Genomic DNA, 62137 nt, shown 5'->3' with positions numbered 1-62137 from the left:
ATTTATAAAATTATATTTATTAGAAAATAGAATAAACGAAACTAATAATATCACGTAAAATTGTGAGTTTATTTATTATTATTGTATTATTTATTTTGTAAATATTAATTCGGAAATAGTTGCCGTGATAGCCTATTTGTGAGGGTTTTTTTTTTTTTTTTTTACTTGTTTTGTTTTGTTTTTCCTGTCTCAGGCATAACCCAAGTCGAGTCAGTCTATTGAACACCTCATTCTATAACACTCTAGTTGTCTCGTAGTGTAGTAGGAGATGGTTCATAGACTCACCCCCGTTCCTACACATGCAACACCAATCTGCGATGATCACCCTGCGTTTCCTCAAATTGTCAGTTGTAAAGATTTTACCCAATGATGTTGTCCACATGAAGAATATTATTTTGGGAGGCACCTTATGTTTCCAAAGCCTTCTCCATGGAAACTGAATATTCGACTATTGTGTGAGAGACTTATAAATAGAGTGAACCGATAATGAACCTTTACTTGCGGGTGTCTACCACAACAAATCTTCTTGTTGGTTGCTCGGTTTATGGAACATAAATGACTGAAAAAGTCTTTAAAGCTGCTCATTTCCCAATCTTGTGCTACCTGACTAAAATTGATATTCTACTGGATTTGCTCCCCCGATATCACCATAACTTCAGCCATTGAAACATCTTTAGCACTTGCAACCCAAAAACGTGAAGGACATAAATCCTTTAAAGCACTATCACCACACCAAATATCACTCCAGAATTTAATCATGGAACCCTCACCCAAAACAAATATAGTATGTCGAGTAAAGACCCATCATCCTCTTATGGTGTGTTTCCAGAACCCTACTTCATAAGCCACTCTCACTTCTTTAGAACACTGGCCTCCCCATAAGCCTCAATGTTTGCTCTCAATCGCCAATTTTCATAATGTTTTTGATTCCTTATTGTATCTCCAAAACTATTTTCTAAATAATGCTAGATTAAAAATTCTCATATTTCTAATACCCAAGCAACCATTAGAGATAGGGCAACATACATTTTCTTAATTGACTAGGTGGAATTTGAACTCTTCACCCACTTCACTCCACAAGAAATGATATTGAAATTTCTCAATTCGGAACGCCACACTTGCTGAGATAGGGAATAGAGACAAAAAGTAAGTTGGTAAATTAGATAATATACTCTTGATCAAGGTAATCCTACCACCTTTTGACGGGTACATTCTCTTTCATTATGTCAGTCTCTGCTCTACTTTCCCAATCACTGTATCCCATAATGAAGACGCGTCGAGGCAACCTCTAATGGGAGTCTAAGATAAGTCATAGGAAGAGAGACAATCTTACACCTTAGAGTGCTAGCCAACTGTCTTATAAGATGAACATCTCCAATTGACACTATCTCTGATTTGTCGAAATTCACTTTCAACCGAACGCTGCTTCAAAACAAAGGAGAAGGGTCTTCAGTGCTCAAACCTGGTTATGATATGCCTCACAAAAAATAAGTGTCATCTACAAATAACAAATAATAAATATTAATAATTCCTCTATCTGGAGTTCCAATCAAGAAGCTAGCCACAAAACCATTATTAACCAGTGCCGAGGTTATTTTGCTAGCTCCTCCATCACAATAACACAAAGTAGTGGAGACAACGAGTCCGGAGATTTTCTCTGAACAGAAAAATATGCATATCCTGAATTTTTGCGCAATCTCAAGCTCTACTAGCTTTCCGATGGATGCATTTCCATTTTGCTTGCACCGTACTTTCCAGCTTTTCACCCGGTCTATGTATTTTTGTAAAGAGAAATACTTCCAAATATTATATAAAAATAAGTTTATAAATTAAAATAATTTGATGTGGTAAATCAATTTATAAAATTATATTTATTAAAAAATAGATTAAACGAATCTAATAATATCACGTAAAATTGTGAGTTTATTTTATTATTTACTTTGTAAATATTAATTCGGAAATAGTTGCCGTGCGATAGCCTATTTGTGAGGGGCTGTTTTTTTGTTTTTCCTGTCTTGATTGTTAAGCCGACGATGTAATTCATATTCCTTGCTTTGTGCATCCACCTCGCCATTTTTGTAAGGTTGGTTCTAAAATTTTGACAAAATGATCCCTCGACGATGCCGACGTGATAGCTAATTCCTATGCGAAATGCACTCGGTGTTACCAAAATAACTAATTGTAAGTCCATACATTGCGCCAAAAAAAAAAAAAAATAAAAAATAAAACTCATTAATGGAAGTAAAATATTTGTTGAAAATCAATTTCATTAATTTATATTTACATGTAAATAAAATACGAACCTATGAATTTATCCACGATTACAAATGGATGTTATAAGCACGTGTAGTAAGAAACAATGCTTGTTTGATTTTAAAAACTTAAAACTTTACAGAATTGTGTATGAATGGAGTTTTGCAGGGGACTCTTACCATTCCAAGAGCTCTAGTAATATGACTTTTGCATTTGGATCCATTGTTTTGACTCTATAATCCCGGAGGACGGGCCCATGTTGGGAAGGTCATTTTTATACGAAATGCTTTCAACACGCACTTTTATATAATTAACACATAATTTATCATTTTTATTTTTATATTTAGATTAGATTTGTTACGCAAAATAAATATCTTATCTCATCTCATATAATCATTATAATTTTTTTAAATTTTCACAAAAAATATAATAAATAATTCAAAATTTTCAAATCCAAAAATAAAATAATATTTTATTTAACTTTTAACAAAACATTTCACTTTATCTCATTTAAACTGCATAACTAAACGAGGCCGCTTAAATACGTGTATGTTTAAACATAATGAAAAAAATAACAAATTACATATCGGTTAGATAAAGATGTACAGTGTAAGACTTATTTATAACATTTCTCTAATAGGAATTGGTCTTCACGAAAAGGTATAACTTTTTTAAAGAAAATTATATATATCACACTACCATCTCATTATGTAAGATATGTCACATTTATCATCATTGAATGATAAAAAATTATCTAATAAAAAATTATTTAATAATATTAAATGTATCACATATTATATAAGAAGATAAAAATAAGATGAAAACATTGTATACAACATTACTTCATTGTTAATCACCTGAATAGGATGCTCGGCTTGGGGTCCCACGTATTAGCCATTTCACGCGCTCCAAAGGTGCAAAAAGATACAAGCATGACTCTGAGTTGCTCATGCTTTTCCTAATTTATCTAAACAAAATCGACTCATCGCAATGTCCACCCCAAGACAATCCTGACAAGCTCTTTTAGACAAATTTTATTTTTAACATGTTAATTATAAGTAAAATTAATAATTTGGATACAAATTAAAATAATATTAATAATTTAGATTGGCAATTATTTTTATTGATTGGTTGATCGGCAAGTAAGATTTAGCAAAGGATAATTTAAAAAAGAGAAATAATTTGTACAAATTTTAAATAGATAAGCTTCATATAAGTTTTTGTAAAAAAGTAGATCTCACTTTAAAAAAATGTAAAAAAAATTATTATTTATTAATAGAATTTATTATTTTATAAAAAATTTATATAAAACTTATCTATTTAGATCTTATATCTAATATTACTCTTTAAAAAATATCAGAAATTGACGGAAAAGGCAAAATAATTTCCAACGGGCCAAAAGCGAAAAAAAGGAGTCTTTTTTCGACTCCTGCGTTAGGAAATAAGAAACCAGTGGGGTCCAGCACATCTAATTAATAATATTAACGTGAACGGTAATAGCGCACATTCGGCCTGCCTTTTTCATTTGCCTCTCTCTGTTTCTCCGAGGCACTGCTTGGAAATTTCCACCTCCGCCATACGGAGGGCTCTCTCTCTCTTTCGATATTCAGTTGGAGAAAAACAAGAAAATCAAGAAACAGGACTCCGAGATTCCCCACAAAATTCAACGAAGAACTGAATCACAGCCTCTCCAGTCACCACTTAAACCGATCCAGTTCTCGTCAATGAAGGCCACCAAAGCCCTCAACCCCTCTGTCATCACCTTCGACCACAAAAGGTACGCTTCCTTCTTTCCTGTCTCCACGTATCCTTCCCCTCCCCGCCTCCCTGGCATTTAACTCTCACTTCCTTGGGTTTCCCCAGTCTCTCTCTGCTCCAACAAGTTCCGGTTTATATAGTTATATCCTTCTTTTTTGATAGGTTCCCCCTGGCTTTTATAGTTATATAGTTCGGGGTAATTGTCGATGTTTCGCGGAAAATTTATCCGATCGGATTAGATTCTGATGAGCGAGACTTGCATTTTAGCTTTCATACTTTTACATATTCTTATGTATTTCAATACCGAGAGTTCTTTATAGATTAGTGGTTTATCAGTGATCTTGCTTTCAATTGTGTGAAAAGTTGCATGGATTTAGTTTAGGATTTGCCTAGTGTGCGTTCCACGATGCGTTGTTAGACGGAGTGTGTGAAATGCGTTGTTTTCAAGTTTGTATGGGTTGCGCCGAGGCAATGCCGAGCGCCATGGGAAGTATAATCGAGTTTTCAAGTGGAATATGGAGCTCTTTAGTCTGAGCTGCAAACTCTCGAGGCCGATTCAACATTCAAGATAATTTGAGTTGTGGTCGTGCTTAGAATTTAATTGACCCTTGCTTGTGACCGAGTATACTGCAATGGACTTGGTTTTGGGCCATTTGGCTTTGGTTGTGAACTTGTGATTTACAATTTGCTTGGTGTTTGATAATGGAGTGTAATCAAATGAAATATTTATTGAATTTGGAAGCTAATAGTATCGGTGTGAACAGGGACGCCTATGGGTTTGCTGTGAGACCTCAACATGTACAAAGATACCGTGAATATGCTAGTATCTACAAGGTTTAATTCTCTTTCAGTTCTTCTTCCTAGTATTAAGTATTCACACTCTTTGTTTGGTTGCTGACAAAAACAATGAGCTAAATAAATAAATAAAAAATACAGAGAAGAAATATGGCATAGTCAAGTTTTAACTTTTGGCTGGTCTAAGTTAATGAAAAACTTGAGAGTTTTTATTCTTCCTCTCACGTCTTTCAGCAACCAAATGGAGATTGAAAAGAGGCAATAGCAGAGAATGGTGTACTTTTATTTAATAAAATTAATTGTTTCAGGAGGAAGAGGAAGAAAGATCAGATAGGTGGAGGTCTTTCCTGGAAAGGCAAGCAGAGGCAGCTCAACTACCTGAAAATGGATTATTAACCGAAGAAGATAAAAAAACCAAAGATGCTGGAGCTTCAGAACAAGAAGCAGACACCAGTTCAGAGAAGGTAGTTGAAGGAGACGACTTAAGTGGCCAGAAGCTTGGTTCAGATGATTTGGCTGAAAATGGTGCCAGAAAGGAGGAGTTGTCTTCAGCTAAGGGGACAAAAACTCACAAGGCCCATATTTGGACTGAGATTAGACCATCTCTTTGTGCCATTGAAGACATGATGAGCATTCGTGTAAAGAAGAAAACCAATTTATTAAAATATGAGCAATGCACTGGAAGTGGAAAGCCACTTGCTTCTCCCATTGAGGAGTCTAGATCCTCTAAAGGAGCATCTGAGGAGGATTCTGAGGATGAGTTTTATGATGCGGAGAGGTCTGATCCTATTCAAGATGTTCCTCATAGTGATACTGTCAGTGCTCCTGCTACTGTTGCTGCTACTGATGTGGTCCCTCTAGAATTATTGTTTCCTTGGAAAGAAGAGTTAGAAGTTCTTGTTCGTGGTGGAGTGCCTATGGCTCTCAGAGGGGAGGTACGTAAACGCTATAAGGGTGTTTTTAATGTAGTTAAGTATATTTCTTGGTGAATGAGCTTAGTAATTGCATATGCTCAAAATTTCAGCTTTGGCAAGCTTTTGTGGGTGTGAAATCACGTCATGTCGAGAAGTATTACCAGGATCTTCTAGCTCCAGAAAGTTATTCTGGCAATAGCACAGAACACAATGGCAAGCAGTTAGACAATAACAGTGAAGGATTAACTACAGATACTGTGTGCATTCCAGAGAAATGGAAAGGGCAAATTGAGAAGGTCATTACATCCCATTATCATTCAACTTTAATGTCCAATATCTTCATTTTGTGGTGCTAATTCTATTGGGTGTAATTAATCCTAGTTTCTTAACTTGTTGATATTGGTTTTATGTGCAGGATTTGCCTCGAACATTCCCGGGCCATCCTGCTCTTGATGTGAATGGTAGAAATGCTTTGAGGCGCTTACTTACAGCATATGCTAGACATAATCCCTCTGTTGGGTACTGCCAGGTATTTGTACTTAAAACACTCAGTCCAGCATTCTTACAGTTCTGTAAGCAAGGCATCAACCAACAACTAACATGATTCTGTGACCCCTAGACCCTTGATTCTAGAGCTCATGCGACTGCTTTTTGAGTAAAAAGATGTGGTTAGGTGAGTTGTGTCTTAATCAAAGAAAACTACAAGAGCAAAGTGGCAAACCTCCAAAAATAAAACACCAATAACAGAGAAAGAAACTCAGTTGAACTAAGATAACATAACTAGTACTACTCTCAAGCTTAAATACAATAAGTAACAGAAAAAGAAGAGGCAAACCTTTTACAAACCATTTCTACTTTTGAAACACAAGAGGGAAGCGCCCAAAACCTCTGTAGCCACAATTTCTGATCAATTCTGAGAAAATTCCAAATAAGGAACAGCAATACTGAGAAAGTAGATTCATCTATTAAATGATGAGAAATTCAAGCTCCATTTAAACTAGATTTCATGGCAAATTGGAGCTGGATTTTTCCCAACTTAGCCTCAAAGATTTTTGGTGGATTGCCGGGTGACGAGTCTTTTGCATGCTGCTCCTTACAGAAATTCTGTTTTGGTTCCGTTGCTAAATTCATTCTGTGTTATAGAACTCAAGATAACTATCTTGCTGACTTTTAGTTTATTGGATACAATCTGCATGCAGGCCATGAATTTCTTTGCTGGCTTATTACTTCTTTTGATGCCTGAAGAAAATGCTTTTTGGTAGGTCTGAAATATCTGACACAATCCTTCACAGAATATATACTTCCTGACTAGCATGGAGAAAAGTTTATAGATGCATTCTTTCCTGGAAGAATACATGAATAAATGTATTATGTTTGTGCAGCATCTTTGTATTGCATTGTTTACTTTTTCAACTGAAATGCCCTTATTAATAAAGGTTAAAAAATCAGGACCTTGCTGGCATTAATTGATGACTATTTTGATGGCTATTACTCAGAGGAAATGATAGAGTCTCAGGTATGCTATTCCTCCCCCCTTCTCTTGGTTTGTGTAGTTTTGCTCCCCACACTATCTATAGTATAACTGTGCAGATTGGTGGTGCTTTTTACTGATAGTCGGTTGTGTCTTTTTTCAGGTCGACCAACTTGTTTTTGAGGAGTTGGTGCGAGAGAGATTTCCAAAATTGGGTTAGTATATCATTGGCACATGCTATTATCTTTGCAGTTTGCAATTTGTACAAAGCTTTTTGGGTAATTTTTTATGCCACCTTTACATCTGTTGCAGTCAATCATCTAGATTACCAGGGAGTGCAGGTGGCTTGGGTTACTGGACCTTGGTTCCTTTCCATTTTTATGAACATGCTTCCATGGGAAAGTGGTCAGGTTTTATTGATATTATTCTTTTTTTTTAAAGATTATTTGTGTCTGAGTGTATCTTAAATTTATCGGCATATTTTCTAACACTCGGGTATCTTACCGACCTTTGCATTCTTCTTTTTTATTTTATTTTTTTATAGGTAAATTTTTTTTTTATTAATCAATGAATAAGCATAGCCAAGTACATTACAAAGGTATGACCTAACTATGTAGACGCAATAGATACAAGAAAATCATGTAGATCCAAGCCATTAAAGTCAACAACAATGACCTATAAATAAAGTTTTTAGTTCCTCCATCGATCTCTCATTGTCTTTGAATGTCCGATCATTGCGCTCCTACCACAAACACCACATGATGCATATAGGGACCATCTTCCACACAACGTTAATCTGTTGAATGTCTCTTAGATTTGTCCAGCTAGCCAGAACTGCCACCATTGTCTTAGGCATAACCGAAGCCAAGTCTAGTTTACTGAACACCTCATTTCATAACACTCTAGTTGTCTCGCAATGTAGTAGGAGATGGTCCATAGACTTACCCCCGTTCCTACACATGCAACAACAATCTGCGATGATCACCCTGCTTTTTCTCAAATTGTCGGTTGTGAGGATCTTACCCAATGATGTTGTCCACACGAAGAATGCTGTTTTGGGAGGCGCCTTATGTCTCCAAAGCCTTCTCCATGGAAACTGAATATTCGACTCTTGTGTGAGAGACTTATAGAAAGAGCGAACTAAGAATGAACATTTACTTGCGGGTGTCTACCACAACATATCTTCTTGCTAGTTGCTTGGTTTTATGGAGTATAAAAGGCTGAAAAAGTCTTCAAAGCTGCTCATTTCCCAATCTTGTGCTACTCGACTAAAATTGATATTCCACTGGATTTGCTCCCCCGATATCACCATAACTTCAACCACTGAAACATCTTTGGCACTTGCAACCCGGAAAAGCGAAGGAAATAAATCCTTTAAAGCACTATTACCACACCAAATATCACTCCAGAATTTAATCCTGGAACCCTCACCCAAAATAAATCTAGTAAGTCGAGTAAAGACCCCCCATCCTCTTCTTGTGTGTTTCCACAACCCCACTCCATAAGCCCCTCTCACTTCTTTAGAACACCGGCCTCCCCATAAGCCTCAATATTTGCTCTCAGTCACCAACTGCCATAGGGTTTCCGATTCCTTATTGTATCTCCACAGCCATTTTCCAAGTAACACCCGATTAAAAATTCTCATATTTTTAATACCCAAACAACCATTAGAGATAGGGCAACATACCTTTTCCCAATTGACTAGGTGGAATTTGAACTCCTCACCCACTCCACTCCACAAGAAATCATGTCGAAGTTTCTCAATTTGGAACGCCACACTTGCTGGGATAGGAAATAGAGACAAAAAGTAAGTTGGTAAATTAGATAATATACTCTTGATCAAGGTAATCCTACCACCTTTTGATAGGTACATTCTCTTCCATTCTGTTAGTCTCCACTCTACTTTCTCAATCACTGTGTCCCATAATGAAGACACGTCGAGGCAGCCCCCATTGGGAATCTAAGGTAAGTCATAAGAAGAGTGTGATACCTCATAAAATATGGATAAGGATAGGTGGTGTATGGGATCCCACATTGCTTGGGAAGGAGAAGTTCTTGCTCTTTATAAGGATCCAATGGGGCTCCGTATTATTGACTAGTCTTTTTGGAGTATAGGCCATGTGGTTTGGGCCTTCCATTGGGGCGTTACAAATGGTATCAAAGCCAGTCCTAACCAGAAATGTGGGACTTGAGCCGTGCCACATATAATGGACAGGCCTGACGAGGATGTCGGGAATTTAAAGGGGGTAGATTGTGATACCCCATATGATATGGATAAGGGTAGGTGGTGTATGGGATCCCACATTGCTTGGGAATGAGAAATTCTTGCTCTTTATAAGGTTTAAATAGGGTTCCAATTGTATCATTGACTAGTCCTTTTGGAATATAGGCTATGTGGTTTGGGCCTTCCATTGGGGCGTTACAAAGAGAGACAATCTGACACCCCAGAGTGCTAGTCAACTGTCTTATAAGATGAACACCTCCAATTGACACTATCTCTGATTTGCCGAAATTCACTTTCAACCCGGACGCTGCTTCAAAACAAAGGAGAAAGGCCTTCAGTGCTCAAACCTGGTTATGATCTGCCTCACAAGAATAAGTGTCATCTGCAAATAATAAATGAGAAATATTAATAATTCCTTTATATGGGGTTCCAATCAAGAAGCCAGCCACGAAACCATTATTAACCAGTGCCGAGGTCATTTTACTCAGCGTCTCCATCACAATAACAAAAAGTAGTGGAGACAACGAGTCTCCTTGTCTTAACTCTCGTGTGCTATTGAAAAAACCAGTTAGGTTTCCATTTATTAAAACTGAGAATTTCTTTGTTGATATGCACCAGCGGATCCACGACCGCCACCTCTCCCCAAAACCACACTTTCCGAGAAGGTAAAGAAGAAAATCCCAGTTAATGTGATTATACGCCTTCTCCATGTCTAGCTTGCAAATGATCCCTGCAGTGCCAACTTTCGGTCTACTGTCAATACATTCATTGGCAATAAGAACCGCGTCTAAAAGCTGTCTACCCTTTACAAAAGCATTTTGGGGTTTTGTAATTATCTTCCCCAATACCTCACCTAGATGATTCGCAAACACCTTGGAAATTATCTCGTATACCCCATTTACTAAGCTAATGGGCCGAAACTTCCTAATCTCCTCTGCCCCAACCTTCTTCGGTATCAATGCAAGAAAAGTGGCGTTAAGGCTTTTCTCAAATTTTCCAGCCGAGAAAAGCTCTTGAAACACCCTCATAAGATCATCCTTTAACACGTCCCAGCATGTTTGAAAGAAGCCCATAGAAGAACCGTTAGGACCCGGTGCCTTATCTTTAACCATTCTTAGAATTAGCACTGGATAGATTCTTGTTGCTGCTGAAAAATAATCTAATTGATTTCTCCTTACTCCAGTTCTTCGAATCTGGGATGTGCTTCTTTTTGAAGGAAACCGGGTCATGCTATTTAGGACGGCACTTGCTTTGATGGAGTTATATGGTACTGGTTAACAGATTGGGTCTTCTTTCTTTTAGAAAAAAAAAAATTTTTGTTTTATGTTATGAAACTTAATTTAGCTCTGTTTCATGCAGGTCCTTCTTTAGTTACAACTAAGGATGCTGGAGATGCAGTTACTTTGCTGCAATCACTGGCTGGCTCAACATTTGATAGCAGTCAACTTGTGCTGACTGCTTGCATGGGTTACCAAAATGTAAATGAAACTCGATTGCAAGTCTTGAGAAATAAACATCGACCAGCAGTAATAACTGCACTTGCAGAAAGATCAAAGGGGCTTCAAGTTTGGAGGAATTCTCAGGGTTTGGCATCTAAGTTGTATGGGTTTAAGCATGATCCTAAATCAATGATAATAGAAGCCAATAAAACAGAAAAATCGGTTGATACACAAACAAATGGTAGTTTGTCTCGTTCGGAGTCTGGGTCCACTAATGCAGATGAAATCATTATTAGCCTTACTGGGGGTGAAGAGATCGATTCTGCCAAAGAACTTCAAGAGCAGGTATTTGTGTCTTCTTTTTGCATAATGATTTTGGTAACCTTGAAACAATGAAGTTAATTGATCATTTTGTGTCTGGAAATGCTCATGTATGATTGTTCAGCCAATAGAATAGACCCATGCATGGATGATGGTGTAATCATAATGTTTCTTTATAAAATACACAATTACTGAACGTATTAATTCTTTTATTTCTTAGTATAGATAGCAGTTGAAATGATCTGACCTTTTTGAATTGTTAGTAGAGGATACATTAGAGTTATTTTTCTCACAAGTATATGAACTTCATGCAGGTGTGGTTGAAGGTTGAAATGTGTAAGTTGCTGGAGGAGAAAAGATCAGCTGTACTCAGGTTAATATTTTATTTGGATGTACAGTTTCTAACTTATATCAGGACTCTTTTTTCTTTTCCTTTCTTGGTTGCCAACTTCATGGGGGATGTTCTCATATGTCTCTGCTTTGTGATGATAGTAACTTGATTACCTATGAAACCTGCATACTGCATATCCATGCGAACTTTAAGCATGAAAAGTCAAGGTTACTAGGAATAGAGTTGACTATTTAGTCATTGATTTTAGGCTCTGGTAGTGCATATCCCCCATTGAATTCCTAATAGTCATCTCAAATTAAACGTAGATGGTTTCCATTTTTTTTTGTGTGGGCTGGGGGTTTTGTCATTGTACTACTTCTTGGTCTTGTTCATTTGTTTGTCTCCCATTGTGCTGTAGTTGTTTTATAATGGTTTCTTCTTCTTCCTGGACCTTATTCTATCCACATTCAATCTATCAGACAGTCTTTGTGTCACTCCCTGTGGTTACATGAAATCCTCGTTGAGATTGAGTGGGGGATTTCTCCATGTATATGTAATATAATTTGCTATGTCAAGGCCACAACCCTTTTCGGGCTATCTTTTCTTTATATTTTTGCTTTATATTTTTTCCCTTTATCCTCCGAGTTCCACCTGGTGGCAGTCTTATGGAAATGTGGCAAGTTCCTTGATGTAATCTAGTCTGCAAAGTATGATTTAGCAGTTACCTCAAATTCAGTCATGCAATACTTTAGTTCTTTAGAGAGCCATATTTGCTGCTTTTCACTAATTCGGAATTTTAATTCTGGCTTCTTCCTACTTTTTTCAGAGCTGAGGAATTGGAGACGGCTTTGATGGAAATGGTCAAGCAGGACAATCGGCGGCAATTGAGCGCCAGGGTATACGTGATGCAAAATATTTTTGTTCAGAGGGATGCTTAGTTGTGTAGCTGAGTTTCTATTCATTCTTTGAAAACTTTAGTTAGAAGGGAATTCCACATTCAATTTGCAGGTTGAGCAGTTAGAGCATGAGGTTTCTGAACTTCGCAGTGCCCTTTCAGATAAGCAGGAACAAGAAAATGCTATGCTTCAGGTTTCATCTCTCCTCCATGTTCTCTAACTGCCTACCTTGAGAAGACCATCCATTCTCATAACTTGCTGGCAAATAATCATATAGGTCTTAATGCGGGTAGAGCAAGAGCAAAGGGTAACAGAAGATGCCCGCAGGTTTGCTGAGCAAGATTCAGCAGCACAAAGATTTGCTGCTCAAGTGCTTCAGGTTTAACCTCTGATTTTTTTAGCATTTGGTTTGATCTTGTTTTGTTGTGGTGGGTGGTTATTAAATCACACACCACCTTTATTGAATTATATTATGAAAAGTATTGAAGCAAGAGGGTTCTATTCAACCATTATATAATTTGGAGCAGTATCCTATGGTGTGAAGTTTGGTTGCCTGTACATCACTTGACTCTTTACAGCTTCTGTAGCACGTCAAAGCCGTGCAAAAGCCTGTTAATTGACTATCCTTTTGAAATATTTGTAAAGCTAAGTAACTTATCAAAAAAATATATATTATAAAGCCAAGCAATGCCATAATCTCAATATATGGCCAAGTGACTGTCTTGACCAAGCTGATTATTTAAAACATGCTTTTGCTTCTCCATTTTCTTACATTTCTGTTATACATCTTGTAATGCCATGCGACATGAACCATGTCGTACTGATAAAAAATGCCTGCAAGGGAAAAGAAGGGAGGGGGGTTGTTCTGATGGGATGGGATGAATCAAATTGCTCATGACTACGGTTGCTACTATCTCAGATCATAATATACTCTCTTTCTGTTCCTTCAACAGATTGATTTTACTAATCAATCTCTTTCTCTTTACAAATCCTTTAGCTTCTTAGGCACCTACATGGATTTCAAGACAGAGATATGAGGTGTGGCAAGCAAATCCATTAGTGTCAGACTACCAGTTGCAAAAAGTACATTAACTTTTTTGGTTTTAGCTGCCTTTTATATCTTTCTTCAATTGGCTCAAAACAGTAATAGCCTTGGGCGTCACTATTTGGAATCAAGTTCGTGGATATTCGACACTGCCCAATCTGTCATATTTCATTTTACTTTTTCAGTATGTACTAAATTCTTAAGATGCCGAAGGCAGTGTGGGCTGTAGGGGTGTATGCCTCTTACAATAAAAAGAGGAAATGGGAAATAAGAACTGCTATGAATATGTTAATCAAATTCTCAACTTTCGGCGAATAAATACTATGAAGTGGAAGAATGTGGCAAAATATGGAAAATGGACCTTGGCACATACACAAAAGCATTTAACCAGCCTGGCTGGATCTTCATCTGCATTTCTTGAATTAAAAACCAGACACTCTCCCCTCAGACTTGTTCAGTTTATCTATAAAACAAAGTTGTTAGTTTGGTACATCCTGTTGCAATATCTTTTCTTCCTGTGTGTTTTTTATCCATTGGCTCCATGCATTTGTATATTCATGTGCTAAAGTCTGTATCGGTCAATGATATAATTAGACCCAATGGTTTTGCTAGATTGAATGGCTCTACTATATTCTGGCTTTTCAATATTTCAGAGCTGGATATGATGTTATGCTCCTTTTTGATAAAATACCCTCCACTACACAACTAATATGTATGCAGGAAAAATATGAAGAGGCCACTGTTTCACTTTCTGAAATGGAGAAGAGAGTGGTTATGGCAGAATCAATGCTGGAGGCTACCTTGCAGTACCAAAGCGGTCAAGTTAAAGCACAACCCTCTCCACGGTGTGAATCCAATTGTTTTCTCTTTTTTTCCAGTGCGTGCAGATTTTTTTGATAAGTTTTTCTTGGGCAGAATTATTCACCGTTTGATTATAGTTGATCATTATTTTCTTCGTACTGATTTTAACAGTTTCTTTCTAATTTTTGTTTTCTTTTTTCTTTGTTTTTCTAATTTCTCTGTTGCCTCAGTCTCTGTTTTCTTCATTAGCTCTGCTTATTTACAGTCCCATCTTCTCCCCCCACCCTCAGCATAGCAATTTTATCTCGATTGCTTGCATTTTATGCCCCTGTGGATGAGATTCGTGTCAAATCTAAGTGCAATCTTGCTCTGTAGATCTTCACACCCAGATTCTTTAACAGTACGAAGCAATCAAGAGTCTGCACAAGATCTGCCTGTGAGAAAAACTGGCTTGCTAGCTCACCCTTTTGGACTTGGCTGGCGAGATCGGAACAAGGTTAGTTTCTATCCATATTCTCATAAAGTGAAGGATGATTGGCTATGAGCACAAATACTTCAAAATCCTCCTAATGTCTTTTATAGTAGCATGCAGAGTAGGCATCATTTTGTTCAATAAGATGTGAGTTTATAGTATCACTTTTGCCGTGCTTCAAAAGTTGCAAGATTTCTAATCATATGTCGACTGAATGCAACAGGGGAAACAAACTAACATTGAGGAGCCAATTGATGGTGGAAAATCTACCAGTGAGGGACAGAGTCCCAGCCCACAACGAAACGATGCTAATGGTGTGGAAGACAGAGTAGAGAATAACAGGTTTATTAGAATGATACTCAAATAGGTATACTCATTTCAATGCCCCAGTTCCAATATGCTTTTGGCTTGGTGGATATCTCATGCATCAATGTCAGTTCAGGTAGCAGATAGATTTTAGTTTTCTTATCTTTAAATTTGATTAGACAACCTTCATAGAGCACATAGCCATTCATTATTTGTTTGTCCATTAAATAGTTGTAATAATAGGACAGTGAAGAATAGAATGTAAGAAAAAACACGAAATCGGTGGTTACGTAATTGTATAGTCTTTGCAGTAGTATCTTGTATTGCTTCGAGTAATCTTCAAGTTTCTAGGAACATGTTTTCCTGCACTCTCTGCATATTAGTTGGCAACCGTATAATATTTATATCCAGTGTCTTGTATTGCTTCATCCTTTGTTTAAATGTGTAGTTCTCAGAAGAATTCCAGTTAGTCTTCTCTTCCCCCCCCCCCCCCCCCCCCCCAGTTCTCAGAAGAATTCCAGTTAGTCTTTTATACAGTACATATTTTCTACAAGAAGGTTAAAAAACAAAATCAAAAGAAAATATGCAGGGTAAGAAACTGGAATGGTTTAAATCTCTAAAGCGCGGCGGACAAGGAAATGCTAGTTTGATATTTGACGTCTTTCGTGAAGGTCTCTTGATGTGAGGAAAAAAAGAGGGCCCTGCTTACAAAAGAATGGCTTTCTACTGCCAGCATTAATGCTGTTTTAACACACAAATTAACTGCTATGGGGACATTTATTCTGGTAGATTTGGTTTTAGATTAAAGTTGTATAAAATATTGTTAGAATATTATTTTTTAATATTATTATTGTTTTGAAATTTGAAAAAGTTGAATTATTTATAGATTTGTAAAAGTTGAATTGTTTATTATATTTTGTGTGGAAATTTGAAAAAATTGTAATGATAAGATGAGATAAAACACTTTTGTTATCCAAACGAATCTAAGTCGAAAATTTGCAAGGGATGCGGGAGATTGTTCTATGCTGGCCACACCTTAACTTCACAGTCTAAAAGGTATTGCAACACAAGTAGTGCTACAAAGCAACTACTGTAGTGTGCACACATTACACACACTACGTGGCTGCTTTTGGTGTTTTTTTTCCTCTCTCTCTCTCTCTCTCTCTCTGTGACCCGATTCTCTCCCATGCCCGATTCAACTTTAGCCCAGCCCGGCGCCGTCGTGCGCAGTCCAGCCGCCACCACCGGCGACTCCCCCTCATGCAGGCGACCAAGCCAGCCATCACCGATCTCCCCCACGCACAGCTCTCTCTCTCCCCTGCGGTAACCAAACTGAAATGGGTGAAACCCATTTCTCTCCACTTGCGCCCCCTTACGTGGCCACCCAGGCCACCGCACCTCCACCACCTCACACCAGCGACCACCTCTCGCAGACCCAGCCACCACAAATCTCCCTCTCCTTCTCTGTCGCACACACGCAAACTACCCATAAAATGAGTTTCACACGAGCTCGAGGCCACCGACGGTTCTATTGCCACCGTGCGTTGGTTCTAGCCCCACCGAACAACTCCCCTGGCCACCGCGACTCCACCCCGAGCACCTCTGGCCAGCCAAGCCCTCCACCTCTCTCTCGGTCTCTCTATCTCGCCCTCCACCTCTCTCTCTATCTCTCTCTCTCTCTCCACCTCTCATCCATTAGCTCTCTCTCTCTCTCAGAGTCCGGTTTGGATGATGTGTGGTTTGAATGATGCTACGTCATGTGTGCAATAGATGCAGCCAAACAGTGACTTCTCTGAAGATTATTTCATTGCGACACCTTCGCTGAACATAAATCACAACAGGCAAAGGGCTTGGTTTTGGGGGCTCCTCAGCGCAGACCTCTGTAAATGACTGTTTAAAAGGCATGCCATACCATTGACAGATGCTGGCAACTCAAGATACACATGCAAATAAACAGATGCACACTCGTAGGGCGGGATCGGTTGAAATGCATAAGGTGAATTATTTACCAAAACTCTTGAAAACTCAACGGAGAAATGAGGATACTAAGGGGGACCTGTTTCTATATAGATACAAAAACCCCAAGCTCAATCTTTCGTAAAAGAATCTTGTAGCGTGAAAGAGAGTGAGGAAAGGGGGGAAAAAAGATAACATACTTCCTGTTAGGAGACAGTAGTGAGACTGGCCATCGCACCCGCTATCTGGATTGATGCAAAATTAAGAAACGGGCACACACCATCTGTGCCACCAATAGCAAACAACTAAGCACCAATCCACTGACCTCTGTATCACAACTACAAACCCATTTCATTACCATCCCCATGCAGCACTTCAGCTATCAGGAGGCAGCAAAACCCATCTTGGGCTTCTGATGATGGAACTGCTTAAATAAGCTTCAGGCTTGATCAGTCGCTGATCTACTTCATTGCTCCCTTCTGGTTCTAGGAGTGGAAGAACCCATCCGGGAGCCCGGGACTGGCTGGGATTCGGGATCAAATTTTTGGCAAGCAAGGTATGTAAGTGCCGTAACTACATCAGTTATGAGAGGTCGCATATTGGGTTGTTCCTGAACACACATCGCAGCAACAGCAAGGGCTTGATACAAGCCCCTCGCTGGATATTGGCCTTGGAGCATTGGGTCAGCCATCTGTGGAAACGTTTTTCGTTCTTTGAACAAGGGTCGAGCCTGCAGTATAGAGTAAATATATACATTGAGTGAAACAAAAATAGCCACGTTTGAGTTATGTACTGCGAAACAAAAACTATGTAATACCATTATTTTTTTAATCTAATTTTATTTTGCTTCTTTAATAAATGATCACAAATACACATTTTTCATTTTCTATCCGAGTAATCTTTAATCATAGATTTAGCCAACAATCTTATTGGAGAACTACGTAATACAATTGCAAAATATGCAAAACCTTTTTCCCAATGTGGTCAGTACTTGCTTTTTAAGTTGACTATTGAATATGCTTCGGGTCAATTCAAACTAAATCATAAGGGGCCTTCTAGAAATGGAATGATCAGAGCATGGATTGAAAGTTAGATTATGTTGTCAACCAAGATAACGAACAATAAATCTAGACTAATTTACAATATAATTTATATTGTAAGCACCAATTACAGAAGGTTAACATTTTTCCAACAAAGATCATATTGGAGAAGACAATAGTCTTACCCATGCAACCAGATTGTGTTCCCCAGCGGCCCTTGAGTTGTCAATTGCTTTTCTCCCAGTGATAATTTCCAGAAGAACAACCCCAAAGCTATAAACATCAGATTTCAATGTAAGCTGACCAGTCATTGCATATTCAGGTGCACAATATCCATAGGTTCCCATCACTCTGGTGGATACATGGGTCTTATCCCCAACAGGACCTAATTTGGCCAAGCCAAAATCAGATAGCTTGGGATGATAGTCTTCACCAAGCAAAATGTTTGAGCACTTCAAATCACGATAAATCACAGGGGGGTTAGCTTTGTCATGTAAGTACTCCAAGCCCTTTGCAGCACCCGCAGCTATTCTCATTCTCGTATTCCAGTCAAGTCTTTTTTTATCAGGTGGGAGGTCTGGCATGCATAAGCATGTAAGGTGAATAATTACTGAACAATTTCTATATTTAATCGTTTTTTTTTTTTTTTTTTTGGATATTTCGACAAAGTTGAAAGCTGCACACAAAAGGGATGAGCCAACCAAATAACACTCCAGTCACAAATAACAAGCACCACAAACTGAGACATTAACGTTTAACAGTGTGAAACTAAGAGTTTTACTGCTTTGGATATTTCACTTGACTGATATAGATTATGATCACATGATTATGGATAATCTTTTTTCAAAAAATTCTTGAAGTTTATGAAATATAAGGGAGAAAAGTATCAGCAGCCATGGTAATCTTGTAATACAAAATAATTCCAAAAACTTGGTGGTAATCTCTTTTCAGTGGCTTCTCACTTCTTATGTCTTGTTATCTTACTAGTATACCAAATTCTCAAGGCAAAAGGGCATATAAGATGCCTGGCACTAGAGAAAATTATTTAAATTTTCAATGAAGAAATGAATTAGTAATGGTGCTGTATATACCATGTAGATGGTCTTCCAAAGATCCTAATGCCATGTATTCATAAACCAGAAGTCTCTGATCTCCATCAGCACAATAGCCAATTAAGTTAACAAGATTTGGATGGTGAAGTAGGCTTAGCATCAGTACTTCAACGAGGAATTCCCTGTTCCCTTGTAGCCCATTACGATCAAGTTGCTTGATAGCGACAACCTACACCAAACCAAAAAAAATATGTTCCACGTCTTACAAGCAGCCCAATTATAAGTTCAAATCTCAACTAGCACCTCCTCCCCTATAAATGCACGGTGGAGGATATAGTCATGTGCTTAGCACCCATCAGGTGTGTGTGTGTGTGTGTGTGTGTTGCTGGTGCTTATGCTTTTCTTTCTCCCCTCATGCCTTAAAGAAGAAAAAATTATGATAACTGCTGTCTTGGCAATTTCATATAGAGGTGAGAAGGATGAGGGATATAGAGGAAGACAGGATTTCTTTTTGCGTTTAATAAAATTTTTCTGTTTTTGAGCCTTGTTTTACTAGATAATAGATCCTTTCTTCAAACTACAAGAAATGTCCCAAATGTGCGGCCGAATAGGACCACCTAAATTGCCTCTGATAAACACAAGTTTACTTCTTCGTTATTGTTTGGTTTTCTATACAAGGAGTACGTAGCTCATCCTGGCCATTGAAGTTAATCACTTCAACAATAGAAAAAAAATTAAAAAGTGTAGTCAACAAATTCAACTCATCACTAACATCTCACAAGATTCTTCTACACAACCAAAGCCCAAAGGAGGATGACCGTTGTGTTGTCTCTTTGATTGCAAATGTTTGAACTGAAAGGTCAGCAACTATGTAATTTGTCCACTTATCCTCGGGTCCTCTGCATGACTATTCTAATAAGGGAAATCTAAGTTAAATAACTAATATTTAGTTCTTCTAATTTTTTTTTTAAAAAAAAATATGTATCCAAAGCTCCAGATAATGATAAGCATATACAGCAAGTGTCGAAGATGAAATTTTATCCCAAAACTTTCAGGTTATAACAGTTCAATCTGACAAACTCAACAAACCTGACTGCAACTCTCCAATCGCCCTTTATATACACGGCCGAAACCTCCTTCACCCAAAAGACAATCAGCCCTGAAATTCTTTGTTGCAGCAGCCAAATCACGAAATACAAATGTTTGTGCGGAAATGCGATCAGATCCTCCATCATTAGACTTCTCATTTACAACCAGCGGTGAATTCAACTTCGATTTTTCTGAAGCGACAAGTTTGAAAGAAAATGCAATTAAAAAAAATATATACACAGTAAACGACTAGTACAATACCATCAAAACACGAGGTAGATTTTAATTCAAGTTTTAGGAACAATGATTGGAATCGACATTACTCTGACAACCAAGGGAGAAAAAATAATCCCAATAACCCAAACTAAAATCCCAATTGTAAGAGCTTATAATGCCCACGCAATCTTAATCTCGTTGGAAACAGGTTATACGAACCCATTTCAGACTGAGGCAAAAAAGGACGCACATTCATCAGCTGAAATCATTTTCTCAGATAACAAGCCCCGCTGAAACCAAAGCAGATCACGAAACTATCAAAGACCCACAATAATGATCCAAACAATAAGGCAAAGGGCTCGTGCCCATGAATCTTAGGCAATTATCTATTGGTGCCTATACATATTAAGATGCAATACAATACGACACTAGCTATCAGAGTGAAAATTAAGCCTAGAGGAAATTTAGTCAGGTTCTTTTCTCACAGAAGTACCTGAGGATGATGAGATCGGATAGTTGGGCTTCTGGTTCTGGTTCTTCTTTGATTTTCTAGGACACGGGAAACAACCCATGGCTATTGTTTCTTAACAGCATCAGAGGAAGTGCGCCTGTGGACACAGCTATTCTCTTCTAGTATATGCCTTTTCCTTCAGTGACCTCGTTGAAATTGTACTTCAGTTCTCAGAAGTCCGTAGTTTTCCCGTTAAAAAATCATAAACTTACTAAAAAAGTTAAAAAAAAAAAAAAAAAAGCTAAAATTACAATTTAAAAAGGAAAAATATATTGTTAAAAACAAGTTTCAAATAAAAAAATTCTATACAAAGTTTTTATAAAACAGTGAGTTCATTAATAAATAGTAATTTTTTTTACACTTTTTTAAAATAGAATCTAGTTTTTACATATATAAATCTCGCATGAATTTTATCTTTTGGGAAAAGCTTCTTTGCCCACTTGATTTGTCCACTTGTTTTGACCGCTGGTCATTTTTTTTTATTATTATTATTTTTTACTTAGTGATTAAGGAAGCGATTTTAAGTGTATTGGTGTATTTTTTTTATTTTTTAAAAAAATAAAAATGTATTAAAAAAATGTGAAAAAAAAAGCAAAAAAAAAAAAAAAAAAAAAAGACTAGGCGACACGCCCAGTGGTAAATGCTGGGCGACAAAGTATCATTGCCCTTATCTTTTTAGAATTTCAAAAATGTTGAATGCAACTGGCTTAGGAAACTGGTGTGTAACGGTGTCCTAGTTGAAAGCTTAATGAAATGGTTCGTTTCATTTGAAATAATGGAACGATTTGTTTTGTTTCTATGATGACAATTCCCCGTAACCCAGATGCAGAGTTTTCTCCCACGAAGCATTTCCCTCCCTCCTTCCCCTTCTCCTTCTCGTTCTGATCTCTTCGTATCATTCCTCCTCTGAAACTGATCTTCTCCATCTCCATCTTCGTCAAGTTTGTCTTCTCTAATCTTCTCAATCTCCGCGTCTCCTCTGAGCTTTTAGATCTCCGCATCTCCCTTGATCCTTTGAGTTTCCTCATCAATATCTGTTTTTGTCTCCTCAAGTTTCGCAAGTCTATTTCCTCTTCAGGCCACGAAGCCTTATTTTTCCCGTTTGCCGAATCTTCTCCTTCTCGCCAACACCCATCCTAAAACCCTGACCTACCCCCTTTGCCCATGCACGTCGATCCCCCCACTGACTCTCTCTTATAACCATCTCTCCCACATTGCTCACTTGGAAATCACCTTCGTTGTTCAACCCCTCTCTCTCGGGACTCATCTTGTCGTAAACAACCTAGAAACTACAAACAGCCCGAGTCATCACAAAGTGATGCTCACCTCAGAAAATCCACCACCGCACGGCCAATCCACGAAAGCCCTTCTCACAGCAAACGAGGCTCACAACCCACAGTTCTGCACCACCCAGTAGCTTCGCGGCGTCACTCCAACCCTTGCGTGCATCCCTGCTTCTAGTCCCCCTCCACCGCCTGCACCAGGCATCCCATAACGGACTCAAACACCACCACCTTTCTAGCCAAACCAAACAGTAGAGAACGATCCAGCCTTCCCTAGCGCATGAATCTTGAGCCACGAGAGCCTCTGTTTTACATGACTTAAAACAGAGCATGCACTTGCCACTCGTCATACACATGCACTGCCATAAGCCGTTTCATTCCCATGGCAAGCTGCTAGCAGCGCTTCCTCTTCTTGCTGCTGCTCCAAGTTGCATCACCACTAAACCATGACAACCACCGTTAGCCAACGACATCGAAGACTCACGTTGATGAAGACTCGGCCACTGTGGCTCACAGGGAAAAGAAAAAAGAAAAAAAAAAAAAACCACACTTGGCATAGCCTCCACAGATAGCCTAGTACCACCTGTCTCCACTCACTTCCAAACCATTCCATGTTTTCATAACTAAGAACAGAGCAAGCTGAACAGGTACTAGACACTTTCCCTTAGCTACGCATGGCCACAACCTAGAGGATGCACCACTTCAGAGCCTTATGTGACAACGGTGACCGCAACAGCCAGAATCTTTCACCCAATACGATGACCAAGGACGGAATGCTTCAACTGTACAGGAACTCTCTGGTTTTGCTTAAGGAACGACGGCCACAATGAGAAGATAGACCCATTTCAATTTCTCTCATTTGCATATTTTGTTCGTTTCCCTTTTATTTTTTTATATTAGCTGACGTGGTAGTGCCATGTTAGTCGGTTCCGTGCTGGTTCCACGCCGACGGTTGTATATAGAAGAAGAGACATTTTATTTGCAGTCTCCGCAGTCCCCATTTAGAGACTGCATGTGCAAACCTTTCATTAAATAGAAAAAAAATATCATTTTGATTAGAATAATATTGTAATTTAAAAAAATTTAAAAATAAAATTAATTAAATTTATAATACAATCTTTATTTGAAGACTGCACGTAATATTGCTGATAGAAGAATTGTTAGAATTTTAGAAATCATTTCCCTTCTCTAAATAAAACACGAGAACTTTGAAGTTTGAACGGCCAGGATTATAAATAAAACTTGTCTTCTCTTTCTCTCTCTCTCTCTCCAAACTGAACTTCGGCAACGTTACTTGTTGCTTCTCGTTCGGTCTCCCGAAAATCCAGTAGAAAAAACAAACGCAATGAATCAACGAGCTTCGAACTTACTGGACGAAGCCCTAGGCCTCGTGGACGAGGGGACTAACCCTTGGACGCTGAGCGGCCGAGTGCTTCTGATCGAGGACTGCGTCGAGACTAGCGCCACTTTCCTTCTCCACCACCTCCTCAAGCGCGCTCTCTCCACTCTCTCCTCTAACGTCGTTGTCTTCCTCGCTCTTTCTCAGCCCTTCTCTCACTATGATCGCGTCCTCCGGAAACTCGTACTCCCTCTCTCTCTCTCTCAATTTCCTTTTGCCTTGCACGAAGCAAAGTTACCCAGCACCCATTCTTTGGTTTTGGGGGATTTCATGTTGTTATTTTATTTTACTGTCGTGGATTTATAAAGGGTCATTGAAACTATTTTTTAAAGTACAAACAGTCAGAATGTACTGGATATTTTCTTTCGAAGACCAGTTTGCACTTGTACAGTGAAATCCACCATCATCCTCACTATTGCATGTTTTATTTAGCTTTAGTGTCTGGCATTGGTTAGTTTCGTAAGAGTTTCCAAAGTATTTTACCATGTATTATATAAAAAAAGGCTGAAATACACTTTTAGTTCCCGAAATTTTGCTTAGGTTCTATCCCTGTCTTGGAAACTTTACAAGGTGTGATTTTATCAATAATTGGACAGGTAGCAATATTGGCCTCCCATTTATCAGCTATGAATTGAATTACACACATGGCTGAAGGGCGGTTGGTGCACGGTTGTAATTTGACGGCAAAATTTCAGAGTCTTAAAAGTGTATTTCAACCTAAAAGTGATGAAGAATATATATACGCCTTGTTATTTATTTAAGGCTGTTACTTGAGATATATGGATGGTGTTGATTAAACAGGGTTGTAACTTAGCTGCTCAAAAGGAGAATAACAGATTATTGTTCCTCGACATGCTTTCGTCAGAATTTCCAGGTAAGAGAATTAGGATATAAGTGGTACTTGCTATTTCTTAGCTTAAATTATAATTGCATTTTGTTCGATAAAGCTTGTGAATGCAGCCTCTCTAACAAGGATGGAATGGTGTACTTCTGTTTGAAATCACTATCTAAATCTCATCTCAAGATCTGCTCATCAACTGCTTTTGTTCATCATGGATTTGCCACTCATTAAGAGTGGTCAAGAAATTATTTTCCGTGCAAAATTTTCACTTAAAATGAACGTGTGCAATGAACTTTACGCGTTCAGTGAAATTTTTAAATATGTGAATAGAATTTTGTGTACTCAAGAGAAGTGGTCTACTTTATTCCTTTCCTTTAATTACTATGTTGGAAACATTCTATACCACATACTCAGTCCAGTTGCATGACCTGTTGTTTTTTATGCGGACGTCAAATTTATTGCTTAAATGAATCGTGATGGGTGATATTTGAATGATACTTGATAGAATCATCTTGACAATATTTTTCTTTGATTAATTGATGACTAGATGGAGGTGAAAGTGGGCTTGTTGCTTTGTATGGGAAAATTGAAAAAGTGGTCAGTGCCTTAATTGAAGAAAACAAGAAGTCTATTACCATCATTATAGATGATCTTTCTCTTTTGGAGGTGGCAGCTAATGGCGCTTCAAATCACGTCTTAGACTTTCTGCATTACTGCCACACATTAACATCAGTATTTGTAAGATGATGAAGCAACTCTTAGCGATTTTTTGTTCCTACTTTATTTACCTTCTCATACCGTTCTTCTATCAGGGCTGTACACTAGTTGCCCTTAACCATGAGGATATCTATTCAAGCATGGAGAAGCCTGCCCTTATTTTACATCTGGAGTACCTGGCAGACATTCTGATGAAGACAGAACCATTGGCCACTGGTTTGGCAACAGATGTGCATGGACAGGTAGCATTGTTTTATTTCTAGCTAGTCGTTCTTTTATACTGTATCTATCAAGTTGTTCTTTTATGTTATATATATATATATATGTGTGTGTGTGTGTGTGTTTATATGTTTCTCTGTGGGTGTGTGTGTGTCATGTTTGTAAATTATGTCAGACGATGTTATTGCTGGTTTTTTTTCCTCACTTGCTCATATCATCTATTGAGAAAAATCAACACCAACCTACTTCTGAACCGTGGCTGGTTACCTGCCAGAATATCCATGGAGATTATTTTTTTAATAGCGAGCCATACTAGAAATAGAATGGGTCATGTCTGTTTGTCTACTAAATATGTCTCGTTATGATTGATCATTGAATTTCTGTGGCAGTTGACAGTTTTGAACAAAGAAACATGGGATGGGCAGGGGAGATCAAGAAACAGGATATTTAATTTTCACTTCCGAATCAAAGAAAATGGTGTCGAATATTTTTCTCCGGGGAGCAGGGCTTGATGAAACACCATATGATGAGGAAATTTAATTTGCAGAATGGATGTATTAATGGGGGCTCCTTTAGTCTTTAGATGGGATTTTTTTTTTTTAATCTCCCCAATGGTAATTTAAACTAATTTGAAAGGTCATGGTAATAAATATAATGTAATTTTAAAATTTAAATATTTGATCTACTTCTACTCTGTATAACCCTTTGTCATCTTTCTTTTACATTTAATTTATTATAATTAGTGATTTAAAAAAAGTTACGATTATATTAATTCATAACGAGCTGAATATTGTTATATGGGTGCAAAACTAGTCTACAATAGCCATGGCTGTAACTCTAGCTTTAAGATGAACTAGGGCCTAATTGAATGGTTTTCTGTGTCGAAAAGAATGGTGGGTTTGTATTAAGATGGGAACGGGCATCTTCAGATACATTGAGCATCTGATCGAGAGAATTCCATTGAGCATCATGTCTGAAGATGTGACCCTCCTACTGGATAGATGATGCAAAGGGCGCAGTGCCGAAATCCCTCGAAGGCACAAGGCTTGTTTTCAGTAGGGTTGATCAAAACCCTCAACCCCAACATTTATTTTTATCGAAGCAAACCCGAAACGATCAGTTTTCATCAGAATGTTTTGAACATAGGTTGAATGGGCGATCTTATTTTTGCTTGGCCGATCAGTGGTCGGTAACAAAATTCAGCTTCCAATAGGGTGATCAAATCGACTGTCAAAAACAAGGTTTAAGGAACCCAACTGGTCCCTAACCCAAATCTGATGGCAGGTGAGAGGTCTCATAACCTCACCACCAAATCTAGCAACGCTCTAGCTTCAAGGTTCCAGATCCCACATCCGAATGTAATAGACCGAATGTCCTTTTTTTTTTTTTTTTTTTTTTTTTAACTCCATTACTTGCAAGTTTAGAGACTTCTAAATTGAATTTCAGAAATATACATTTAGCAAATCAGAAAAAAAAAACACATATCACCATTACATGATTACACATATTACCTAAAATTATAATAAATTATAATCAATGCAAGCTAAACATATGCGTCGACCAAATAACATTGTCGACAATAACATAATTCCTTTTAGCCCTCTAAACATCTTATCAATTGCATACATCTCCAAAACCCCAATAGAAAAATTCCTAAATGTATAGGCATGTTTCCAGTTCTTATTGGACATCGTTATTTTGAAATTGATATCCATGCACATATCTTCAACATGCAAAGAATGATCTAACTTACGTTCTAGATATTGAAGAGTATTAAAAAGTTCATGCTGCTGCAGATTTTTTGTCATAATGTTCAAGATTCAGAGCTTGAAGCAGTTTTGGCCAGGATTCTGGGATTCCTCCTGGTAGATCAAACTCCAACAACTTCCCACGGCTGCGGTAGAACTCTTCCACAGGTTGAGTCTGCAAAAGTGAGTTAATGTTTAACAAAAATTGAATACTATCCTTGCTATCGTTTTTTTTACAAGTACTCTTGTTGTTATTGTTTATTAAGTTAAAACTTAAAACTGAACATTGTCAGGTCAACATATTTTATTAATTGGAGAAACATCTTTTTCTATTGAGCATGAGGTCCTGCAACCCACCCCAAACAGCTAGGGCTGTTAATGTGTCAAATCTAGCAGGCTACTGCAGCCAACATGATGGGGGCATACTCCTCTAAAGCAGCTTTTGGATTAAGCATGTCTTTGAAATTTACCACTTGGGTCCACTTGGGGCGAACTAAGGCCTCAGTAACTCTCAAATAAGACATTAATTATAAAACCACACACTAGGTGTCAATATAACAGAAAAAAACCCTTGGAAATTATAAAACCATGAAATCTAATATCCCAATGATGATAATAATGACAATCAACCACAAAAAAAAAAAATCTATATTGATAAGGAATCACAGTATTATCTAAAAAAATCTATATCTATAAGGAACAGTATTATTTTTATTAGTTCAATATTTCACATTCGCATAAAGACACTCCACAAATTATGTTGACAGACAAGAGTGAGAAATATGGTAAAGGGCAGAGTCAAAACAATTCCCAAGGACCTATGAATAATTCTACATATAACCGTGAAGTGCGTAAACGCCACGTAATCGATTTGAAAAAGAGTGGGGTCTACTATTAAAAAATTAATTTTTTTCATTTGGGTCCCATGTTTTATTTGCTTTTTTCAAAACGATTACGTGGCAGCTGGCACAATTCACGATTGCAAATATCTTTTCTCCAAAAAAAATCAAAAGTATGAAGGCACAACATCTGTGTTTATTTGGCATATATGAATAGAACTTATGCTATTGCGATCTCATCTTATGAACGATTTCGTAATAAATATAGGTGCACACTTTTTCATTATCATAACAGGTGCCAAACACAAACTTTTCCAGTGGAGCCAAAGTGTACAGCACATTAATCCTTAATAGTTAACTGGCTTTGGTCTTACACAAATTTTGAAATATAAAATATTGTAAATTATTTTATCGAAGTGTCTATTAAAAATTTTGAACAGAAAACACAAATAGGCTATGGAGCAATACCATTTCCTTGTATACCCGAAGCCGTTCCTTAACAACTTCTTCCGTATCATCAGATCGAGTAATAAGTTTTGTTGCACAGTGTGGAGGGGGAAGAAGTGGAGCCATGTATATTCCAGGGCTTCCGTTCTCACCCTTTATATCGATACAGGCAATATTGTAGTTTCCTCCGCACTCGCTACATATCCTTCTTCCAAGGCACTTTGCAAGCAATGCATCTTCCCGAAGCTTCAGGTTGATCACCAAATCAATATTCATTACCCCCTCTAGAATTTCCTGGAAAGCAGCCAAAACATAATGCAAAATAAAGAAATGAAAATCAGAGCACCAAACACAAAGAACACCAGGAATGATATACATAGGCAGGGGAAGAGAATAGGACACAGAATTCCAATTGCATTTTTAAAATTTTCTTACCTTGCTCTAACATTTTCACCTTAGGAAAATAAATGATAGCCGTGAAAAGGTACATATTTGCAACTATTGAACTATTACATTAAAGTAACTAAACAAGAAGCTAGAAGTCCCAGTGTACCAGCAAAAAGTCGCTCACAGATCAGATATATGACATTTGCCATTAAAACGATCAGCATTAGACATTTGACATTTGCCATATCAGATATATCACAAATCCCGGGCAATACCTCACAACCATTAGACATTTGCTATTAAAAACGATCAGCACAGAGCTACTTTGGTTGTCTCAGTTGGAAAAGCCTCTTAAACATGATAATAGGTACCAAAATCGATAAGAAGAAAAGAATATAAACACACACACATATTGTTCATAGATTTGTAATTTTACTAGCCTCTTCATATTTTTCTAGTTCAGATACAAACATTACTTTCATCAACAGAGCCATTCATCAGAAGAAAGCTCACCGCCTGTCTTATGGTTCGAGGGAAACCATCAAGGATGAAGCCAATTTCACCCTTAGCTTCACCAGCTTCAAGACGCTTGGACAACAAATTTATTATAATTTCATCTGAAACAAGTTTTCCTTGGTTAACAATCTCCGCAAGCTGAAAAATAAATAAAATGAATATGATCAGAATATACACATAAAAACCAAGCAAAAAAAGATCAAACATCAAATTTAATGTTTCAGTTCTTTCAGATGCCTATGGTGGATTGACCAAAAGTTCTTGCTCACCCACAATCAAGGAGAAATTTTGAATTTTATCTAAAATCCGCTAAAATTTGCAATAACTAAAGGTAAATTGCTCAAATCTGTACTCTTTTTACACTGTTTCTATGTATCTATGCTCAGAAGGCACATCTCCAACTGCTAAATTCAAACCGTAGCCAGGGGATAAACCAGGCCAGCCCAACCCCTTGCACATATTGCCAGGTTCAGATAAACAGGTTGGCCGGTTTTCTGTTCACAAGGCCAAAGCAGTTGGATCATGAATACATTTCAGTGACCGCAAAATAAACTCTCTTTAGTAAGTTCTCAGCAAAGTAGAATCACCCGTATGGAATTATCTATCGTATAGTTAACTACTTACAGAATTGGAAGTGCAGCACTAATAGTTGGGTTACGAGCATATTCTAACCATAATAACTTCCAAAGAAATTTCCTTTAGTTGCTATTTGAGGCTGAATACCATACGCTCATTTAGCTGACTTGAGCTGTATTTAACTGAAATTTAAATTAAGGGGACCTGGGAAGCGAGGGGACCGGAGGAGGAGAGCTCTTCGCGGACGAGATCGCCGGTGGCGATGTGAGGGACACTGAGGAGGTTAGATAGTCGAGACGCGTAGGTGCCTTTTCCGACACCAGGGCAGCCGAGGAAAACCCACTGAACGGTTCTATCCTGGGGGTCGTGGCGCAGAGGGAGGGGCTTCTGGGCCAGCAGAGACGGTGGTTTGAGGTCATTTTCGAAATTCGGTGTAGAGCACGAAGAGAACGCCCGGATTGTAGAGGCCATGGAGGAGATCGTCGTTGAGCCTCTCGCCCTTAGCAACGGGCCCAAAACCGCCATGGGAAAAGTCAAATTTTCTGTTCTACAGAGAGAGAGAGATTGGCCTCGAAATTTGGCCTGGAGAAGTGGAAAGTATAGTCCGGATACGTGTGGGGTTCGAGCGGGTCTTTTTCCACTTTCATTTCACGTGCTTCCACAATATAAAGAAAAAAAGAAAAAGATATTTTCAGGAGACTGCAGTGTATCATATGACACTTCACAACAATACTGGCATTATCACGTGTTTGAATTGAACGGCAAGGCTTGTATATATGTATAATATATAGGTTCTTTCTTTTGAAATAAGATTTTATTAAATGAATTCCAATTCCAGGGATATAAGGAATACGAATCTTTCATCAACGGACGGAATTTTTTTAACCTTTTGAATTATTATGTCCAATTTCTTTTGGAACTGAACTTATCAGGCGAAAATAACCCCTCGTTCAACGGATAAACTTTGCATCTCAAGCAATAACTAGACTTTAAAATCCAAAAATAATTCCGTCGCAATTACTCTGGCATTGTTGCGTTGTTTTCACAAAAGGGTCTCACTGTCAGTGCTTCCAAAGAAAAGGAGAGATATGAAATATTCAAAGAGGAGCCACAGTTACAAACATTCGTCCAGAAAAATGCAGGCGAATATAATCCAAACCAATCTATTTCTTCGTTACCACTGTTCTAATACAGTTTTTCTCGGCGAAAACACGCACAAGCCCGAACTTGAGATGCATGTTCTAACCAAAAGGAAGGCTTTCTGCCTTCAGGCCAGTTTTCCCAGATAGTCACTAGCTGTTCCCTTTTTGATAGTTAAATTCCCACAACATCACTAACATGAATTTTACATACCAACAGAAAATAAAAAGATAAAATACAATAAAACTCAATCAAAGCACTGAATCACATCCCGAGACACTTCAGTTTACATGATATCACAACCCTCATTTGATGGTCTTCATTGAAGGTTGAAAAAATAAAAATCCATTAACGTTCACCTGCAGTCATACAAAGGATGTCATTCGGCTACATATGGTCAGCCCGGCCATCATCCTCACTGATTCCATCCCCAGCATGCCTGCAACCGAATTCATCAAATAAGCTACGAAAAGATACATACTGCTTTTCTTCAACCTCATCATTAGGTTTTTGGACTGCAGTAGAAGATGAACATAATAGTGGGGCTCAACTTGGCCAGATGCACAATTTGCATTTCCATATGTTTCTGTAGTGTCATTTGTTCGTTCATTTTTTGGTTTTGGCCAAGTACGGCTTGTTAAAAATTGAATGCCAACCATATATATATATAAAAGTTTAAAGATTCCATCCTTGTTAGTTCAATTCTAAACTTGAGTCTTAGAGATGAATACCTTGCTATCAGCAATTATATGATGATGTTTTTTAATGGTAAGTTAAGCATACATGCAGTGGGTCTGGGACTCTCATAACATCACTGCAACCATGTTGGATGTTTCTAGAACCCCTATCCTTGAGTTATTTTTCACTAATAACAAATGGAAAATAGAGGAAAATTTTGCGTTTGATTGGGCTATTAAAACAAACCGCCAAGATGTAGTCAGATTTCGAGCTTTTCTATCCAGCTGAAGGTTCTCCAAGGCAGCTGATGCTCGAATTACATCCTCTGGGAGCTCGTCACTGTCATATCTCCAATTATAGTCATCCTTCCTGTATCCAGACATCGAGGACCCCCCTCTACGATCTGAGGGCTAGACAGTATCAGATAAAGAAACTCATGAAAAGCAGATAGTTGAAGGACATAGTAAATAGCTTTGTTACTCACCAGATGCCTGGGAAGCAGGAACATGCCTTCATTAACATGCCAACAAGCTTACATGTCAATTGGAATAAAGAAAAAGAAAGGGAATAGAGAGAAATTAAATAAGTTAGAATAAAAAATGAAACAGTAAGGCAGGTGCAGAACCTTCCCAGTGGGGGTAGGCCCCCAGCAACAGATGATGAGGAAGGCCTCCGAGTGCTCCTGGACTCTAAATTGGATAAGGATTCAGCTTCGGGAGCAGTTAATCTTCTTCCTGTACCCCTTGCTTGGGATAGATTCTACAAAAACAAGATCCAAAAGAAGAATAATTGGTTAATTAAAAAATTTAATAGCAGTATGAGAAGCAGTTTCTCTTAAAAAGAAAGTTTTAAAATGCATGCATCTAGGTTGTTTCAGATTTCCCTCATAGATATCTATTCTTAGTCCTTCAAATTATCATTGTAAGAAATTAATCATTCATACATACATACATACATACATCCTCAACGTAGACACTTCAACTTTACCACTATAATGTCAAACAGAATTCCCATGAATGTTTTGAATTAAACTATTGATGTCTGAATGAGATATGTATCAAACCTCAAACTTCAAGAATCCTTCAAGCACATCTAAAAGCAAAGGACCACTATCACCATTTCTGTTGAGATCATATCCATTCTTGCTACTAAATTCTTTCAATTCCGTTTTCCAGGAATCCTTTTGCTGCACAATAACCCCCTTATAGGTTAGAAGATAAGATAATTGAACTAACTAGTTCAAAAATAATTGCATCAAAATCAGCAATACTTGAAAGCAGAAGAAGAAAAAATTACTTGATTACCAAATTACACTCAGGCAAATATACTTTTAGTGTATGATTTAGTTGGGCCCAGTCCAAGTACTCGCATATAAGAGCAGAAAGTAGCCTTCCTGCATTTAAAAGTGTGCAACGAAGAGGAGAAAATTAGAAAGACAGCCATATATGACTTCACAGAAAAACAGCCGATGCATCATGTTCTGCAGCAAAACTTCATCATCTTGGTGTATTCCTGGACTAGGAAACCAGGCCAAACTATACAGGTTCATGTGCTCATATTGTAAGACGCCATTTAATATGCAGGATTCAAACTAGGATAAGGAGGAAATTTAGATTGTGTCTGTGACAATTAAATGAGTAAATAACTTAGTTGTGGCAGAAAGAATAATCCCATGATTATGGGATCCTTGAATCCCCGGCTGGGGTGGGGATTAGGATAGACTAGAAATATTGGTCTTATGGATTTAAAGGTCCAAGATAGTCCCAAGCACTGTCTCTTTGTCTCTCTTTCTCAAACCAGTTTGCAGGTGAAACCCTGGCTGGTTAAAATTTGAATGTTTCCTTATTTCTATGATCTAGAGATATAACAGAGAATGAAACTTTTAAACCTTAATTGGCTAACACGTTCATGACTCAAACAAGCTATAACAAATAAATTTTTTTTTTTGATAGGTAATAATATTATATATATATATATATATATATCAATACGAGTAACCAAGTACACTAGACGTATACAAGAAAACACCTAACCCATACAAGAGAGTCCCTAATGATCCAAAAGCCCATGGAAACCTACCCAAAATACACCAAGCCCGAATTGGAAAACTATCGTTACACCTCCCCAACCCCATACCCTAGATTCCGTAAAACTAATCCTCAACCCGAACATCCCACTACAAGAACGTCTTCACAAAGCCCTCCCTTTAGCCTTCCCTCGACTTGAGCCCTCTTAGCATCGTAGTTGATTGCCCATGAAAGATTCTTTAACTCCCTGCTTTTCTTAAACTTAGATTTGGTTTCAAGCGCGTGGCTCACCTCGATTGCAGTGAGTAGTGCTTTAAATTGGTTTTCATATTCTCCATGTTCTCCATATGAAAGTCCCAAGGTTTGTAGAAACCCATTATCTTTATTCAGAATCCAATCCGATGTTGAACACGCTATATCGTTAATAGGAGAAAGAGAAATCAGGGGAACAACATTATCCCCAGCCACAGTACCCGACTACACTCCCGACTCTAAACCTTCCCCCACACGAGGAACCAACGACAATTCTAAACCTTCCCCCACACGAGGCACCAATGACAAATCGATCATTTCCTTCCCGCCAAATGGTTGCTCGACAGCTATATAGTTGTTGTCCCCTCCATCTTATACCGCTATAACGAATAAAATGAAACGCATAGAAGGACAGACAATGGATGTGTAGAGGCACCTGAGGGAGAAGCATGAAGTTGTTTTGCACGATCGTTGCAGCTACCTAGTAATGCAGGAGGCAAACCTTCTTCCTTTTCAATTACACGATCCTCCTCTTCAATTGCCTCAAAAACACTTGCTCTGAGTTCAGCCTAGCAAAAACCAGCAAGATTAATCAATTAGCATGCAACTCAACTAAACTTAAAGCACGACTTATTGGAGTCAGCTAAACACACATCATTTATCACTAAATTTAACAATTCAAGGCCAAAATCTTCAACTCCCAGTTCAATTCGCACGTATATATAACTAGAAATATGAAGATAACAATACACATAATAGATAGCTAATTAATGGGAAAAAGGACAGGCTGACATATGGCCTTAACATAGGAGAGCATGCATCCGCAGGAAGATCATCTTCCACATCTAATTCCTCACAGACCCTCTTCACTTAACCTAATTCCAAACGAGCTTGTGTTCTCTAAAATCCGTCTCCAAAATCACGCCACGAGAAAGTCCGTTAGTTTACAAAAAATTAGGCACATTTCGTTGAACCAAGATAACAGATGATCTTGCGAGAAGCTAAAGCCAACCGACATCAACTCAGTGTTAGCATGGTCACGCAATTAGCAAGGAAAGAGTGGAAATTAGCAACTGGAATAATGAATATGAGCACTGGACCATATAAGACGAGAAAGAGCACAAGAAAACTACAGAAAACAAATGAAATTGAAAGCGAAAAATGAAGGAAGGCCGGAAGGGTAATGTGGGGAATTTTACCCGGATCTTGGCGAGGACGCCCTTCTTCTCAAGGGTCCGAGTGACGAGGGTCTTGAGGTCCATCATCTCCCTCGTGTAGTCGTCCATTTGAGTTTGAACGGGGTTTTTCGTGTTCTGCTCACTCGCTGTCGCAGGTTTCCGACGCTTTGCTTCGAAGGAGGGAGAGGGAGGGAGAGAGAGAGAGAGAGAGAGAGTAAACGAGCAGGGAAGGTGGGTATGATGATGGGTTTACTTTGGTACATGTGGGCTCTACCAGAGGTGGGTACAGAGGTCGTTTCTGCTCAGAGTAATGAGCCCATAATATAAAGGGCCCCACCTTGGTAAGCCCCAGCCCAAGGACTAATTCAAGAGAGCCCACAACTAATAGTTCGTGCTATTCGGCCCAATATACCTCTCGATTGATGCGGCTCGTGCCCCGGCTCCGTCATAAGATTCCTTTGTTAGAAACTTCTTAAATTCCATGCTTCACGACATCAATGTATTAACTAATATGTTTGAGTTTTTCATCTCAAGCGAAATTCATATAATCCATGTAATATTGTAATCATCATATTTTTAAAAATAATTAGGTTAAGAAATAAAATAATTAAAATACAACTCATATTTTATATCAAATGAATAAAATTCAATTTGAAATGGATATTACATCATTCCTTCTGGTCCTTTTTTTTTTTTTTTCCGCTCAAAGGTTATTCCATTTGCTTATTTGATAAAGTAAGCAAGTAATTCAGCTGAAGAAAAAGAGAAATGGCTCGAGATTCTTTGTTTTTTACTTATATTTCATATTTTCTTAGCATTCTGAGAGTAAGGAATGATATGCATCAACTACTATTCACTCACACATTCCACACCTATAGTTTTTTCATAAGGTGTGTCAATATTTTTTATAAGGTGTAGGGATATTTTTTATAAGGTGTGAGATATGAGGTGGTGAATAGTGATTGATGAAAAAAATGAGAATACCTAGCTATGGTATAGCCTAAAAGCTTCACAGGTCAGATATAAATAATAGTCTTTTCTTTGCAAAAGTCACAGTTGTCAAAGATGCATGACAGCTATAAATTTTCACAATTTCTAAGACATCAGAGGATAGTTGCGTGTTGAACAATGCCATAGGGACAAGATATTGGCAAATTCATACTTCTACCTGGTGGAGCTTGATATCTAGTGTCATGCTGTGTAAAGCATTTTCAGTCCAATATCCCATTTCCATTCATTCAGGTCATTATATGTGAGGATGTTTATGAGCTGTAGCACTCAATTCCTGGAAAAAGGTTTTGATGATGTTATCTGCTCCAGTATTTCAGTTATAGAAGGAGATTTTGCAGAAGTTTTAAATGCTTCCATTGTGGTTCAGCATGAGAATGTTCAGTGAATTTTGCCTAAATGGTTATATGAAAACGACCAGCAAATTTGATGAATTAATTGCATTGTGATGACAATTATAATAGGCGTGCATTTTGAAAGCAGCCAACAGTTCTGATGTCTGCTACTGGTAGATTCATGAGCTCGGATAGACTTTAGCTTGTCTAGGATGTCTACTGGTAAAAATGCACCCTGTCTGTCTTGCATTTTGTTGTTCTCTTATATTTATTTCCAATTTCTGAAATTTCCTCAGATCAAATAAGAGCTAACTAACTTCCTGAAACAGTTCCTATAGAGGTGGTAATAAATCCAAACCAGTGATTTGCCCAGGGTATCCATCTTTTCACTAATGTATGTTGGGATGATATGAAGTTCCAAAACAGGTAAATAGAGAAACGTTACAGAATGATATAGGAATCCATATCAAGCATTAGTTTAAACAAAGCATCTCCTAGCTAGTGTATGAGTATTATATTGCCATTTTCTTCAGAACAACCTTAGCCGCTTCTTCTTCTTCTTCTTCACAAAACAGAGCCACCCTCCGGCGAGTTAACATTCATCAATTAAGCTACTGAGGGCATCAAGATCAACTTTTTTTTTTTTTTTATTAGCACCGGTGTTTGGCACAGCGTTCTGACTAATCCTGGAGGTACACAGGCCCTAGAGATTGTTTGTACCCAAGGAATTTTGAAACTTAGACCTTGGTAGAGCATAGCCCAAGCCCAAGGCCTTTACCACTTGAGCCAACCCCTAGGATTAAGATCAACTACTTTATTGATTCACTATTATTAGACGTCACAAAATGGTGGTGTCACCAGAGAAAAAAGGAGCCTCGCATGTCTGCATTTAGTAACAGTTTCAATTTTAAATCCAAAATAAAAACTGGCCTTTTCATTTTCATTTCAACGCTCACATTACCAGGTGGGAGCAATGCCAACACCTCCGTCCAACCAATCCAAATGAACAAATTAGTAGAACTCGAGTACACCCAAGAAATAGTCTATGACAAGGGCAATCCCACTAACTCGATACCTGAACTAAGAACTCCAAACCTCTCTCTCTCTCACGCACACCCACACACACGTCCCCGCGCGCGCGCACAGAGCAGAACTCGTGAGAGTATGCTCCTTCATGCCCCCTTAAGAACCAGCAGTCTTCCCATCCACCCGTCTTTCTCCCTTCAAGATAAACCTTATAGTCTTCTCCTAGTAGTCGACCATTCTCACGGATGGAAAGCAGCTAAACACCTGAACATCACTCTGCATGATTTTGTCTAGACCACAACGACCTAATGTCAGCAATTTTCAATCACCTTATTTTTTCTTTTGATCAGTAAAAAAGAACACAATCACCTTATTGTAATACTATCACTAATAAAACTAAGCTCCACTCCAACACAACTCTACAATTTCCATTTCCTTCAGTTCGCTTTTCGTTTAACGGAATCCTCAAATTCCCCTGTAACTAATGCCACAAACAACTACGATAACAAGATTGCCACAAGAAGTAAATGAACAAAAAAGGGGTTGGTTCCAATTACACTTACAATTACAAGAATAGTTCAATCTCAAATGATAGCTTATCCTCGGCCCCTATTTCTCACCACCTTCCTCGTCCAACTTCTTGACATAGGCTTTCAAAACCATCACCAACTCCCTTGCCGGCGCCTGTATCGTGCCGACCACGCTCGATGCGGGACCCTTCAAAGACCCAAGAAGCTGGGCATAAATCTCAGCTCTCGTGGGCATATTCTCGAGCGCCTTAAAGTCACCGGGCCCATAAAACTTGCCCTCGAAAACGGCGCCGGTGAAGTCGTTGTCCTCGAGCTTCTTCTCCTTCTGGAAGCTCCTGTACGGCTTGATGGCGGCGGGGATCTCCTCGCTGTGGACGAAGAGCCAGGCGTTCATGCCCTTCATGCAAGGCTTGAGGGCCTCCCAGGGGGTGCCCTCAATGGCCTTGTAAACAAGGGTGTTTTTGGCAACGACCAGTTTAGTGGACTCCGGTAAGGATCTCCGGAGCTCCTGGAACTGTTTTACAGTGAGGCCCTTGTACTTTATAGCGGCGACGAGGTGACAATTGTCGAGCTGGGTTTTGACGGTCTCGACGGTTTCTTCTTTCTTGGTGCGGGAAATGGCAGAGCGGATCGAGAGATTGGGTTTGGGCTTGGGGGAGACGAATGGCGGGTTTGATAGGAAACGGTGGGTCTGGGTTTGGGTTCTGGTAAGGTTGAGAGAATGGGAAGAAGGGGTTTTGGAGGAGGGGAAGCTGAGGAGTGCGACTTCCATTGGTAGATGCTGGTGGTGAGGTCGAGGGGAAGAAAGAGAGTGGAAGGAGGCGTTTATTGGCTTATCTTATCCGTTTTTGAGGATAGGAGTTTCTGTCACGCAATGAACGACATCGTCGAATCAACGACTGCGCTCGCTCTCTCTCTCTCTCTCTAGAATAAAACGCGGCTTTAACGGCATGGCTATTTATGTCGTTTCCTGAGAAATCATAGTCTTTTTATACGCAAACAAAATAAGATCCTCCCAAGTCCTAACCCTCGTTCTCAGCCGACTGCAGAATACTCCGAGAAAATCCGGTTAAAACCATAATCACTCTCTTGTTCAAACAAATCTACCTCCAAATATTTTCTTTCCCTTTTGTTTTGTTTTCGATTTTCTTATTTTCTAAAGAAAGGAATTCCCGGTTTTCTTTTTATATAAAAGTTTAAGCATGCCGCCGAAGCAGCAACCGAAGACCGACTTGGCGAAGAAGCAGAAGGTCGTGGAGGACAAGACCTTCGGGCTTAAGAATAAGAACAAGAGCAAGAATGTCCAGAAGTATGTCCAAAACCTCCAGCAATCGGTCCAGCCCAAACCCGACCAGACTAAAGCCGCCGCGAAGGTGCTCGTTTCTTTCATCTTCCCCTTCCCCCCCCCCCCCCCCATTTTTCTACTGTAATTATAAGTTATTTTCTGTTGGTTGCTGCTGCTTGTTTAGAGAGCATTGGAATTTGTTCGTATAGAGAAACCGATCACTAGTGCAAGCTGTGCAGATTGCGTTAGACATAGTGAAACCAGGGGAGAGTTTATTAAGTAAGAATCTTTTGGCTTTCTGTATGTTTGGCCTAGAAATGCCATCGAGGAACCTTCTTTTTTTCTCTATAAATGACCACTTTTAATCGTTGTAGTTTCCACACAACTAGATATTGTGATCTATATATTATCAGTATAAAAAAACATTACAATATCTTTTAATAAAAAAAGATATTGCGATACTGCTTAGGAAATGCATGTTTCCCCCAAAAATCATTTTTCCCGGTAAGATAATCTGGCAAAACGAGTGGAGGCTGAGTGAATTGCTTTGCTAAGCAGAAAAAGAAGGAGGAAGAGAAAGCAAAAGAGAAAGAGCTGAATGATCTGTTCAAGATTGCGGTCAGCCAGCCAAAAGTTCCAGTCGGTATGTGCCTTCTTACGATTTTTCAATATTAATTATTTTCATTTTCTATTGTTGTTAGTTGTTATGTTTTCGCAAGGAATGGTATGTTTGTGATATAAATGGGTAATTTGAATAGGTGTTGATCCAAAGTCTATATTATGCGAATTTTTCAAGGTGGGACAGTGTACCAAGGGTTTCAAATGCAAGTTCTCACATGATCTCAATGTCCAGAGGAAGGGTGAAAAGATTGATATTTACAGTGATAAGCGTGATCAAGGTGATTGAATAGACCTTCGGTTGTTGTGTTACAAAGTCACATCTTATTGTCTTGCTGACTCCCCCCCTCCTCTCTCCCAAAAAAAAAAATATATATTTTGACTGTTTTTGCTTATTTGTTGATTTAAAGAAACAATGGAGGATTGGGATCAAGAGATGCTGGAGAAGGTGGTGGAGTCAAAGAAGACCGAGTATAACCAGAATAAACCAACTGATATTGTAGGTTCATTTAACTCTTTGATTCTTTATTCCAATACAATGTTAGCAGCAGATACTGCTCATACCAACGTGTATAAGTGTATGCATGAATGTAGGGGAGTGTAGACTAATCTAGTTGTTATATTTCTAGATGTATCTGTGACAAGGTCCCTAGTTTTGGGTGGGATATTAACTCTTTATGTTACGCTAGTTAGCCAACTGCAGGTAGGATTATTAAGTGGGAATTTTCCAAACTCTGTTAGTTGTTTGATAATTTTGGAGTAATGTGATTCCTCGAAGTCTGTGTAATAAATGGCAAGGATTCAAATGTGAAAAATAGAGAGATAACTAACTTTCTTGTATTTCTGTGACTTTCTCCTACACTACAATGTAAAGGCAATACATTGGCTCTTGTAGAGGAGCTTGACCTCTATGTGCTCCTCAAGAGTTGAAAAGATGAAGCTTTGGGGTGAGAAATCGCCCCCTGTATGTAGATTTGATGGCTGCAGTTTAGGTAATGCAACTCAGCTGGAGATTCTACTCATCATTCTTGGTCAACCCTGTGCTGTCTGAATTCTACATATACTGTGTTAATTTTTTATATAAGTTTGCATTTTAATAGAAGTATGAAGAAAAATTGTTTGATCTAAATGTGTTCCTCATCATGGGGATTTACTTGTTTCTTTCAAAGTTTTTATGCACTGGATCTTTCTGTGCAAAACATGAACCATCTTGTTTGATTTTTAATAAATTCACTTACAGGTTTGTAAGTACTTTTTGGAAGCAGTGGAAAAGAAACAGTACGGTTGGTTTTGGGCTTGCCCAAATGGTGGCAAAGATTGTCACTACAGACATGCTCTACCTCCCGGATATGTTTTAAAATCTCAAATGAAGGCACTTCTAGAGGAAGAGACTGAAAAAATTACAATTGAAGAAGAGATTGAAAATCAGGTGATAATTGTATTTCTATTCATTGACTTTGTTTTTATTTTTATTTTTTCCATTCTTCTTATTGCAGTGGGAATATTTTTGTTCTTCTTTGCCTTCATATATTTCAATCCAGATTATTTATTAATGATAAAAAATATTTCAATCCAGATTATTTCATTGCTTCCTTTGCCCTATTTTATGCTCCCAGTTCTCATAATTGTTTGTCTGCTCTTTTTCTCAGCGTGCTAAAGTAGCAACCACTACTCCAATGACTACTGAGCTGTTCTTTCAATGGAAGAAGAAAAAGATAGAAGAAAGAGATGCTGGCTTGGCTGAACAGCAAGCAGATAGGGCTAAGAATGACCGCATGAGGTATATTGTTTTCTTATGCTGCATGAAGTTAAATGATATTTGATATCATGCTATTAAATTAAATTTCTGCATGTTTTAGTGGTCGGGAGTTGTTCCTTTCGGATGCTAGCTTGTTTGTGGATGATGCTGAGGCATATGAAAAGTACCAAAGAGAAGAACCAGAGGCTGTTGAACAGAAGGTAATCCTGCTTCCATTTAATTTTATAAGACAAATAGTGATCTGAAACATATGGCACCAGAAAGTCAGGGTCAATGAACTCTTCACCGTCTCCCCATTTCTCTCCCACTCTCAGTCCCAACATCTTCATGGTGCATGGTAAAAACATTCAACAGCTTATTTCAAATCCTTGATTCCATATCGGATGTTCTTTTGGTAGTGGCATACATTTTGGAAATATTTGAGAATTTTGGGAATTTGTTTGAGATTAGGTTTTGGGAAAGGAGAGAAAATTTTGAATAAAAATATTTTTTTAAAATACGTATTGTATTGGAGTTTGTGAAAGTGGACAGATAAAGTTGAAAAGATGTTTGAATATAATTTTTTAAAAGTTGTATTGATTTTTGTGTTTGAGTAATGATTAGATGAAAAGTTGAAATTTTGAAATAGAAAAGTTTTTTGTGCTTAATTAATGTTTGGGAATGAAGTCATGAGAAAAGTGGAGAAATGTTAAAAAATTCTGAAAAATACATGGTTGTAAAACAAGGCCACATCATATCAACAGTGCCAGAGATGGAGTTGGTTGGTATTATGACGTTATCATTGCAGGAAGATTGAAAAAGAAAGTGTCGTGGGGCTACCTCTGAGGCTTACAGAGGTTAGTGATGATATAGTAGTGGTTCCTAATACCAATGAGGAAACCAACATGGGGACTGTGGTCGAATGGGAAGGATGTAACCTGTTTGGGGGGGAGGGAGATGCTAGTGAAAGGGGTCCATTCCCACTGAAATGTATGTTACCAAAGGAGTTCGGGATTTTTGACTGGGTGCTCAAAAAGGTAAAGGACATCCAACATGTTGTGGGAATGAAATGTGTGGGTTACGAAGAATAGTTTATGGCCCTTCACACAACCATTGAGGTGGGTCTTTCTTAGTCCAAGAAGCTGGATCCAAGAAACGGAGGGAGCTTAAGAGACTTAATTGGTCATTGAATGAGGGTAGCTCAAGCCGTGTTAGGTCCAAAGGGAAGGGTATTGTTGTTTCTTTATGAAGTCGAAAATTGTATCTTGCAATGTGCACGGGTTGAATGAGGGTAATAAGCACCTTTGCAGAAAAAAACTTGCTTCGGGAATGGAATGTGGATATATCAGATTGCATTTTTTACTTGAATTTGGTGGATCTCCCATTAATAGGTGGTCCCTTTACTTGGTCTAATAGTCAGAAGTGGTCTCGGCTGGATAGATTCCTTATATCGCTAGATTGGAAAAGTCATTATCCAGAGGTTTGTTAGATTGCCGCGTCTCTGCTCGGATTACTTTCCCATGTGGCTTAAAAGCGAAGGTTTCGTGGACAAGGTAAGGCATTGGTGGTCATTGTATCAGTTTCAGGGTACCCCCCTCCCATATTCTTGCAGGCAAACAAAAAGTTTTAAAGAATGATTTAAAGTTTTGGAATTCTCAAACATTTGGTGATATTTGGGAGCAAAAGAAAATCATGATGGAGGAATTACAAAATTTTGAGGGAATTACAGGATTTTGAGAGAATTACTTAAGATAGAGTCCTCACTTCAGAGGAAGTCTCACGTAAGGCAGAGCTGGCCTCAAAGTTGGAAAAAGTATTATCTTCAGAGGAGATCTCTTGGCGACAAAAGTCAAGAGCACTGTGGCTGAAAGAATGGGACATAAGCACAAATTCTTCCATAGAATGGCCAATTTTCATAGGAGAAATAATACCATTGAGATGCTGAAAATCATCGGTAGAGAGTGCATGGAGGCTCCTGTGATCCAGGAACATGTGGTGAGTTTCTATGAACATTTATTTACAGAAGGTGAGGGTGGGAGGCCAAAATTAGATGGACTTGGTTTTGATTCTATTGAGCCACAATTAGCGTCTTGGTTGGATAGATCTTTTGAGGAAGAGAAGGTATATGATGTGGTTAGAAAAATGGTGAAAGATAAAGTATCAGGTCCAGACGGCTTTTCGATGGGCTTTTTTCAAATATGTTGGGAGGTAATGAAAGAGGACATATGAATGTGTTCTAGGAGTTATTCTTGGCTGAGAAGTTCAAGAAAAGCCTGAAGTTACCTTTATTGCTTTGATCCTGAATAAGACCTGAGCATCGGAAGTGAAGGACTTTAGGCCCATTAGCCTCATAAACGGGGTATACAAAATCATTTCCAAGGTGCTTGCTAACAGGTTAGGGCGATTATCGGTAAGATTATTTCAAAGCCACAAAATGTTTTGTAAGAGGTCACCAAATTCTAGATTCTGTCCTAATAGCCAATGAATGTCTAGATAGTAGATTATAGTCTGGTATTGCAGGGATAATCTGTAAACTAGATATGGAAAAAGCATATGATCATGTAAATTGGGATTTCCTAGTTTATCTACTGAAGAGATGTAGCTTTGGGGAGAAATGATGCATGTGGATCAGATGGTGTATCTCTACGGCAAGATTCTCAGTTCTTATCAATGGCAACCCCGAGGGCTTCTTCAACAACTTTCGAGGCCTAATACAGGGAGATCCCATGTCCCCTCTTCTTTTTGTTGTCAATTGTCATCATGGAGGCCCTGAGTAGGATGTTATCGGCTGTGGTTAGCAACGGTTTTATGGCTGGATTTTCCGTGGGTGAGCCAAGTAGGGGCCTTATTTCGGTTTCCCACGTATTATTTGCAGATGACACACTAATCTTTTGCGAGGCAAAGTAAGGCCAACTTGGGACACTGAAGGCGCTTCTTCTATGCTTCGAAGCAGCGTCAGGTTACCGTTGGGGGCTGCATCACGGACCTTATCTATTTAGGATACAATTATTGAGAAAATAGAACGAAGATTGGCAGGATGGAAGAGATTGTATTTGTCAAAAGGAGGTCGGGTGACTCTTATCAAGAGTACTCTCTCTAACTTACCAACTTATTTTTTGTCTGTATTTCCAATTCCAGCTTGCGTGGCAGCATAGATTGAAAAACTTTATCGTGAGTTCTTATGGAGTGAGATGGGGGGTGAATTGAAGTTTCACCTAGTCAGATGAGATAAGGTGTGTAGCCCAATACAGTCAGCTGGGTTGGGGATAATAAACTTGGGAAATGGTTTTGGAGATACAATATGGAATCGGAAGCCCTTTGGAAATTAGTGGTTGATTGCAAACATGGCAACTTATGGGGGGGTTGGTGTACTAGAGAAGGGAATGGGTCCTATGGTGTGGGGTTTGGAAGCAAATAAGACAAGGGTGGGGGGTGTTTACGTGCCACACTAAGTTTATGGTGGGGGAGGGTACTCGTATAAAATTTTGGAAGGACATTTGGTGTGGGGAGGAGGCTCTAAAGGACTATTTCTCATCCGTTTTCAGAGTGGCATGTGAACAAGAAGCTTCGGTGGCAGACTTCATGGTTCATTCAAGGGACCAAGTCTAATGGAATGTCACCTTTAGTAGAGCAGCCTAAGATTGAGAGAGAGACAATTTTGAGGCTTTTTTTAGCCTAGTGTACTCTATGAAACTGAATGGATTGCGAGATGATAAACTGTGGTGGACGCTTGCAGGTAAGGGTACTTTCTCTATTCGTTCTTTCTATAAGTCCCTTACACTCCTACCAAGTACTCACTTCCCATGGAGAAGACTGTGGAGGAACAAGGCGCCCCCCAAAGCACTCTTCTTCTCTTGGACAGAGGTCCTGGGTAAGATTTTCATTATCGATAATCTACGAAAGCGTCGGGTAATTATCTTAGACTAGTGTTGTATGTGCAAGAACGATGGCGAGACAGTGGATCATCTCTTGCTACATTGTGAGATAGCTAGAGCCATGTGGAGCGAAATGTTCAGTCGAATAGGTTTAAACTGGGTGATGCCTGCTACAGTAGTTGAGCTATTGGACAATTGGGTGACGTGGGGTGGTGCTCCACAAATCAAAGCTGTGTGGAAGATGGTCCCTACTTACATTATATGGTGCGTATGGAGAGAGCATAACGAGCGGATATTCGAAGACAATGAGTGAACACTAGAGGAGCTTCAAGCCTTATTTTTCCACACCTTATTTCTTTGGGCTATAGCCTTAGACTTTAATGGCCTAAATGTATATGATTTTCTTGTTTCTTCTTTAGCAACCTAAATAGGTCTTATCTCTTGTATACCTTCTTGTGTACTTAGGCTATGCCTATCCTTATTAATACTACCGTTTACTTATTAAAAAAAAAAAAGGTTTTGAATGCAGAATATACCATCTTGAATATGAACATTTGTTGCCAGAGTTACAGCACAGGGAAAAGCAAATTGATTTTATTATTATGATGTCATAGAATGAGATCATTTAAGTTATTTCATTAGGTGGATCAAAATCTGTCATTTTAGAATTTGCCACATCCACGATAATTTTGCACTTGGATTCTTTGTAAAATGAGAGGAACAATTTAACTTTCATGGCACATCCACCATTGATAAAATGCTTTTTCCTAATATTTTGTCTTAACTGCCAGCATTTTTTTTTTTTTTTGGGAGGGGGGAGGAACAGGTACTCGTAGATGTGGATTTGTGAGTTATCAGATTCAAATAGCGACAGTCACAGTACTTACCAAAAATTAATGTCAGACTTTTATACTTCCTGTGTACACGGGCTATACCTATTTCTTTCGTATCAATAAATTTACTCTTACTTATAAAAAAAAAAAAAATGTCAGACACACCATGGAATATTGCTTCATTCTGTGCACAACAAAGACTGAAACGTGGATGAAAAAAAGCTGCATTAGCTACTTGTTTGATTTGTTTTATTTATTAGCTCATGTTTGCTAAACTGAAGTTAGAACTTTTCATATCATGATTACTAGTACCCTTCTCTGCAATGTTTTCTTGAGCTTTTGTAACTTCTCAAGAAAGTCACTTTTTGAAATTTGTTGTTTCTTGATTATATGAACTTTTCAATAAGTTAATTTGTGAGATATTGACCTGGACATTTGCATTTGTTTCGGTATGGAAAAGCACTAATTATGGAAAAATGTGCGTGTTCAAGTGTGTTGTACATAGAGCATTGTCATTAGTTAAATGTTCGATTTCAGGTTAAAGATTACTCAGCAGCAGGGGAACCAAGCATCTCAACCAATACTGTTGCTGATCCTGAAGAGGACAGTACTCTTGATGATGATGATGATGAGCTGGACATGGATGAGTTGAATGAACTTGAAGCAAGTTTGTCAAGAACATCTATTCAAATTCGTTAGTCAGGTATTGACACATAATCTAGAGAGAGAAAGTGTGCGCGCCTGCGCGTGTTGGGGACCTGCCATAGCTTTTAATGAGAGATTTTGTACTTGGTGTGTCTGATTTAACCGTGATCTGGGGAAATAAGCTATATTTATAAGCAGCAGGGATAATGCATGTTATGCAACTTTTATTGCTTGGTATGTCAGTGGTATTGAATGGAATTCAAATTTTGGGGTAGCTTATGCCTCTTAATCAAAACTGGGGTTCACAAATCTATCTATTCGAAATTATTTGTACAAGTTTCAAATAGAAAAGCTACACAAGTTTTTGTAAAAGAGTGAATTTCACCTAAAAAAAAGTGTAAAAAATATTATTCTTTATTAAAGAGATTCATATTTTTTACAAAAAAAAACTTGTAAATATTTATCTATTTAAAAAACACACTGCACCAGTACTTATGAAACTGTTAAAAAGGTTGGTTTTGCATTCCTGCAGTCCTGCCAAGTCTTTTCAAACAGATGTGATGCTGATTATAAGAAAAATAATAATACTAGTTAACATGTAGTTACACTCTGAAAATTGGTGTATCTAATATTTTTCAAGTGCTCTTATGAGCTTTACTTCAATTATACCGAAATATCTCTTCTTCTTGTTTTGGTTGTTGTTCTCTCGTCAATAAAACTTGTTAAAAATATGTTATTTACTTATAACCACCAACCTACCACTTCTGTACATCAAACCTTCACTTTTGCTCCAATAATGGTTGCTTACGGCTAGCTTAACTAATATTTGATTATGAACATTTTGTTTTGTTTCGTCCAAGTCAATAATAGATTGTGACTGATCTATCTTCTTTTGCCTTCATGTTTTCGTCGTTTAATATCTCAAAACCGTGATCAAGACGATGAAAATAACTAATCTTCAAAGTTGTTACTCGCTGTGAACTTGTCAGTGGTTCTCACATTTGTGTGCTAAACAATATGTACTCATGTTCACAAAATCACAGCTTGATTGGTTCCAGAATATTGAAACCTTATATATATATATATATATATGCATGGTCAATTAATAGCCAAGGAATTAAGAGGATCCACTGGCTAGCTGTCGTGTATGTGGGACCTTCCTTTTGCTGGGATATTTTGATCACGATGGCCTGTGTCCCATATAATATATATATATAAATATATATATATATATATAAATTTTATTTGAAATCTTGAGGGAGAAAATGTGTGCAGTTTTATTAATGAATGAAGATAAAATAAGAAAAATATTATTTTAAAAAATATATTATTATAATTTAAAATTTTTTTAAACATAATTATATCAACTTGTATGAATAGTCTCTATTTTAAAATTATACGTAAACAAACCTCGTGATATATAAATATATATATATATATATTATATATACACTAGCTAGTATCATTCAACTTTTTGACTTTGATCTATCACTGAAATTCTGAACATTCAAAAAGTACGTTGCATTCAAAGCCCCACTGTAAGTGTGACTCCATCAGATAATGAAATACAATTAACAATGATTACTTTAGGTTTAAGAGAATGAACATTAATATGGCCGGGGTGGAGACGTTCATTTTACAAATCTTAAAAAATAAAAAATAAAATCCTCCTACAGAAACATCTAAAAATAAAGCGACCTGGACAGGAAGTCACACTCTTTCTTCTTTTTTTTTTTTTTTTTTTTTTTTTTTTTTTTTTTTTTTTTTTTTAAGCAAGCATGATCATCATATATATTATATGTATAATAAGGAAAAGGAGGTACTTATACAGTCCAACTTAAAAAAAATAGCTAGTACTAGGTGGATCATTTCCACTATGAAATTCCAACACACATTGGGGTAGTTTAATAAGGGATATGTAGCTAAACACATGGTTTGTTGTGGCCCATTGCATCAAGTTATGTGCCTATCGGTTTTTGTGTTGATGAATTTTCTAAGTAGACCATCTCTTGAAAGACTTTAGTAACAAGGAGATGTCTTAGAGAATGTTGTATATGGATCAATCAGGAGATGAGGAGGGATTGGTTATGGCACTTGTTACCGCTTGACTATCTCCTTCAATAATGCTGTCGGATAGTTGCCTAAGAGATGCCTCTTCAATAACTAATTTTGCTGTCATGGCTTCTCCAAAAACTGGATTGATTGAGTCTATTTTTCTCGAGGCTGCAAAGATGATTTCCCCATAGGAAGTCACACTCTTATTTAGTCTCTACTAGTTATTATAAAGGACAAATTTCATTTGTTTTTTCAAAAAATTTTACTTCAGTTTTTCAGACTTTTGTCATAAGTTTTATTCTTTTATGTGAGAGTAATGGTAAGTACAAGCTTCAAATAGACAAATTTGATACAAATTCTTTGTAAAAAAATGGACCTCACTAGTAAAATTAATTTTTTTTTTATACTTTTTCTAAATGTGATCCACTTTTTTATAAGGACTTATCTATTTGGAGTTTATACGTGAATAACGTAAATTAGCTAGCTGGATTATAAGGAAAAAGAAGTCATCAGGAAGCTGATAAAACAGGACTAATAATGCAAAGCCAGCTCGCACGTACGTGGTCTCATATATACCACTACTCAATTCCAATGGTCATATATATATATATATATATATAGTCCAACGATGTCACGTGATAGTATAGATAGAAGATGCATGCGTGCGCTTAATTGATGTGGAAGTGTGAACGCACGGCTAGCTGATAACTATTTCTGTTTGCAAGTAGATATTGTACTGCTCCTCTTCTTTACAAATTGTCTTCTACCACGTGTTAATATAACCATTATCTATCAATTAATTTGACTTGCTTCCGAGAAAAAACTGCATTTAATTTATTTTTGGATTCATTATATATATATATATATATTGAAGAGATATTTTAAAAAATGATGAGATAATTTCCAATATAAAAAAAATAGATAAAAAAAGAAAAGGAAAATAGAGGAATGGAATATGACAAATGAATATTTTTACTATACGACCATTCATGCCAAACACCCTATAAAAAGAATAAAATGCATACGTACGTGTCCACGTTTAATTGGATCGTTTTTCTTTAAAAACAGACGCAGCCAGAGAATGACACGTACGACGTTGTGACATAGTCCAGGATGTTGATGATGATGTAAGCCCCAGGAGTCAACTAAGATCTTGGGAGTTGATTGTCGGGCCCCACTTGCTAGATTCGTCTTCTAGAACTCGCATGCAATGGGTTTGAACTTTGAATTCATTCAACGGTCATCCCCAGTTAAGGAACCAAATTATATAAAAGTAAAACGCATTTGTAGGGCCTAATCTACTACTGAGTGCGCCATGGTAAGAGAAAACCCATCAAACAGAACAAATTCAACTTTAATTAAGTTGATGTAGTTTTCTTGCACTTTAATTAAGTTTAGATTCAGGTGAGTATCGATGAAAAAAATAGAGCGACATTCATGATCTTGTCTACTCATGTTTGATACAGTCGATCTATTGAGTTAATTCGCATAATTTTTGAAAATCTATAAGATTTTTTTGTTATTTATCCTCCGATCCTATTTTGCAAACCATAGTCTTTTAAATGTTTTAATCTTGTTTTTATAATTTGATTCGTTAATTCATTTATTGTAATTATTTTAATTCATTCAACATCCAATTCATGACCTTTTTTTTATTCCTTTCTTTTTGTGATATGGTACCAACTACCAATGCATCTCTCTCTATCTCTCTCTGTGGCATATTATTGAAACATAATGATGACAGTCCCAAAAAATCCACAACTTTTTATCCTGTTGTTATTGTTGAATTGCAAGTAACCTACGAAAATAGAACGATCTCACGTATCTGGATAATCATCATCATCTGTAGCTTTAAGGAAAAAAGAGGAAGTAAACCAAAAACACTTGAGATCAGTGGTAGAGCGCAGATCAGCTTGTGCCACCATTCGGTTCACTCTTATATATCTTCCCATAGTTGGCTTAACTGTCAGCTTTATTATCCAAGTGGTTGTGATTTGCGGAGAAGAGGGAATCGCTTAAATTTACTCCAGGAAGAGATAAGGAAAAAAGGTCATTTAACGATAAATTGCGAAAAATCACTATTTCAAAATATTAAGATTATAGAAAGAATTAAATTTTATTATTTATTTTATATGTTAACACTCTTTTTCATATATAGACTAGACTCTCATTTAAAAGATAATTTAATACGTGAAAATTTAAATAAATAAAATAAAATATAGAATCAGTATTTAAAATCAAAATCTTTACACTATACCATATAAAAATATCACTTATTTTAAAATTTAAATTAATAATAAAAATTATTATTTATTTTATATCTTCGTACGTATGGCTTTGGTGATCTGATTGATCAATACCAGCTGTAGTGGGGAGTAGCCAGTAGGAGGGAGGAATCAATTTTGTTCGCAAAGTTCGATGCTTTGCGTAAACACGAAGTTTATGTACATATAAATGGATGTGGGTGATGGGGCCGTTTTCTCTCTCCAACTGCGTCAACGAGACAAATCTGACTAGGCATCAGACTCTCAGACATGTTTTATTCAACTCTCTGTCTCTTCTTGAGACATAAGAAGGCATAAAATGTCTGTACCCGTATGACTCTCAGACACATCTTTGAATGCGTGAAAATGGACAAAAGAATGGGGTTGGCAATGGAGTCTTCTGCTTTTTTACCTCAACAAAAAGCTGGGTTGACAGATTTAACATGATATTTTCCATTAAATTAATCATTAAACTAATCAATAAAAGCATGCTAGCTCTTGGAAGTGACACAGCAGCATTGTGGAAAAAATAAGCCATGCAAGTGGCAATATATACTAGCTAGCTCAGCTAGGTAACTTTTACTTTTATTTCTTGCGCGCCATTCCACTTTTGCTGGCACTATTTTGTAAGAAGAAACAAAAAAGAAAGAAAGCCGCCATTTGTTTATCTTAATAGTAAAAACACATGAGATTTACGTCTAGTTTATTTTGAATTAAGATTAAAGTTAAAAAATAAAATAAAATATTATTAAAATATATTATTTAATATTATATTTATTTTGATATTTAAAAAAGTTAAATTATTTATTTTATTTTATATTAAAATTTAAAAAAAATTGTAGATAAAATGAAAAGTTTTCTATAATTTTCAGCCGTAACCGTCAAGTTTTACAACTTTAGGCCCTTCTGCTTACATTGTACTAGTGCTACCCATACTATGTAGTGCTTAAAGTCAGCCTTTTGCACACGTATGAACATATTTAATATTAGTACGTAGGTAGTAGTACTCGTGATCCTAAATTCATGTCTGCCAATGGCTACATTCGTACGGACAGTTACATTATAATTTCGATCGAGTAGGTTTTGTACTTCAGAACCTGTTTCTTCCGTCAAACTATAAATGCATTTTATAATTTAACGTATAAAATTCTAATATTAGTCATGAATTTGGGTTTCAACTATATACTAAGGATATGTATTTTTAAGGAGATCAATCCAAGCATTGTCGTGGAATCTCCAATGCCGGGAAGAAAAATAACACATATACATGATCAGGAGTATTCAAATCACAATAATTGTTCCTCGTTACGAGGAAAACGAATCTTACTAGGATCTGCAATTTGCTGAGCCACCTGGAACAAGCAACCGTACGTCTCTCACTACAGAAACAGCCATCAATTCTCACTGGCCTAAAAGTGCAAAGAGACCCCTTCCCCACCCCTCTCTCTCTCTCTCTCTCTCTCTCTCTCTCTCTCTCTCTCTCTGTGATCAAGCACTATAGAAACAGTTCGTCAATGATATAGTGCCGATGAAAAGGGGGTTTCTATAAAGAAATTAAACAGCAGTTCCTGATGGGTTTGAGAAAGAGAAAGGGGTCATGTCTCGCAGAAATTTATTTCCAGTAACGATGCTTTCATTGCCACTCACTTACAAATTAAATATGCAATTTGTATTTACCAAGTACTACGTAGATCAAGTATTAAAAGGTTCATCGGTGCCTTTGTTTAACTTTTCACTCAGCATCATCAACACCCAGCTAGACCAGAATAAAAGGATGAAACTGGAAACGAATTTTGAACCGGAAAATAAAATCCAACGAGAATTCTTAGCTTCCTACGTACGTACCCACGAACACGAACAAGAGGAGGACTGTAATGAGGGATGGGTTTTAATGTTATATTATAACGATCGAGTTGCAGCTATATATATATATATGTGTTTGCAATTCCAAGGAAAAGCGCTTACCACGTTCTAAAACTTGATCAGGAGCTGAAGAAACGACGCTGCAATATGTTTTGTTTTCCAGAGAAAAGCAACACCCAACTGGCAACAATACAACCTAGAATATACAGAATACATATTTATCATAACTGATAGTGACATGACACATACATAAAAGTAGTACCTCTCTTCTCATCACCCCTACTGATCGCCTGTGTAGAGAGACATACTGTCACACCTCCACTGGCAATTAATATCATAGTTAAAGTAAAGCAATCCAACGATGCTAAACAGTAGACTCTACTCTAGACTCGTACCACGGGGGGCGGGGGGAACATGGTGAAACTTATATCTGATGGATAAGAAATGGTGCAAATTAAGGACACGAGTGGATGTCACTGCCATCTGAGTCAGGTATCTGATCAATGCTCCTCTGAATTGTCGGAGCTTGGTTGTGGGGCAGTTGGAGCAGAGTTTTCGATGCAGCCTACTTTCTTTGCAGCCACTGTTGCTGCGGCCTTCACACCCTTTGCCAAGGTTTTGCCTATCTGGGCCTTAATGTCACCTCTCCTTGGAGAGTTTTTTGCTTCGGGATTCCCTCTTTCCATTCCCTCGAATTGTATAGGAGGTAAACAAGCTCAGATGGTTCTGTTCGGAAGCAGAGTAAGAACAGGAGTGCAGACCTGCTTCTGATACAAGGAGAGAAGAAATAAGAAAATTTCAAAGAGTTCAGAAAGAACTTGGTGGGGGAAGAGTGTGGTGGGGTGTGCATTTATAACATGAGCAACATGGTTAAGAGAGTTTCACTTTCTTCAACTTATTGAAACTATCATCCATATACCATACTTTTGATAAAATTAAAAAATATAAAATATAAAATAAGTATAATATGTGGTATGCAAAGATGATAAATAGAATTTTTAAATCATACAGCTAGCCGCATTGTGTGAACACACACAGTCAAAACTGAAGTTTGAATTCAAAAAACGTAAAACTGTAATGTGGAGTGGAGTGAGTACTATCGAAAGCATCCATCATACAGCTATTTTTTTTTTTTTTTTCTTTTCATTAAGGTTCCAGGCTTACTTGCTGACATCGACATTGTTTAAATGTGCCTGTATGATTTTTTATTCTTATGGCAATGCCACTCCTGCCAACAAAGTTTTGGTCAAATATTCACCACCATGAATGGAATGCAGTCAAGGTTCCGCGATATCAACTACTAATTTAGCTGGCCAAAGGGGCCACATTCTACGTACCCCTTGATTGGAATCTTTTCATTGCAAAAAACTTTTTACAAAAAAGAACCGAGAAAATCAGCTTTGGTAACTTGAGGATATTGATGAAACCAAGAGCCTTCTTTCTATCCACTACTTTAAGATCACACAAGTTCATCTATGCACGTGCATGATCTATATTCACTATTCATGAAACGTTGAATAATTAGAAAGGGAGAGAATTTGAACCCTCCTCCCACCCCAAACACAAAAAATGCTAGGGCATTTTATCTAAATTTAATATTGGGTATGTCATGTATCGGCTAGGAAAGCTGCAGGGAGCGTCTTTATACCCAGGTATCATGTGCAAGTTAAGGAATAATCTCACATTGTCTATTTATAAGGAATGAACGATCAACTCTTGTTGAACCGGTTTAATAAGATGAGTTAGGTCTATAAATTTCTTTACAGTATTAGAGCCTATCACGGGACGAATAAGGGCACACACTATTTATCTCGTGACAAATACCAGAAAAAATATTGGCCTGCACATGAGGAAGAATGTTAATGAATAATCTCACATTGTCTATAGACAAGGTCTTGAGTATGTTTATAAGAAATGACAAATTCTCACTTATTGAACCGGTTTAATGAGATGAATTAAACCTATAAATTAATTCATCACCATGCAACAGAAGAATAGTTCAAATTTTTTAACACATTTTTGAGTTGAGACCCTGATCAGTACCTGGGGCTAACTTTTTTTTTTCTTTTCTTTTTAATCTAAAGCGTGATTCATGTATAGATCAATACGTACCCCTGCAAAGCACATAAAGAGGAATGTTCGTAAAAATGTATCTAGAAGGATATATATAGTAAGATAAACTATTTTTCTTGTTTGAGTGAAGCACAATAGCCGAAAGAGAGTCAAAAAGAGAATCCCTTTCCTTGGACTACGGATTAATCATTCATGCATATATTATTAATTGTATATACCAGAAACAATGAATTATTTGCTCAAAAGTTCAACAACTCCATTTGAAGACCAGCGGAGCTTTCAGTAATAAATGAATGTGATTATGTGAAAGACATGGGACGAGTCCTCTGACCATTATGGGATAAGAAGTTGGCCAGTCTTCTTCTATCATTGCTCTCAATTAGATAGTGATGGCCGAGAAGGTGAAAACAATAAGCGTTTTTAACAAAAGGTGAAAAAAAAGAGCTACAAGTTTTGAAATTAAAAATCCGGAGGAAAGATAACATTGACCAACCACACCAGTGTGGGCCCAGATCACTCTCACTGTGATTAGACTGCTCTATAGAACACGTCATATATGGCAATTATATTGTAGCCTAAAATAAAATATTCGATCTTAAAATACCATATGCACTTGAATTTTCTTGCTTCAAACACCCCACGAGGAAACGGTCAAAATTCGTCATATCATATGAAACATTGGATTTTTACTGACATGACGTCGATGCAGTCATAGTGTAAATTTTTTCAACTCATTTCAACTATTCATTACATTTTTTTTAAATTTCAATATAAAATATAATAAATAATTTAATTTTTTCAAATCTTAAAATAATAATAATATTAAAAAATAATATTCTAATAATATTTTATCATCTCAACTCAACTGACTTTAACATCTAAACACAACCTAACTGATTTCATTTTCACCTTAGTGGACAGTGCTGATCAGTTTATGCGAGATTAAAGTAAGACCAACTATTTCAGTCACGTCTTTAGTCCTATCTATTTATAATCAACGGTAGGGACAGCAGCCTCTAGATCTCCACCCTGCCAGGATCAGAATTTCTACACGTGTCCAAACCCACTTAATTCACATATCAAAAGCACTGATTACATGGATGGCTAGCTATGGAAGTGCATGCACCCGTACCATCTACATCCGCACGCTGGGTTCGTCTTCAAACCCTGCATAAATACCGGCAATAATATTCCAAACTGCAAAATCTGTCTCGTGGGCCTCCTCAAGATCCAATCCAAAGGCTTGTGCAGAATATTCCACCCCATATAATATATATATATATATATATATATATATATAATATTTTCAATGGCCTACTTGCTTTTTCTTTTTTCACATTAAGGAGTAATAATGATAGCCTATTTTACCTGTTCAAATGCATGTTGGAAAGTCAGTGATGAATAGGATATTTTTGGTTATTTACTACAAAACGATTTGGAGATTGTTGGGTATCAAGACATGATCACCAGGCTGGTCTTAGAATGTTGGAAGAATCATGGTAGAATTAGGCTGTTTTGGCTATGATCTTAACTAATGAGCTCGAGAACTAAGGAGAAATCACATAGGCTTTTGGATATCGGAATCTAAGTTTGTCAACAAATTAAAGTCATTTTGTTTTTGAAACATCAAAGGAATCAAATTAATATGGAGACCAAAATTCTTGAGCGTAAAGCGGAAAAATCTCTTGCTGCATAGGTTCAATTCCACCGAACGTGTTCAGTCCGGTCCGATTCACATCAACTCCATCGTGGGCCGAACTTATTCCCTCTTTCAGGCTAAGAAAACGGGTATGATATTGCAACCCTCAAACGGATTAACCCTTGCTCAAACCATATACATTTGAATTCAACTCGGTTTTTCTTTTGGGTTTTGCAATTGCATTTAGCCACAAGCCCACAACTCACTCCTAACCTCCAGCTCCCTCCACACCCCCCCTCCAAAAAAAAAAAGACTTGTTCTTCATTGTGTTCCTTACTTTACTGGCGATTCTTAGGCGAAATCTCCTATCAAGTAAACCCTCACTCTACTTTCTTGACGCAATTGGACACTATGCCTATTCTCATTATTCTATACGGGTGAGATCTCAGTTGCGAATGTCATGTCCGTACATAGGCTCCTTCATCTTCCGTGTGTGTACCTCGGGATTGCTCACTCGTGCAAACCACATACAGAAAGAAGCAGCTGAGCTTGAAGAGAAACAAGACATCAAGAGGCTGGTTTTGGAGTATAATGACACAGAAGAAAGAGGAGCTTAATGGATTGGGTACCCGAACAATGAACTGGTCACAAAGTGGGGACAACAGAGGTTTCAATCCGGCCGTGGCAACACTGGGGAAGGAACTGGTGGTAAGGCAAGTGGGTCACGTCAACGGCATCATAATTTCTCGGGCAGTGGAGTCTATTACGGCTAAAAAAAAGTGAATTATTTTTATTACACACTGTGCATGAACAAGCTGCTACAAGTCATTCTACAACATCTACAAGTCGTTCTGGAAAAGGATAAATTCTATTTTATTTCTGGTTATATGTATTTTGTCTTATTCATCTCCTTTATTTCTGTTTATATGTATTTTTTCTTATTCACTTTTCATTTTATTGGCTGATTCTGTTTTGGGTATACGGTTATGTTAGGTTGTTAGGGCAGAGTGTCTATATGAGGATTCCATTGTATCGTGCATTTCTATTCAGTGAAAATAGTACAGAATATTTTCCAGACCTCCGTGCCTTATGCTTTCTGCTATCTAGCATTTCCTCCCTCTGTTTTATGCTTTCTTACATGGTATCAGAGCCATAGAGCAAACCTTCATGGAGGACCCTATGGAAAGTTCTGGAGATTCATCGTCTACCCACACTGAAAACGCCTCTGTTCAATCACACCCTACTACAAACACCTATTGTGCCATCCATATGGCCCAATATTTGAACCTGAGTGATCCAGGTAACCCCTTTCGGCTAGATAACGGCAACAATCCTGCCGTGGTTCTAGTCACCGACTTACTCGCAACAGATAATTATGCCACTTGGGCGCGAGCTATGCAACGTGCCCTTCGTGCTAAGAACAAGTTAGGGTTTATCACCGGCACTATCCACCAACCAACTGACCCTGCAGATCCTCTACTTGAGTTCTGGGAGTGCTGTAACGACATGGTGGTCTCGTGGATCCAAAACTCGATCAGTCCCTCCATCAAGTCCAGTGTTGTGTTTGTGGATGATGCACATGACATTTAGCTTGACCTTTAAGATCGATTCTCCCAACAGAATGACCCTCGGATCTTTCAGCTTAAGAAATCCCTTGCCAGCATTCTCCAAGACACTGATTCTGTGAGTGTCTATTATGGTAAACTCAAAACTCTTTGGGATGAGCTTTCAATTTATGATCCAATTCCTGTTTGCAACTGTGGCACCATGAAAACCCTTTTAGACAAATACCAACATGATTTTGTTTTCCAATTTCTTATGGGACTACACGATACCTACTCAAATGTCCGTGAACAAATCATGCTCTTAGACCCTTTGCCATCAGTTACCAAAATTTTTTCCCTTATCCAACAACAGGAGCGACAACATCAGCTCATTTCTCATACCCCATCCTCTGATTCCATGGCCTTAGCCATCAGAAAACCTTTTGTTCTCTTTGCCAAACACTCAAATCAGTCACAACCCTCACCTAAGAAAGAACGAGCCTATTGCACACATTGCAAAATCTCTGGTCACTCATTTGAGACATGTTTTAAAGCTGGTAATGCAAAGGCCCCTATGTGCCCTCATTGCCATCTATCTGACCACACAATGGAGAAATGTTACAAGCTAAATGGCTATCCACCGGGTCATAAATTCTATACCAAATCCCATAACTCTGCTGTTCTTGCTACACAAATCAACTTATCTCCCACTTCTGACCTTGAAGAGATTAGTGATGAAAAAGTGGGTTTAACTCGGACTCAGTATCAGCAATTGCTAGCTTTACTTCAGCCAAGAGAGCTCTCCACTGCTGCTCAGCCCTCAGCTCATCAGATTCAATCCAACCTTATATCTGCAAATCTGCCTAACACGCATTCCACCCTCTCTGGTATTTCACTTTGTCTTTCTACTTGCACACACAGATCACTTCACTCCACTAATATTCCTTGGATCATCGATACAGGTGCCATAGACCATATGGTCTGTTGCACCTCATTGTTTACCACTATCACTATTCATGTTGCATACTCTGCCAAATGGTACTGAAGCCCCTGTCACTCACATTGGCACCATCCAACTCACACCATCCACCTGCCTCAAAGAGGTTTTATGCATTCCATCCTTTCATTTCAATTTAATTTCAGATACGAAACTAACTGCCTCTCTCACATGCTGCTTAGTTTTTATGTCTAATTGTTGCCTTATTCTGGACCTTTCCTCTTGGACAACTATCGGGAAGGGTGACGTTAGGAATGGCCTCTATCACTTCTCAAGAACTGCAGTCTCTCCTTCTACTCTAGTCAACACAATTTCACAATTTTCAACTGTCAAGTTTACTGGTTCAGCTTTTGTTTTACACACTACTGATGTCACTGACCTATGGCATTGTCGCCTAGGTCACCTTTCATTTCCTTGTTTAAGTTTAATTACAGATCCTGTTATAAAGAAAGATGTTTCATCTATTAATAGAAAACCTTGTTGCATTTGTCCATTAGCTAAGCTTCATTGTTTACCTTTCTCCCACAGTCAACATAAGACTTCTAGACCCTTTGAGATTATACACTGTGACATTTGGGGACCCTGCTCAGTTGTTGCACATGATGGATCCAAATTTTTTCTCACAATATTTGATGACTTCACCAGAAGCACTTGGTTGTACCTTCTCCAAAATAAAATAGAAACCAGAAAATGCATTACATCCTTTTCTAATCTGGTTGAAAATCAATTTGACCTTAAAATTAAAATTTTAAGAAGTGACAATGGGGGTGAATTCCAAATGACAGAATTTTTTAACAATAAAGGCATTATACATCAAAAGAGTTGTGTTGTCACCCCTCAACAAAATGGTATTGTGGAAAGGAAACATCAACACTTACTTAATGTGGCTCGAGCACTAAAAATCCAAGCTGGCCTTTCCCTTGAATACTAGAATGAATGTGTCTTGACAGCCACATACCTAATTAATAGGACCTCTAGTCACCTTCTTCAAAACAAAACTCCATATGAGCTTTTATTTAACTCCAAACCCACTTATGCTCACATGAGAGTTTTTGGATCTCTTTGTTTTGCGACTACTCTATCTCATGGTAGGAAAAAGTTTGATCCCCGAGGTCGCATGTGTATTTTCCTTGGATATCCCTTTGGTATCAAGGGATATAAACTCCTAGATCTTGACACAAAAACAACATTTGTCTCTCGGGATGTTGTTTTTCATGAGTTAATATTTCCTTTTCATTCCTTGTCTTCCAAATCATTCACTACATTTCACACACCAGATTTTGTTTTTACCAAACCTTTACCAAACCTTCTTGACTTCCCAACTTCCATTCCTAACTCTAATCCTCTTCCATCAACTGATTCTGCACCCACTCCCTCACCTACCACCTTTCCAGCACCTGCAAGCATAATCTCTCCTAATTGACCTTCAACTTCTGTCCCTACACTTCCCATAACTACCACTTCCAGTTCCCCTCTTAATCCACCTCTTCGCAGGTTGACACGAGTAAGGAGAGCTCCTCAGTATCTACAAGAATTTCACTGTCCACAGGCTTCACTTCCTGTTGCCCAACCATCGCTGTCCAAGTCTCCTATTGTTGAATCTGGTAACATTTATTCATTAGCAAACTTTCTTACATACCAGAAATTTTCTCCATCCTTTACTGCTTTTTCCACTTCCATTTCCAATATTTTTGAGCCACAAACATATAAGCAAGCAGTGAAGGACCCTGGCTGGTGTCAAGCTATGAATTCTGAGCTGCAAGCCTTAGAACAAAACCACACTTGGCTCATCACTGATCTACCTCCTAGAAAAAAAGCCATCGCCAGCAAATATGTGTACAAAACAAAGTTCAATTCTGATGGGACTATTGAAAGACTAAAAGCAAGGCTTGTCGCCAAGGGTTTTACACAGCAAGAAGAGATAGACTACACGGAGACTTTTTCTCTCCTTGCTAAACTGGTCACGGTTAGAGTTATACTCTCAGTGGTAGCAGTACAAGGTTGGTTTCGCCACCAATTTGACGTTAACAACGCATTTCTCCATGGTGATTTGGAAGAGGAGATTTACATGTGTAAACCACCGGGCTACAACAAATGACGACCTCACCAAGTGTGCAAATTACTTAAGAATCTTTATGGCCTTAAGCAAGCCTCAAGACAATGGTATTCAAAGTTCTCTTCCTCTCTTATAGCCTTTGGTTTTGAGCAATCTAAAGCTGATTACAGCTTGTTCACTAAACTGGATGGCACTTCATTTACTGCATTATTACTCTATGTTGATGATATTATTATAGCTGAAAATTGTTCAGCTTCAATTGCCTCTCTTAAAAATTTTCTTAACACTCACTTTAAGATCAAGGACCTTGGATCCTTACGTTATTTTCTAGGGTTGGAAGTTGCCCGATCTTCAAAAGGCATTCACCTATGCCAAAAATAATATGCTTTGGATATTTTAGCCGATGACCAGAATTTTAAAATCAGTCAAGCTTCTGGTGATCCCCTTCTTGATCCTAACTCTTATCGTAGACTCATTGGACGTTTGTTGTACTTAACCATTATTAGACCTGACATATGCTATGTTGTCCAACTTTTGAGTCAAGTTATGGATCACCCCACATCAACACATTTGGCCACTGCTCACAAGATACTTAGATATATCAAAGCTGCCCCAG

The 62137-nt window shown here is 37.9% G+C and overlaps 7 protein-coding genes across 8 annotated transcripts; 3 read left to right on the top strand and 4 right to left on the bottom strand.

Moving 5' to 3' along the window:
* Positions 1–3747: 3747 nt before the first annotated feature.
* LOC121246326 lies at positions 3748–15358 on the top strand. The gene is made up of 18 exons (XM_041144441.1): positions 3748–4030; positions 4776–4845; positions 5115–5741; positions 5831–6016; positions 6136–6249; positions 6920–6978; positions 7170–7236; positions 7355–7406; positions 7504–7596; positions 10599–10682; positions 10775–11199; positions 11490–11548; positions 12333–12402; positions 12515–12595; positions 12680–12781; positions 14168–14292; positions 14624–14744; positions 14944–15358. The coding sequence occupies exons 1-18, from the start codon at positions 3978–3980 to the stop codon at positions 15085–15087; spliced, it is 2532 nt and encodes an 843-aa protein (XP_041000375.1). The 5' UTR covers positions 3748–3977; the 3' UTR covers positions 15088–15358.
* A 1649-nt stretch (positions 15359–17007) lies between these two features.
* On the bottom strand, positions 17008–21070 carry LOC121246324 (probable serine/threonine-protein kinase PBL7). Its single transcript, XM_041144438.1, has 5 exons — positions 20873–21070; positions 20164–20354; positions 19114–19303; positions 18208–18599; positions 17008–17712 (listed from the first exon to the last, which is right to left on the bottom strand). Exons 1-5 carry the CDS (start codon positions 20949–20951, stop codon positions 17449–17451), a joined length of 1116 nt encoding a protein of 371 aa, XP_041000372.1. The 5' UTR covers positions 20952–21070; the 3' UTR covers positions 17008–17448.
* A 2376-nt stretch (positions 21071–23446) lies between these two features.
* Positions 23447–26047, top strand: LOC121246325 (elongator complex protein 6). Its single transcript, XM_041144440.1, has 5 exons — positions 23447–23755; positions 24374–24446; positions 24961–25151; positions 25226–25372; positions 25739–26047. The coding sequence occupies exons 1-5, from the start codon at positions 23519–23521 to the stop codon at positions 25859–25861; spliced, it is 771 nt and encodes a 256-aa protein (XP_041000374.1). The 5' UTR covers positions 23447–23518; the 3' UTR covers positions 25862–26047.
* An 809-nt stretch (positions 26048–26856) lies between these two features.
* On the bottom strand, positions 26857–35346 carry LOC121246322 (probable adenylate kinase 6, chloroplastic). 2 transcript variants are annotated; one of them, XM_041144436.1, is made up of 5 exons: positions 35336–35346; positions 30067–30426; positions 29284–29424; positions 28405–28677; positions 26857–27272 (listed from the first exon to the last, which is right to left on the bottom strand). In XM_041144436.1, the coding sequence occupies exons 2-5, from the start codon at positions 30385–30387 to the stop codon at positions 27132–27134; spliced, it is 876 nt and encodes a 291-aa protein (XP_041000370.1). In that variant the 5' UTR covers positions 30388–30426; positions 35336–35346; the 3' UTR covers positions 26857–27131. The 2 variants fall into 2 exon arrangements, with proteins under 2 accessions (XP_041000370.1, XP_041000369.1); XM_041144435.1 differs by lacking the exon at positions 35336–35346 and having other exon boundaries at positions 30067–30488.
* Positions 31012–35381, bottom strand: LOC121246323 (protein TONNEAU 1a-like). Its single transcript, XM_041144437.1, has 8 exons — positions 35159–35381; positions 34396–34528; positions 32985–33073; positions 32744–32866; positions 32306–32439; positions 32165–32190; positions 31927–32083; positions 31012–31441 (listed from the first exon to the last, which is right to left on the bottom strand). The coding sequence occupies exons 1-8, from the start codon at positions 35243–35245 to the stop codon at positions 31390–31392; spliced, it is 801 nt and encodes a 266-aa protein (XP_041000371.1). The 5' UTR covers positions 35246–35381; the 3' UTR covers positions 31012–31389.
* Positions 35382–38034: 2653 nt separating this feature from the next.
* LOC121246320 (50S ribosomal protein L10, chloroplastic) lies at positions 38035–38882 on the bottom strand. Its single transcript, XM_041144434.1, has one exon. The coding sequence runs from the start codon at positions 38806–38808 to the stop codon at positions 38116–38118; it is 693 nt and encodes a 230-aa protein (XP_041000368.1). The 5' UTR covers positions 38809–38882; the 3' UTR covers positions 38035–38115.
* A 146-nt stretch (positions 38883–39028) lies between these two features.
* On the top strand, positions 39029–47267 carry LOC121246319 (zinc finger CCCH domain-containing protein 21-like). The gene is made up of 8 exons (XM_041144433.1): positions 39029–39409; positions 39880–39964; positions 40080–40220; positions 40350–40438; positions 41180–41368; positions 41589–41719; positions 41799–41898; positions 46923–47267. The coding sequence occupies exons 1-8, from the start codon at positions 39239–39241 to the stop codon at positions 47082–47084; spliced, it is 1068 nt and encodes a 355-aa protein (XP_041000367.1). The 5' UTR covers positions 39029–39238; the 3' UTR covers positions 47085–47267.
* Positions 47268–62137: the final 14870 nt, after the last annotated feature.

Source organism: Juglans microcarpa x Juglans regia, chromosome 1S (genome assembly GCF_004785595.1).
Source record: "Juglans microcarpa x Juglans regia isolate MS1-56 chromosome 1S, Jm3101_v1.0, whole genome shotgun sequence".
In the NCBI taxonomy this organism is placed as follows: Eukaryota; Viridiplantae; Streptophyta; class Magnoliopsida; order Fagales; family Juglandaceae; genus Juglans; species Juglans microcarpa x Juglans regia.
The sequence above is the reverse complement of the archived record's forward strand: the minus strand, read 5'-3'. Positions and strand labels throughout refer to the sequence as shown.

Excerpts from the sequence above, each read along its gene's own strand:
- LOC121246320 (XM_041144434.1), bottom strand. The coding sequence starts at position 38,808 with ATGGAAGTCGCACTCCTCAGCTTCCCCTCCTCCAAAACCCCTTCTTCC.
- LOC121246325 (XM_041144440.1), top strand. The coding sequence starts at position 23,519 with ATGAATCAACGAGCTTCGAACTTACTGGACGAAGCCCTAGGCCTCGTG. Across the intron at positions 23,756-24,373 it reads ATCGCGTCCTCCGGAAACTC|GGTTGTAACTTAGCTGCTCA; the intron begins GTACTCCCTCTC and ends TTGATTAAACAG. Across the intron at positions 25,373-25,738 it reads CAACAGATGTGCATGGACAG|TTGACAGTTTTGAACAAAGA; the intron begins GTAGCATTGTTT and ends TTTCTGTGGCAG.
- LOC121246322 (XM_041144436.1), bottom strand. The coding sequence starts at position 30,387 with ATGGCGGTTTTGGGCCCGTTGCTAAGGGCGAGAGGCTCAACGACGATC. Across the intron at positions 29,425-30,066 it reads CCGGTCCCCTCGCTTCCCAG|CTTGCGGAGATTGTTAACCA; the intron begins GTCCCCTTAATT and ends TTTATTTTTCAG. Across the intron at positions 27,273-28,404 it reads TTCGGGTATACAAGGAAATG|ACTCAACCTGTGGAAGAGTT; the intron begins GTATTGCTCCAT and ends TCACTTTTGCAG.
- LOC121246324 (XM_041144438.1), bottom strand. The coding sequence starts at position 20,951 with ATGGGTTGTTTCCCGTGTCCTAGAAAATCAAAGAAGAACCAGAACCAG. Across the intron at positions 20,355-20,872 it reads TCCGATCTCATCATCCTCAG|AAAAATCGAAGTTGAATTCA; the intron begins GTACTTCTGTGA and ends TTGTCGCTTCAG. Across the intron at positions 19,304-20,163 it reads GATTGGAGAGTTGCAGTCAG|GTTGTCGCTATCAAGCAACT; the intron begins GTTTGTTGAGTT and ends GGTTTGGTGTAG.
- LOC121246319 (XM_041144433.1), top strand. The coding sequence starts at position 39,239 with ATGCCGCCGAAGCAGCAACCGAAGACCGACTTGGCGAAGAAGCAGAAG. Across the intron at positions 40,221-40,349 it reads CAGTGATAAGCGTGATCAAG|AAACAATGGAGGATTGGGAT; the intron begins GTGATTGAATAG and ends GTTGATTTAAAG. Across the intron at positions 41,720-41,798 it reads GCTAAGAATGACCGCATGAG|TGGTCGGGAGTTGTTCCTTT; the intron begins GTATATTGTTTT and ends TGCATGTTTTAG.
- LOC121246323 (XM_041144437.1), bottom strand. The coding sequence starts at position 35,245 with ATGGACGACTACACGAGGGAGATGATGGACCTCAAGACCCTCGTCACT. Across the intron at positions 33,074-34,395 it reads ACTTCATGCTTCTCCCTCAG|GAAGGCTACTTTCTGCTCTT; the intron begins GTGCCTCTACAC and ends TTTTAAATGCAG. Across the intron at positions 31,442-31,926 it reads AATCTGACTACATCTTGGCG|GCATGCTGGGGATGGAATCA; the intron begins GTTTGTTTTAAT and ends ATTCGGTTGCAG.
- LOC121246326 (XM_041144441.1), top strand. The coding sequence starts at position 3,978 with ATGAAGGCCACCAAAGCCCTCAACCCCTCTGTCATCACCTTCGACCAC. Across the intron at positions 4,031-4,775 it reads ATCACCTTCGACCACAAAAG|GGACGCCTATGGGTTTGCTG; the intron begins GTACGCTTCCTT and ends CGGTGTGAACAG. Across the intron at positions 4,846-5,114 it reads AATATGCTAGTATCTACAAG|GAGGAAGAGGAAGAAAGATC; the intron begins GTTTAATTCTCT and ends TAATTGTTTCAG.